Source organism: Varanus komodoensis, unplaced genomic scaffold, assembly GCF_004798865.1.
Source record: "Varanus komodoensis strain SLA01 unplaced genomic scaffold, ASM479886v1 scaffold18_1, whole genome shotgun sequence".
In the NCBI taxonomy this organism is placed as follows: Eukaryota; Metazoa; Chordata; class Lepidosauria; order Squamata; family Varanidae; genus Varanus; species Varanus komodoensis.
This window is the reverse complement of record NW_025335548.1, coordinates 6,683,845-6,744,792: the sequence shown is the minus strand read 5'-3', so window position 1 is coordinate 6,744,792 and position 60,948 is coordinate 6,683,845. Positions and strand designations below refer to the sequence as shown.

At 42.1% G+C, this 60,948-nt stretch overlaps 1 protein-coding gene across 3 annotated transcripts; it reads right to left on the bottom strand.

The window, feature by feature from the left end:
* Positions 1-8,502: 8,502 nt before the first annotated feature.
* TFPI (tissue factor pathway inhibitor) lies at positions 8,503-45,752 on the bottom strand. Of its 3 annotated transcripts, XM_044426996.1 has the most exons (10): positions 45,438-45,750; positions 33,510-33,589; positions 31,418-31,539; positions 29,689-29,889; positions 23,251-23,289; positions 19,913-20,095; positions 18,796-18,879; positions 16,799-16,882; positions 12,090-12,272; positions 8,503-11,245 (listed from the first exon to the last, which is right to left on the bottom strand). In XM_044426996.1, the coding sequence occupies exons 3-10, from the start codon at positions 31,524-31,526 to the stop codon at positions 11,139-11,141; spliced, it is 990 nt and encodes a 329-aa protein (XP_044282931.1). In that variant the 5' UTR covers positions 31,527-31,539; positions 33,510-33,589; positions 45,438-45,750; the 3' UTR covers positions 8,503-11,138. The 3 variants fall into 3 exon arrangements, with proteins under 3 accessions (XP_044282931.1, XP_044282929.1, XP_044282932.1); XM_044426994.1 differs by lacking the exon at positions 33,510-33,589 and having other exon boundaries at positions 45,438-45,749; XM_044426997.1 differs by lacking the exons at positions 8,503-11,245; positions 12,090-12,272; positions 33,510-33,589 and adding an exon at positions 12,289-16,116 and having other exon boundaries at positions 45,438-45,752.
* Positions 45,753-60,948: the final 15,196 nt, after the last annotated feature.

Below are 60,948 nucleotides of genomic sequence, written 5' to 3'. Positions count from 1 at the left end.
TCTTCCAGCACTGATTTGCCACAAACTTGACAGGGAAAAAAGTGTAATGCAAATAGCCATACCTTCTGGTGGTGCTACAGTGCTCGGTCAATTATTCAGTTCATACTTCTGCATAATTCTGAATCATACTGCAGCCCGAAACTCCTACCTGAAATCATGATACCTTGCCTTAACATCAATGCAATTTTGCTGTAAGAGCAAACCTCTCCATCTGTGAAAGATTTTTCTTGCTCTGTGCATAGGTTCATATTCTAGCCATCTTAGTTTGTAGCTCAAGGACGGGGGCGGGTGGCCACGAGGCAGGATGGGGGACCGGCGGCCGGGCTCGGGCGAGGCCGCCGGCCACGGCTCTGAGAGCGGGCAGATTCATATACGAGATGTGACACAAAAATAACCGGATTAGTAATAAAAAAATATTTATTGATGAATTACAGCATTCTGAACATTGTCACCTTCTATATACTCCCCCTCCCAATCTCTACACTATACGTATTTTCCATTGATTGAAACAGTGCTGGAAATCTTGCGTGAGGCTCTTCAACAGGTTTGCTGTTTTCGTCTTCACTTCATCCATTGACACAAAACGTGTTCCCTTCAGGTCACTTTTGATTTTCAGGAACAAATAAAAATCACAGGGAGCTAAGTCAGGTGAATAAGGAGGATGATCCTTATTCGAGGGCAGGAATTTTTTTCCTCTCAAAAACTGCTTTACAGAAAAAGCATTGTGCTCAGGAGTACGATGTTGATCTGCTGTTCGATTTTTTCCTCCAACATTATTGCGGCAACACGTGTAGCGAGTGTACTTTGAATACTGACTGGGCTACTCATAGGATATACCTAGCCGGTCGGTGGTTTGAGAGGGCGTGTAGGAGGAGATATAGTTCTGTGATGTACGTCTAGCTGACCTCCAGACAATTTTCCAGGAAAGTCCTAAGTGCAATCCGGTTACTTCTGTGTCTTAGCTCGCACTTTTAACCAGGAATTGTTGGTGGAAGACCTTTTCATCTAGGAAGAACGAGACATTCTTCAACCATTTCTTACACACCCACAAATGTTGGAGGATGTTCTGCAAAGTGTCCTTCTGTTTCTGGGGCGAGGGGTGGGGGAGCGTGGACTAAAGAAGCAAAAATCCCAGAAGTTTTCCATACTGCTTCCTGCTCCAGGAAAGCATTGGCAATTGCTGTACCAAAGTCTGTCTTCTGGTTTCCCAGAAGTTTTCTTTCTCCTGTGAAAAATGCTTCTGTTTTCTGCCTCATTCTCAGGGTACTTTAGAATTCATCCCGAAGTTATTTCTGTGGCTTTTTGAGCTACCACGTCAGTGTGAGGGGAGGCTACATGTTCATTTCCATATGTCTCCATCACTCTGAATCCTTCCCAGTTTTTAATGTGCCCTAATCTGAAAAAGGCTCACAGAGGAGAAGTTGCATCACAATATTCTCTCTTTGTCTTTAACTGATGTCCAGGAAGCCAAAGAGACAACAGACTGATGGAAAGATGACTGTATAATAAAAAACAGGACTCTCACATGCACTCCTCTCACCCATTATAAGAGAATCCCGTCCATGGGAATGGCAAAGACTTTTCTTCTATTTTTAATTTCCTTTTGAAGACAATTTTCTCTCTATCAAATGGAAATGGTAAAAAAAAAATGGAAGAACTTTTTGAGAGACCATGAACTGTAACTAATATATCTGTATCAACAAGAGTAATTTTTGGTGAGGCAGGCAGGGGAAGAGTTCATTAGCAGGAAGTCGAAAGGAGTGGAGAGGGACTGAAGCAGTCTAGTCCTCCAGAATGAGGGCAGCCTTTGGCCATTGACTTCTGTACACGAGGCATTTTTGTACTCCTCACTCCTGGTAGTGTATGGGTGCTTTATACAACTCCCTCTTCTCCAGGGCTTCTTTGCAAGTGTGTATTTACTCTAATAAGGAAGCCATGTAAATCCTGCAATTAGGCACTTGTTTATTTTTGCAGTTCCACTATAACATAGCGCCAGCTTGTGGTTGTCTAGTGGAACTGATAGGAAGATAGAGAAAGAAAAGGGGGCTGGTGAAAAACGTGTGTAAAGGAGCTGATCTTAATCCAAATGTCTGAAAGCAGATCCCTTGCTGAAGCTGCATGCATAGAAACCCATTGCTATACCATGGGAAATAGGATACAACTGTGTAGAAAACTCTTCCATTCAGGGAATAGCTTGAATGGAAAAAGGCAGACTGTGGTGAGTAGTCAGTTTCACGTCTGAAGTCTTCTTCAGATGTGGAAGGAAAACTTGCTGCAGCCTCTGAGTAAAATTCTTCAGTTTTCACAAGATGTGACACATCCAGCCATCCCTTTCTCTTTCTGAGCTGCGTGTCCAAGGTGGCTTTTCTTTTTATCCCTCCACCAATAGCCCTCAATTTAATCAAAATTAAACCAGATAGTATGAGGCAAAAAAGGCTTGTTAGCAGCAGCCGTATTGCAATATCCACTTCAAAAATCAAACATGGTAGACTGCTGCATTATGTATAATTTTGAAACCCACTTTGGCTCAAAAATGGCTTTTTATGCAATTGGACAGTAAGGGATACAATTCAAGAGAAGTCTAAAATCTCATGAAGGTAACACAATTAGTTCCATGATACTCTGAATCTTTTTAAATGCAATCTATGTCCTTTAAGTGTTATAAAGCTCTACCACAGTATATAAAAATATGAGTTATTTCTGGTTTATTATTTTCCTGGGATTTTAACAATTAATTGGTTTTATCCTTATTGTTATCATTATTTATTGGATACAGTGTGTTGTGTGTTGTTGTTATTGTTGTTGTTATGGATTCTTTGTTCTTTGGTTTTTTGTTCTTTTAGTAATGGGATGGCATAGGAAAACCTTAAATAATAAATAGTACTGCTAAATAATTTAAAGCAATACTTACAAGACTACAGCAGAGCTAAAAAGTTTTTTTTTACAGAATGCTGTTGTTATATTTGTAAATCAATGTATTTTTTGTATTTTGTAATTAATGGTAATTTATTATGTGCTATTGTATTTCATTGTATTTTATCGTGTTGTAAGCCGCCCCGAGGTTTCGGCAAGGGGCGGCATAGAAATGTTATAATAATAATAATAATAATAATAATAATAATAATAATAATAATAATAAAGCATTTGTCAGTTTTCATTTTCCAATGCAAAATGAACAGTTACCCTCCCCCTCCCACAGTCCTGCCTCCATTCCTGTGAACTTAGGCTCCCCCTCTTCTTCCTATTATCCTGTTGTGAACTCTCTAAAGAGTGTCAGCAATTGGTTGGTATAGAAAGGATGATTAATAATAATAATAATAATAATAATAATAATAGAATAAAGTGCTCATCTTTATAAATGAAATCGGTCCTTTGACAGAACGTTTCAACTCAGAAAAGGACGTCGGTGGGAGTGGACTGGCAGTGACATGAAACGCTTTGCAACTCTGCACTGCTCCCCTTCTCATGCGGGCTGGAGGAATCACAGCCCCAAAAGTCCCCACTTAAGGCAGGCAGCTGTTTTTTGAACTACGGCTCTGCAGAACGTTAGTGGATGCATGGGCCTCACAGTGGGTTGGTTCCAGGGTAGCACCAGAGGCAGCACGATCCCAAATGTGTGGGCAGGTACTATGGATTTTATTGGCACTAACCCAACAACTGGGCTCAAGAATCCATTTTATTCCAGAAGGCATTGCCTAGAATAGGGGTCTTTTTATCCCTCCACCAATAGCCCTCAATTTCCATCAAAACGAAATCCGGTAGTATGAGGCAAGAAAGACCTCAATGGGTGGTCCATGAGCTTGTCCCATGACCCACCACAACTATGGACCCTACCACCACCGCCAGATTTATGAAATACGTGAACAATGTCATATACTGAGAGGACAAATATTTATAATACATAAAACTATGACTGAACATCTTGTTTTTCAAGTTGCATTTAAGTTGATTTTACCTTACTTACTGGGAGTGCTGATCCCCTCCAACAATGCTGAGCATAGCTGCTTCCATTTCCCAGGGGGCACTGTGACTGCTCTAGGCTAACAGAAAGAACTGGGCTGCGAATACATTCTTTTCCTCCCATTTATCTTTTTTCTTTCTTTCTTGTAGTCTGGCAGGGACCCAGGGCCATAGCTGGGTTCCCTCAGGGCTATTTCAAATACAAGATATCCTTTAGTGCTACGCACTGGGCCAAGTGAAAATGTAGGAGCTGCCTCTTACCCAAAGGCAGCAAGAGAACAGTGGATCTGGATGGAGAACTTTGTCACTAGGCTAAAAGAAAAAAGAAAAAGAAAAGAGAGGGGGTGGTGCTGACTCAGGATTCCTCAAAAACACAACACAACAGGAAATGACTTTCCCTCCATAAAATTCCTGGATCCTTCAACCTAGAGTGCAGCCTCTTTCAGCCCAAGAGATGAATCCCACTCCAGAGAAACTCCCAAGGCCTGCACTCCAGTGAAGGTGGGACTGGCAGAGCCAACATGCCTGTCTGTCCATCTTTGTAAAACTATGCAATTCATATTTTTATAAAACCACCCATCTGTCTTTTAGCTTAAAGCTTTTACTGCCAGTAACTAAGGAGAGGCATTCCAGTCTCTCCTAATAGGAAAACACTGCAGAAAGCAAGGAAAGCACCAAAGGATTGGTGGGTATGCAGAGAGGGGGCAGGCCAGTAAGAGGGCAGGGTTTTCTGCAGAAAGTCAGAGGGCTCGGTTAGGACTCTTAGAGAGAGAGATTTGGCTGCTGGGTCTGAGGTTTGACATCTCCAATTGAAAGATTTTGATTTCTCAGAGCAGGCATCAATGAGCTGAGAGAGGGAGAAAATCTTTCCACCAGGAGAAGACATCTTTTCTGCCAACCACAGACAAGAACTTCTGCAAACTGTCCTGCTCTGGAACTATCAGAAAGCAAAACAAACTCACCTTTCATAGAAAACAAATTCATCTATCTGGGCCATTTGCTCTTCTGGGCTGGTGGGCATCATTTCAATAAATCCTGGAGTTGTCTTTGGGGGCTTCTGAAATGCCAGGGCCAAATTCAAGGATGGTGTTGGAAGTTAGCATGGTCAGGTAACTGATTCATATGGATCAGGCTATGCTAGAAGGACAAGTTATTTAAGCATAGCACTGGCAAACTTGCTAGTAACTTCTGTTATGGAAGGCTCCAAAGGAATGCCGTAGCATCAAGAGGAAGAAAGATGCCAAGGTCGGTGGAAGCTGAAGTATGCCCAGTCATAGCTGGAGATGCAACGAGCTTCATCTGCATGGGGTGGAGATGTGGAGTAGCAGCAGTGGCAGCTGGATGAAAATTGGCAGGCTCAAAAGGTGGCAGCTGTTGCCTTGGGAGCTGCCCACAAGTAGCTCTCTGAGCCATGTCATTCACCTCTGTGGCAGCCGGGTCTGCCTGAATTTCATGGACAAGTGCAGCTTTGTCCCTGCACACACGACCGTAATCCCAAACACATTCATTATGGAGCCAGCCGTACTTAACACAGTGGTGGTTATTTCAGAGTTAACGTAAGATTGTACAGTGAATGAAGGGCCCATTCCAGAAGTGAAGTGGAAGAGCAGTAGTGACAGCAGATTCACCTGGACACCCAGGTGATGGTTAATAAGTGCTTTTGGATGAGAGAGAGAGTATAGAACAGCCTTTCTCAAACTTTTTATCTTAGAGGAACTGTTGACATAGTTTTCCTGTATCAGGGAACCCTTGCATGAAAGTTTTTATAAATGTAGGGCCTGGATTTAATGTGACCACAGAGGGGGGAGAGTAGAGGGGCATGCAGGACACATCCTTGGGCATGACCCTCTATGGGATGATGGGGAACAATTGACACAGGCTCATCTGGGCCAAAAGACTGCATGTTGAATCGCACCCCCACTGTGACATTACACGTGTCGGCACCATGGCCTTCTCACAGCCCGCTTCCCAGATTTTTCTGAAACTGAAGCCTCAGCCCATGCATACCACTCAGGTGTCCACCAGAAATGACAAGCATGGAGTAAGTGCTTTCACCGTCGACACCTTTTACTTTCAGGCATATGCAATGATGGTGACCTATCCCATGGGGTGGGAGATGGCCCTGATCCTCTGTGGCACCTGCAACCCCATTCAGCTCACAGAATCATAGAATAGTGGAGTTGGAGGGGGCATGAAGGCCATCAGGTCCATCCCCCTGCTGGTGCAGGACACCAAGTTCCGCCATCCCACTCAGATGGCTGTCCAGTTTCTTTCTGCATGTCTCCAGTGTGGGAGAGCCCACCACCTCTCTGGGCAGCTGGCTCCACTGTCATATTGCTCTGACAGGGAGGAAGCTTTTCCTGATGTCCAGCCTGAATCACTGGGGTCTGCTGGCCTGGGAAGGTGGCTGAACGAGTACACTCCAAGTGCTGGGGGCCGCTAAAGGAGGCCTTAGGCAACTCTGCCTTGAGGGAGAAAACTGTAATCTGAAATGCATGTCATATTGTTGTTGCCTCCTGCAAGAGGCACTGTCCTGCTTTTTTTCAGTAAAAGCTACTCTATCTCCGCCGTTTTTCAAAGCATCAACTTGTCATGCCTCTTTCTTACCACTGAGGTGGTTGCTAGGATACACTAAAATAGGTTGGATTTGATTTAAAACACTAGTCAGCAAGATTAGATTTAAATCAGTATTTTTGACATAATTTGCATATTTCTCCTGGGTCTGCTGCCATTGCGATTTTTCTCCTCCAGGGAAAGAATATTATGATTAACCTCAGGCTATCCCCAAGATCCAAAGACTTGCGGAGTGTACTGCTCAAAAGCTTGCACTTTCCTTTTTCCTGCTGGCTCCTCCCTTCTCACACTTTGCTTTTTGTGCTGATCTATTCTGCTCTCAGCTATGTTCTAGTCTTTGAATTTTTGGAAACTTAGCACAAAGAGGCAAGGGGCTGATTCTGTGTTCACAGATTTGGAAAGGAACTATGGGATTAAGGGCTTTTTCTCAACTCTGTATGTTTATCTTCTAATTTTGCTATGAAGAAAAGGCATGTAATCCCTGCAGACACAAATTCACAGTGTGAGAACTGTAAAACCAAGCATCTGTGATATCTTCTAGACAGAAAAAATTCCTGATAATCTTATAGAAATCTTTCAAAGAGCATGACATTGTGAATAGATGAATCGAATTCATTTACCAAAAAATTTAAACATTGCATGAATGTACTTCCAAATGCTACAAAATTAAAAACTATTTCTTATTTCATGGTGAAAAACCTTTGGACTATAATTTATCTTGAACAGAAAAATATCTTTACATAGATGTTTCCTCAAAAAGCGTTTTATTTTTTAATAATCCTATGTAAACAAAAAAATCCAATTAAAACAACAATCACTGATTTTTATCCACTCTGCACTAAGATCACTTGCCTCCCTCCACACTGAACCTAAGGGAATTTTGTGTGGCAGGGGAGGATAGAGAGCCATAATGTATGTTTTATGCTAGTAAGTTCATTGAAACAATCAATAACTAGTATGTGACTATATTACAATCTCACCTATGAATGTGAAAACACAATTATGTGTTTATACTTCACCATCTCCTGGAACTTTTCATGGAACCCCAGGGATCCAGGGAACCCCGGTTGAGAAAGGCTGGTATAGACAAAGCATTCATTGTATGTACATTATTCCACAGTAATATGGGCAGAAGTATGGGACTGTGTTGCATTAGAGAAGCATAAAACTTTATTCTAAATGTAGAATCACACAGGTTTTTATTCTTAGTAAGTCTTCTGTATCCACATACAACTCCCCATCTTTTCCTTAGACTCTGCTGCTGCTTCCCTCCCGCACTAATTTCCCTATTCCGAATCAAAGTTCCCCACTACCTATCCTATTACCTTGCCCAGTCGCTCAACCATAATTCCAATGTTCCATAACAGAGGGATAACTCTGTTATCCCTCTCAGAAAGTTTCCTCCCCAGGGCCCATTTCCCACATCATTAAAACCTCTATTTCTTTCAGGACCCACCTTCCTGAAATTCTGTTCTCCTACGCCCTGATCACATACCCTAATATCCCCGCCTTTTTTTTTCCTTTTAGATTTTCAGTATTCTTGTAAGAGCACCCCCTCTCTTAAATGGCCATTTTTTGCAGTTAAAGATTCCTCCACATTTGGAACTTCTCAATTGAGAACTTTCACGGTGTATACTGTCTGCCATTCTGAGAGCATTGTACTAATCTATGGTACAGAAAAACTTAGATAAATCAATAATAAATAAATCTGTACTTCCAATTCAATCCCCATTACTACCTTCAGAACATATGCTTTCCCCACCCTGGTACCTTGGCAAAAAATAGCCTTCCCAACTTTTCCTTTTGGAATTCTTCCCAACTCCACATTATTCTCCCATCACTCCCTAAACCTTTCCACCATGTCTGTATTTTTTTCATTTTCTCCCTTCTGCATTCAATTTCGCTCCTTTCACCTTCCCCCCTTGTGAGCCTCCCCAGCTGTGGTATTTTCCCAAAATCAAAATTATGTTTAATTGAAATCAGTGATTTAATGCACAGTTCAAGCACAAATCTGAAGGCATTGACAGAGTGGAAATAAATGCATCCAAAGGGTGGTGTACATTTGTGGAAGGCAAGATTAACACAGTAATCTCAGAGTCTGAAGTACTCTGTTTAAAAGCTTGTATTAAAAAGATTAAAAATGAAAAAAACCCTTTTTATTATGCAACATACATAAACTGTAACACATTTCCAAACTAAGAGTCATCATTAGCAAACCTTTGGAAACAGTTTACATGTCCATTAAATGGGAAGGAGTGAACTCGCTGCATGTGGATTTTATTTTTTGACAGCTATGCTGTCAAACTGAAATAAAAAACTTAAGAAACTGAAAATAAAAAAGCAGATGCGCTTAACATGTTGTGTTAAAAGTTTTGCAATCTTAACATCTGTAAGTGAAAGAAAAGGTTTTTGTGAGTTGCAAAACTCCTCTTTGATCTGTTGTTTCCTCTGGAATATTTTGTTCTAGGAACAAAGCACTGCCTCTTTTTGAAGCTTAGTTTGGCACTAAACTGTGGAAGCAATTCTCCAGTCATGAGTAAGGCTAGCAGTGGCCTTCTGAAAGCTGAGACCTAATCATAACATTATTCTTAATTTGATTACATCTATACTAATTCTTTCACTAAGATGGGATTCTAAGCACGTTTAGACAGAAAGCATCCTACATTTTCCAGCATTCTCCAGCTAGCATGGCAGTTGTAGGTTTTTTCCTGTTTAAATATGCAAAGGATTGTACTCTAAAAGCCCTTGAAATACATCAGCAAAAGCTCAGATACCAAATGTGCAAAGGAAAGTGAAACTTTACAAAATCAATCTCATAATTTAATATACATGTATCACATATAAAGTTAATAAAACATAAGCTCATAATCCTCTACCATGTTCCCTTTATCTGATGTTTTTTAATTTAAAAAAAATTCCTCAAACTTTTAGCATTTACTCATAAGGAAGGTGCTCGCTTTTGTTTCAAATTTGAAATTGGTGTTTTAGTTTTAGTGATTCTTTTCCTTATGTTATTTTCCAGTACCTGTCTACTGATCAGAGTCTGTGGAAAAGTTGATTTAATTTTATATGTGTATGTACATGCAGAAGAGCAGGCTTGGTTTCGCTTCCTGTTGTTCAAATTGGATACGGGATAGGTAGGAAATTCTTCTGAAATTTCAATTCGTTGGTAATGAATGAAGTGATATTGCTACTTCAAATTGGAGGATGACAGCAAACAAAGGGTTAAAGGAAGAGGACTGGAAAGAGCTGAGGTCAAGCATGTTGTTTCTTCAATAATAATAAAATGTTATTAAACTATTATTTTATTAGTGTTTTTACTTTGCTTTTATATCCCATCTTGTTTCCTCTTATGGGGAGCCCAGAGCAAGTTACATAATTCTCCTCCACTCCATTTTTATCTTCACAGCAATGACTCCATGCTGTAGGTTAGGCCAAAAGTACATGATCAAAGATCAGACTTTTCTTGGACTAGTCCTAGATTTCTACTTCTTCCACTGAGTCCATTTTTTGTAGATGGTTGCTCTCACTAGCTCAACAGATTTCATATCAGGTGCAGGAAATAGTTGCAAAATTTCAACAGAGGTAATTCTAGACTAACTTCCAATTGTTCCATGTGGGGAATCTCAGTTCAGAGAGCTATAGTGGTGTAGAATAGTGGTTACAGGGTCAGACCGGGACTTGAAAGATCTGGATTCTAGTCCCCATTTGGCCATGAAGTTCCGTGTGTGAATTTGGACCAGTCACTTGACCCTCAGCCTAACTTATCTCGCAACTGTCTTGTGAAGATCAGTGGAAGGGTCATGTAAACTGCCCTGAGTTGCTTGCAAGAGGAAAGAATATGGGGTATAAATGTAATAATAGTAATAAAAAGTTGAATGGAGTAGGATTGTGTCACTGATTGATTGCTAGGCATGATTCAGAGAAATGCCATTTGTGGGAAATGAGGCTTGAGTTTGTGACACCAGCCTACATACTGGGCTCCTGGAAACTTTCCGTAGGCACACAGATACTGTCCTCTCCAAGTTTCTTTTTCTGTTTAGTGTTGGAATTGGTTTGGAGTGCCAGTACAAGTTCAGCATTCACGAATTCCCAATATGTGTTTACCCTGTAGGTTTCAATGAGGAACACACAACTATTGGAATGAGGCTATTAAGCTCACTATGTCACCTCAGAGTGGGGACAAAATGCAGTATGTCTGCTATCCTAAAGCCACTCCTCTAAAGTCCCATGTGATGGACCTTCATTGTGATTATTGGTGGGTTATTGATCACTACAGGACAGCATTTTGATTGAGACAGACAGAAAGAATATTAAGGATACCTAAATTCAGGAATCACAGCCTCATCTTTTGCAATCCTAACAGAACAGCATTTATACAGAAATAGCTTCATCTAACTTCTATGCACAATATTACTTTAACAATAAAATGTCCCATACATACTGTCTACAAAATGTACAAAGAGAAAGAGAAAAAACAAAACAAAAGTAAAAAGTATAAGACCTGGACAAATAATGTCTATGCAAACAATTAAATAAGGCAAGTGATACAAACAAGAATCAGTGAAAAAGAAGTTCAGATGATTTTCATGGAAGAGTGGAAACTAGATTGCTTCAATGACAATTCTCTGATTGGTTTCCTTCACTGGTTGTTTCTTTCTTTTCCGCCGAATTTTCATTATACCTTTCTGTCCTTGCTTTTTTATGAAACCTGGAGGAAACAAGAAAGGGATACAATGTTCTCATCCAGTTATCACATTCTTCTCTGTTTCCCCTGGCCCCATGTCCCTCCTTCCCCTGTAGACTTCCTTTATTGAGTTCTAGATTGTAAACTCATTGAAGCAGGAACCAGTCCTCCTATTATTTTGTACAACACAATGCTATATATACATTGACAAAAAATAAGGAAATAAATAGAGGTTATGATCAACCTGTGTATATGCAAAGGCTACAGAGAGATGAGCGTTATTGTTCGCAGAAATGATCATATGAAAGGGACTCTGATCATGTCCAAACCACAGAAGTAAATACTTCTGAGCTATTCTGCATTAGTCAGACTTCACTGGGAGCACTGTGTCCAGTAATAGGTACCACACTTTAAGATGGGCATTGAGAAGTTGGACCATATGCAGCAAAGAACAACCAGGATGGTGAGGAGTCAGGAAACCAGATCCTGAAAGAGATGAATGTCTTCACCATGGAGAAGATTAAGGGAGATATGAGAGTGATGTCTGGATATCTAAAGACAGAGCAGACTTGTTTTCTGATCGTGGACACTGATCTATGTCAATGACTCCCGTATCAGAGACACCAGCATGATTGAGATACCATTGAACATACAAGAAGATTATAGTCCCTCTGAACTGTTAGACAAATGGCTGGCTTGCTACAAGCAAAATTCCACCAGGGTTGTGTATAGAGCCCTGCGTACTTCCCAGCTCTACACTGGGTAGCCACAAAAATGCAGTGCCAAAGTGAGCACGCTTAGGGTCATTAACAGTAACTCCCCCCTCCAGCTGAATAGAAAATATCAACTATTGTGGCTTGGCCTGTACCTTTCTTACACATCTTCATGCACGCTTTCCTAGTGGTGAAGTTATTTTCGTTCCCACCACATCCGGTATAGCTGAACGGATAACACTTTCTAGTGTTGTAATTATAGAAGAATCTTTTCTCACTGGCTCGGCAAAGGCCTTTGTCCATGGGCATCACACAGAGGGAAGGAAGCAAGGGTGACTCTAGAGATACGAAGAAAATATCATTAGATACAACTCAGTCTTTAATGCTGCTGTTTCGGGTTTGTTCTGCAAAAAACATGCACTGCAGTGCTCTCCTCAGCTCTTTCGGAGCATCAAAATATGTATTTTCAGACATGTCAAAATGATTGGGAAGCAGAAAGGAAATCCTGTGTATCCCTGCATCATACTACAGGACATCTGCTAGTGTACTGCTGGGCAAAGATATACAAATACAAGGTGAAATATAAGATTCATGCAATAAACTATCAAAAGAATTGAACTAAGATGACAAGAACTGCAAATAAATATATCACACTGAATTTGGTTTAAATACATAAATTCACTACTGGAATGCTAATCATCACGCTTATATAGAGTCAAGACATGCATTGTTCCGGCATGATACTGAAGATTCCAGACTTGTCAATAGTGCTGAAAGTTACCCATTATATAATGTACGATCCAGGGCCAGCCCAAGGCATTTTGCTACCTGAGGCAGAATGGCAGTTACCCCACCAATGTTAACAGACACTGAAAATGCAAAAACTTGCCTGATTCAACCCCCCTTTGGTTCTTGCCATGCCAGAACCAAAAGAAACAGGTATCTGCCACATGCTGCTATGTCCTATTCTTTGTTATACTTCCTTTGCTGAATTTAACAATGATGAGTACTTTTTGATGCAGCGTGATTTTAGCCATGTCATAAATAAGACACTGATTTCCATTATGTTTGCTATTCAGTAAACTGCACTGGAATATACACTCCGACTATACCACAAGCCCAAAGCAAGGACAAAAAAAAAAAAGGGAAGCCTAAGAACTGAGTAATTCGGAAATGCATGGAGAGCAGGTGAAAAGCAGGTCGCTCTGGTTCATGAAGACAGTCAAGCCCTACATAAGGTGGGCAACTTGTGGATCTTCAGATGTTTTGTCTTGGAGTCCCCATTGCGCCTTGCCGTTGGGTACGCTGGCTGGGGCTGATGTAAGCTGAAATACCTGGTTGGCTACAACCTGCTGATCCCTCTCCTAGATGAGTTGAATCCATGCTAGCCAATGAGTTGAACCCAACTTGCCAATCACTCTCCTAGATGAGCTGAATCCTCAACTTTCAGGACCCGCAAGCTCTGTTTTTTTAATTTTTATTTTCCTTTCCTTTGAATTAAGAGTTATTGTGGGCTCTCTGAATTACTGTCATATGTGTTCTCATGAAGCATCTGCAAAAACTTTGGGATTAAAAGCCAACTGGCAAACTAAGGCGGAAAACATGTAGCCTCCAGATTTTGTTGTCCCATCAGCCCTCAACATTGCCTATGATGTCTAGGACTGAAGGGGATTTTGGTACAGTGCAGGATCTATAAAGTACAACAACAACACACTTTTCAGTTCAGCGTCACCACAGTTCTCAAGCTTTTCAGTATAGTGCTGTTCCGTACCACACTTCTTGCCAATTCCTCCGGATAATGCTCTGAAGCACGGCAAACAGATCCAGCTAGCTTTTTTCAACATGTGTAAAATGAGACACTCTCCCAAATTCATTTTTTATTCCTATAGCAAAAGAACATTTTTCCTTCCTGCCTTTCCTCATGCCATTTGCCAGTGCCATTCACCCGCTCCACCACCTTGGCCTCTCCATTTCGGTGGGACCCATTTGGCCTTTCCGTTGAGGTTCCCCAATTTCTACCTCAAAGGTTATTCAAACCCATATCTATATCAGGTTGCAAGTTGTGCTTATTTTTTGTCATGTGAGAATTTCTGGGTATTTTTGAGCACATTTTCCCAAATGCATATTTCTAGTGCGCACATTTTTGAAATGTGCCATTTTTCCCATTGAGTAAAGCATTTGCCAGAATTATGAATATTTCTCTTGCACTTTTTAAATGAAGCCATAGTTTGAATGCACTTATTTGTTCTGTAAATCACACTGCAAGATCAGAAATGTATATTTGACAGAAAATCTCTTTAGGTCCGAGTTTAGTTTCAGGAGGTGCCAACTTTGGGTAGGGTTAATTGTTCACACTGGCTGTGTTCAGACAACATAACAACACACACTCAAGGACTATGGTATTCACCTACTCAAGAGAATGACTTGGGCTGCAAGCTTCTTCCAGTGAGGCCGAATGATAGCAGCTGTGGCATCCAGAAACTCAAGTTTTCAACTGATCATCAGAATTCTGGAGGCCAACTACAGCTATGCAAACAGTTTCATCTAGCCCACAGTTCTTGAAAATATGGGAACTTCAGGGGATTTTCCCAAAGTCTTTTCCAGAACTCATTGTGGCAAAATGGGACAGCTATCTTTTCTCTTTGATCATCACCATCAATGCTACTACCCCTCCTCCTCCTCCCCAGAACTAGAGAAAAACTCTAGGTTGAATACTTTCGCTAGGATCTACAGATAGATCTGTATCAAAATTGTTGGGAAAGTTACTTTGACTAGACTGTAGTGCTCTAATTACTGTTCCCTATTGTCATTTGACCTATGCTCTCTCCTGCATTTTACAAACTTAGCCACTTGTGTGTGAAATTCTGTGCCATCATATACCCATTTCTCTTGTGATTAAAGCTATCAACATTTTTCATTTCAACTCTCTGCTAATATTTTCTTTCCAATCCATTTCCTTGTAGTTTGTGTAGTACAACACTGAAAAACTTTCTAGGGCCATTCAATATTAACTAGTGTTAATCTTTCATATCTAAACCACTAAAACGTCCTTCAAATTACATCTGGTTATTTTATATTTCATTTATAATTATCTCAATGGCACTGGTTGCCCGCACAGAGTAGAAATGGGACTGCTGTATGGAAGCGACAAAGGGCCAGTCAAAACATCCATTTCCTATCGTGTATTCTAACAAACAAACAAATAAATAAATGTAGGTTGACTGTTGAAGTTTCTGTGTACAGCTAAAGCATTCAGATATTATGTACATGCATCTGACAAGTACCAGAGTTGTCAGAGTTTTACAGTTCCATTATTATTATAATTACATTAAATTGCTACCATGACTTTTCTCCTTTTGTGAGGGACCCAAAAGAGCTTGCATAGCTGCATTTTATCCTCACAACAACCCTATGAGGTAAGCTGGGCTCTTCTCTTCTCACTGTGGACACGAATGAGCATGTGATCATGCAAATGAATGATTTCATTTCATTTCATGGGCTTCATATGCATGCGGTCAGAGTCGGTGGGGCTCCCCACATGGGATGGGAGTGGTGCGCATATGTACTGCACGTGACTCTTTTTTGACTGGCTGTTTTAACATGCAGTTTAGGTCACAAGAGTATCGCAGAGGAAAAACACACATTGAGGCATCAAAGCACACATGGGCAAATCATTATCCATTTGCAAACAGTCATGCTAGAAATGAGATCCTTTTAAAAACAAAACAAAATAGAACAGAAAAAGGGATTGATCTGTCATACTGCTGTTCAATTATTTTCAAGACAGAATTTTTATTCCATATGTATTTATTTATGTAAAACATTGATAATACCACCCATTAGCTTGTCTTGATTTGTTATTTACAAGAATGCATACGGGGTCCCCCCGCTCCACATTACTGGGTTCTGAGTGCGGCATGAGTGCTTTCTAGACTGTGATGAGCTGAGCCATGATGCAGAAAACCATAAATATTTTCCAAGTATATGCATTCCTAACTTCATTAAGGAATCTTGCTGGACTGTTCCCACACACATTCCATGCTTTCTAGCCAGTCTGCACAATCCACAGACCATCTGCCAGTCCCCAGGAGCCCAGGTGGGTGCATGTGCAGATTGCCAGCAGAAAAACTTGGTGAAAGAGATCAGTCTTTTTCCAGCTGTTGCCTTCTCCCTCCCATACAACTGTGGATCACAAAAATGACAAGCCTCAATCTTCATATATTGAACAAGAACCTTGGAGAACCATTTGCAACACATCTTTAGATCACAGATTTCAGATTATAATTGAGTGTATTACTTAAGATCTAACATGAAAATGAATGTAGCTCAGTACACCCTTAATTCTTATTAAAACATTCATGTGCATTAATTTCATTAGCAGCAGGGATCCACTTAATCATCACACCAAAAGATAATTGCCTGGTTCATACTTAGCATTAAGACATGATCTGGTTTGGTGAAATCTATCTTGTTGTGCTTGAACCTATTCCCACAAACACACCGTGGTAGTTAACTAACTAAAAACCAAAAACAGAATCAGAATGGAACTGTACTGAGTTTACAGGATTGCTACACAGAAGGCTATTCTTGATTCCTGATGCATTCCTCAGTTCAACAACCTAATTTTAGGTGAAAGAGAAATATTTTATTGTTGCTGTCATTAAAAATTGGGAATCAGTCTCCTTGCCAATCTACTGCATATCACCCAGAGGCTGCCCACCCATGATGTCGAGGGGAGAACAGTATGAAAGACTATAAAACAACAATGGTAAAATGTATTGATTGCCCTTCAGAAATCAGACAGGGAGAAATGGTGAGGAGAAGGATGTCAGAAGTGTTCGTGATTCTTAATGTTGCTGCCTACCTTGCTTAACAACGGGGCTGCTATTGTTCTTTATGCTGAGGAGTACGCTGTCCTCCTTTGTTTGCAATGAATTGGCCGAAGTGACTGAATGGAAAAGAACAAGGATAAAAGAGGTCTTAAAATAGGCAGACAAATCAGTGAATTATGTACGGTGACTTTTACAAAAAAAATTATTTCCACCTTACATTCAGCAATATGCTACTTTTGCTATCAGGTTAATGAAGCTTCTGCAGTTTTATTATTATTAACTACATTCAAACCCCACCTTTCTTCATCTTGCAAGGAAATCCAAGGCAACTTAAATCATTCTTCTCCTACTGCTCCCAATCTTATCCTAATAAAAACAGCCCTGTGAGGGAGGCTGGGCTGAGAGTATGTGATCTGCGCAAAGTCACCCAGCTGGCTCCATGGCCAGGTGGGTGACTCAAACCCGGATCTCCTAGGTCCCCAGTCCAACTCTCGAACCAACATGTTACATTGGCTCTCAGTAAGGATTGTACGACCAGGTTTTCTCTTGGCCTTTCTCACAGACTAAGAAACATGCAGTAGTGATCACCTGTGCGTGCTGAAAGAATGGGAAGGGTGGATGGCCAGGGCTCTAGGTCAGCCTTCCCCAGTCTGGTGGCCTTCAGAGGCATTTGGACCTCAGTTCCCAGAATTCCCATTCAGGCCGTTGACTGGGAATTTCCAGATTTAAGATGTGCCGTTGCTGTTGCACTTTAGGGAGAAGGACTGTAGCCCAGCCGTCTCCTGAACATGTCGGCTTTTGCATGCATTTAGAATTCTATGAATGTGGGGAGTAGACCTGCACTTGAAATGTGAACTGGCACAGTCCACAGTCTTATGAATCAAAACTGCAGGAAGAAATCCTGATATGGAGAATTTCAGACCTACTGAGCAACAACAAGCTTTTCAGGCGCAGTGAGAAGGAACACCAGGGAACAGGAAGGGAAGGGTGTATTGATTCTATCACTTGCGCAGTGATAAGAGGAGTGTAAACTGTATTTTATAGGGGCAATTACTTCAGGGAAACATGGTATGGAAGAGCATACACTTGCTCCATTGGGGCTAATTTCCTTGGGGAATACTCCCATATTTTAAAAATTGATATTACTACTGGACTTCAAGGAATGTCAACAGTGGAGTAAAACTGAATGGTATTATAAAGTAGAACATGTACTTAAGAGTCCATGCGCACTTGGAGAAACCAAGCAAACATGTGTTTAGATTTAGTATATCAAGGGTCAGAGGCAGTTCGTGTATGATGCCCCTGGCTGTATAGGTGCAGTCTCTCTGCTAGCTGTTTTATGAAGCGGTGGCGGGAAGAGCGATCCTCCTGTGAGATGATGTACGTACATCTAAGGTTCAAGTCAAGCAAGGGCTAACAAACCTTTAAATTTTCCCTGTAAGGTGGACTGCTCCTCTTGGACCCAAATGGACACAATTAGAGGCCCCAATGTGGGCTTCAGCTGCCACTTTCAACAGCTGATACTGCATTGCATGCAAATCTTCACCCCACTGTAATTCTCTTTTCATCAATCTCTTATTTTATTTTATTTTATTTTATTTTATTTTATTTTATTTTATTTTATTTTATTTTATTTTATTTTATTTTATGAAGAGCAGGATGCTATACCAGATGCTTTGTGGCTAAGCTGATGAATTTGGAAGACTGAGTGTGCTGAAGAAGGCATTATGTTTCTTACACAGATACGCAGCTACAGATGCTATGCTCATGTTCTTTATGATGATGTTCTATTTAAAGTGTGCAGTCCAGACTGAATAGGCATGCTGGATGCCATGAAAGGGAAAGTCTGGATACAGCCCAAGCTTGTTGAAATCTTTTGCACGCATAGAAACACAGCCGCAGCCATGGATTGTCTTTAAAGATCTGCTTGTTTACTTCTTGTAGTTCTTGTAGTTTGCATATGACTTTAATACAAAACATGCAAGCTGATGTCCCTAATTCTCCCCTAACAGTAAAATGTATTACATACCTCGCTTCGCAACTGGAGCGCTGTTGTTTGTCTCGCCAAAGGGCAAGCTGTCATTCTCTGTTTGCCATGAATTGCCTGAAGGGACTGAAGAGAAGGAAACAACAATAAAAGAGGTTCTAAAATCTATGTGGTTGGCAGAGAAAACAGTGACATGGATTTAATATATTAATGATACTCTCGCACTGTACTATTAAAACATAATATGCTACTTCAGGTTTATCTGCATTTCAAATACTTTTTCCCACCTTACATTCAGTATACTACTTTGTTTCCATATTTTTCACATGGCATCTTCAGTAAGAATTTATTTACTTGACTTCCTTTTTCTTTGGCTCAGACTAAGGCAATTTCCTTGAAGGAGATTAGGGGGTGGCTACCTGGAGAAGCGCCTTCTCTGTGGTGGCACCCCAATACGGAATACGCTTCCCAGAGAGGTTTGCCTGAAGCTGAAACTTGATTCCTTTTGGCACCAGGCCAAAAACTTTTTATTTTCCCATTATTTTAAGGTTTGAGTGTGCTTTTAATGTGGGGTTTTATTGTATAGAAAATCAACTTGGATGCTGTGCTCTAGTCTGTTTTATTGTAAGACCATCCCGAGCTAGTAGTGGACGGTATGGAAAAGTTTTAAATAAACAAACAAATAAATCGATTTATTTAATTCATTCATGTACTGCCAAAGAGCTGAGGTTTGGTGTACTTGACTGAATTTCAGGGAGCAGAGTTGCCTTCTAGTTTTTTCCTGTCATGCTGGTTTTCCCATCTACTTGGAATTCTGTGAATTGGTGAGGTGTACAAGGGCATAACCCTATCCCCAACCCTAACCCACATCCCACCAAAGAGTAATAGGAACCACCCAGTCTTTGGGATGGGAGGAGAAAATGAAGCCAACACAATCATTTCCAATATGAGCTCTTTTTTGTGACCACCACTGAATGAAGTCTCAGGGATGGGGGACTTTTGACTCCACATTCCATCATCTTCAGCCAACATAGCCAATAGCCCAGGCGGTAATGTAAGTTGTAGTCCAACAACTTTTGGAAGGCCACAAATTTCCCACCCATGCCATACACCATTGGTGCCAAGAGATATAGATGCACAGTATACAGAAGACACTTACAGCTCCCCTGGCAGGTATCCTGGCATTCTTTCAGTGACAGGAAGTTGTTTCGGTTTCCTAGGCAACCACTATAGAAGAAATTTTCACACATCTGGGTCTCTTTGTTGTAGAAATATCTGGAGAACAAAGCTCGGCAGATTCCAGGCTGACTTTCCAGAAGGCAGTAAGAAGGCCTTTCAATGCCTGAGGGAAAAAAATGTTCAGTTTTCTGCTACTGGTATCTATTCATTGCCTGATGAAATCACCCTTTTTGACAAAAGCAGGCATCATCCAACTGAAGTGATGTACCTCTCAGTCTCGTGGATTTCAGTGGAAAACATGAGCAACTGTTTAATGCTGTAATACGGAAGACGATCATGTAGCTAGAACACATGATGCAATTCAAATGAAGATGAGTTTAGTCACTGCTGGCACGGGCTTAGCTTTGCAATATGGAATATGTGGGAGAGGCAACTTCTTGGAAGGTAATAAGCTCTGATGAGTGAATAGTGCTTGTTTTGGTGTGTCACAGGGTCAGGCAGGGCTACGTTAGCACTTCCCTCTGATTCCTTTAGCCACAGTTATATAGTCACCCACAACTGATAGCAAATCTTTGATGTTGCCATAACAATTCATGTTTCATTTCACATTCAATTTACTTGTACACAAAGGCAAGTAAGTAGAAAAATATAGCATGCTGTACCTCTTAACCTAACTTTCCAAACATTCATTGTGTTATAGCCCCACTGACATGAGTATAAAGGTCAGTTTTAAACTACCACAATTTTCCTGACCCTCCAATTAGTTCCATCCAGTATGAAAGTATTCTGGCTAAATGCTGGTTAAGATGCCTTTTCCCCATGATATCTAGTTAAGCCTGTGATATAACTCTCAAGCTTATTATATGGCCTGTGGGTGCTCTAACCCAGCAGTGCTGGCTGGCGTCAGGTGTCTGAGGGCCAGTGGTTAGGATACGCTCCATGGGCTTGTTCCCTTGTCATCAGCAATGGCATCCTTTTGCTCCTCATCACGGGCTTTACAGGTAGAGGGTGAGAAGCAGTTAGTGGCATCTCCTGCTCCTCCTTCTGACCACCACCCTGGTCTGGGCCAAAGCAGGAGAAAGGTGAACCAGCAGGTTGCCACAAGAAGTGAAGGAGCAACTCTCGTGTGGTTTAGTGTTAGGGTGGTGGGCTGGGACTTAGGAGATAAAGGTAAATTAGGACTGTGACTTTAAGCAATGGTTATTGTCCATGTGAACTGCTATCAACTGCCCAGTTTTCAGGTCTCTCTTACTGTGAAACTAGCAAAATGCACAGGGTGGATGATGAAGTGCAGCAGCTGAGTTTACGAGAATAACTCGTGTTATCATCATGGAAACCAAGGAACAGAAAATCAAGCATCCACGGAAAACACACCTGTGGAAAATTAACCCACAGGTCATGGAATCAAGGGTAGCCTGTGAATGAGTTGAGCAGATTCTTACTCAAGACATAAATTGCCGCTGTAAACGTTCCTTTGCACTGTTTATTAGTAAGTTACTTTATTCAATTGTAAAAAGTAAAGGCTATTGGCAAGCTAATATATAAGTGCATCTTTTCTTTAGCTCTAGGCAAACAAAACCATTCTGTGTTATGGACAATTTTTTCAGTCCTTGTGAGAAGTTGAAGATTACTGTGCCTAACAAACTAGAGCAGGTAAAGCTATGGCTCACTTAGTGATTAATAAAGGTATTGTGATTAACACAAACTAATAGACTACAAGATGTAATTGGTAGACATGGCATTACACTGTTGAACTTAGAACCCAAAGTACAGCTGCGTAATTAGCTAATGCATATTAATGGTGCCTCCTACTATGACTCAGAGGGTCATTAGCACGAACATGGGACGTATGAGCAGGTGGGGGTAACATACCAAGGAGTAGTATGATGAAGGCGGACGGGAAGAGTGTGAATTCCGAGTATCCCAGCCAATGGGAGAAAGGAGGCAGGGACTTTGCGCATGAGTAGGGAATAAGAGGCTGTGTAAACTGCCCCTCCAGTGCACTACCTTTGGGGTGAGTGCCCAGTCTGGCCAGAACGTATTAAACTATTGCTGCTTGGTACTTTGCCTCCCGTATCGTCATTGCTTGGATTCCATTCCTTACAGTCCTGTTTATTTTCATGGTCCAGATTCAAATATTTCTACGTTAGCGTAAGAGTCTGGGCTCCTGACAATGGAAGAAACCCTCCTGCTGGACTATCTGGGAAATAGCTACTGAGACAACCTGTTTCCTCGACCTGTAGATAAGAGTCTGACCGGTGTTCCCTTCCAGGTCTCTCTAGTGGGACTGACTTGATTTGACGGTGCTTCATGGTCCCTCCCACAGCCAATGAGCCCAGACTGGGAAAGGTCAACATTAACTCAATGATTTTGGTGGCTTGGGGGATGTCTTTCAGTTACATAACTACTGGATAATATGTGGACATGGGTTAATGGTGACACACGGTTCCTCAGAACTTGCATTTGGGCCTATCACTTCTTCTACAGAACATCTCAAAAATGCTTTTGGCTGCACACTCAGGGAATGGAGGCGCAACTGTGAATGTCCCTCAGGTACCACTTGGCTCAATATGTCACTTTTTCCAACTCTGTTTCCTGCACCAAAGTGGCAAAAGACATCTGAACAAGCTTGCAAGTGTGATCATGATCAAACAGAACTAACCTTACAAGAAAACCGTTTATAGTCTTACCTTAACCTTTTCCTACGCAACAATCCGAGACACAAATTTTGAACAAAGAAAGATGCACATATTTGGTACCACAGAGCATGTGATTTTTTCACTGTCCAAGTGGGTGACAAATGGTGCAAAAATATTTTATATTCATGTGTGTGTATTCTCAACTAAAACATTCAACTTATGAGAGTCTACTAATACATTTTAAAGTCTGCATTTTCACTTATTGCATCATTTCTATCTCTAATTTTAGATTATCTCCTAAAGTGCTGTGAGCCGCCCCGAGGCTTTGGAGAATGGGGCGGCATAGAAATGTTTTAATAAATAAATAAAATAAATAAATATTTTTAGATACTCTTCCTTCCTCCTGAAGAAATGAAAGGGGAAAATCATGTCAGTATACTCGGTTACGTTCCATTGTTACGGATTATTATGGGTTATTACATGCATTTATTGGGTGTTCTGTTTGTAAGCTGTCCAGAGATGTGTCACACTTGGATGGGATAAAAATACCCAAATGAGTAAATTTTTTTAAAATTGTCCAGGAAACATTTGGATGAGCTTTTTACAGTAAGAGAGCTTGACCAGATGTTATAACACAGAAGTGACAAAGCACCATGAAATATAATAGCAGGCACATTACCTGTCTTAAATTTTGTTCTCTTTCTCGTCTCAGGAAAATCTGCAATGGAAACCAAAGTATTTGCAAATGTGAAATCATGACTCATAAAGAAATGACTACCTTTAGTTTCAAACCCACAGTGTCTGCATTTTAAAGGATTCCACGCTGAAGCAAAAACATGCAGAAATGCTCTTACCGAACATGCAGGCATCTCTTCCCAGTCTTGTGTTAACTGTGCTGCACAAAATCCTTGCGCAAGAACTGTCTGCTGCCACGCATGGAAGTAGGAGTCGGACTGCACCCATGAGCCGTGCCCCTCCAGCACGCCCACTGACCAAGCCTCCAGCTGCTGTACAAGGGGGCCCAGCATCCATCTGTAATGGGAGGCTTCTCCTGCCCATACCTTTCCCATTTTCTGGAAACTGGGTGTGCTTATCTCCATTTCATATTCTTGTCAGATGTGTGGCTGACAAGGGAGATGGCCAGCTGGGCCACTGCTGGAGCACAGCTGGTGGAGGCGACCCTTCCCTTCCTCCCAACAGTCCTGGGGCAACATCAGTGGGTTATCTGGCTTGGACTGAACCAGTGGTATGACTGGCTGCTCTCTCCTGGCCACGATACTTGTGTGCAGATTTAAGACTCTCTGTCACACTTCAGTGGACTGTCCCAAGCGTCCCAGATCTGAACTGAATCAGCATGAGAAATGCCCTGGATCTTGCACAGGTGAATGCGCCTGCTCGGCATCTGCATGCAGAACAGAGGTGGGCATCGCACAAAGCTTTGCACAGCTTAGCCTTCCTAGCTCTGTTTATGCATAGGCCCAGGGGATGGGGGGAAGGTTACCTTACAGCAGGGATGTATAGACATCAGTCCTATCTGTGTTTCATCAGGCATTGTTCATTCTGATCACACTTTTCCATTTAATAAATGGATTATTTTCCATTTCATTTTCAGATGCATCAGAAAACTCTATGCAGCTTCTCGGTTGATTGCAAGGCTGGTACCACACTCAGAGGGTCTACACACTTTACGTGGCATTCAGGCTAACTGTGGCATGCTTAGGGAGATTAAGGCTGAGGGAGGGGTGTTAAACTTCCCCTCTGTGCTGTAACAGCATTCACCCCATTGCACCCCTTGCCTGGCATCTAATTTGTAAAAACAGTGTGATACTTCACATTGCTAATGCCATGTGTAGTCAGATCCTTAAAGCGTGGATAAGAGACACATGTGCTTAAACAGCCATATGCATTCTGTTGGGAACCCTGTCTTGATTTAGCTTCCTAGCACCACCAGTACATGAAGACATGCCTGTCATTCATGCTTTATTAGTACTAAGACAGAGGCCTTTGAAAGTGTGGAGCGGCTGAGCTACTGAGTTTGCTTCCTTTATGGCAAAAGGGTTTACTGCAACCTACACTTCTGGACTATCTTTGCCAGGAGCAAATTTGATGGTGCTTTTGTCTGTTGGAAACTTTGCAATAACCTAATCCCTACAGAGTCAATATTGTCTTTGTAAAAAAATTAACTCCTCCCTCTGGGCTTGGTTTTGTAATCGACAAACCTGTGATAAGAGCTGCCTTTTTACTTGCTTCATGACTCTTCTTGCTTAGACAGGAGCACACCCCAAGTATAAATAATTTGAAAGCAAAGCCAAGGGACCTGAAATAGGTCATTGTGAAAACTACCAAATAAGTATTTGTAGATATTGTGGGGTGCCACATTTATGACTGACTTTCTCTTTGTTACCTGCACTTTTGACCTGCCTCATGCCTATCATATACATCTATCGTATCAGTTAGATACACATAATACAGTGGATGGGAAAAAATATAGTGCCACCCATGGTAAAACAGATACGGATCTGTGCTTGCATGCTGGAAAATACTTTTCTCATGTTTTATGTTCATCTTTGTCTTTTATGCCAGAATACCTTGCTGGATAAGCCCTCCCTAATACAGATGATCAGAATGAATGTCCAAAGACATACATTAGTATCTGGACTAGATAATGGATTGGTTGAGAGCCAATTAAGCTCAAGTTCAATCCTCATAAAATGGAAGTACTGTAGGTAAGCAACCCCCCACATTCCAACTGGAAGGTTGTAAACCTGTACTGGATGGGGCTGTACTCTCCCTAAAGGACAAGGTTCTTAGTTTGGGGGTGCTGAATTCTCCTGAACCCTCCTACAAGTTTCCTTTGACTCTTTTCTGCAAAGAGGAGGGCCTTTTCTGTGGTGGCACCCCAAATGTGAAATCTACCGCTGGAGATTCGTCAGATGCCTACCTTGCTGAGTTTCAGGCACATGGCAAAAACTTTCCTTTCCTAGCACAGCTTTGGCACTATCTAAATTAATTATATCACTGCACAGTGTTTTAATTATATTAATGCAAGTTTTATTTTTATTTAATTATTTTGTGATTTTATTTTTTTAACTATGATATTTTAATTGTATTATTTTATTGGTGTTATTTGTTGGTTTTGTATTGTACTAGCCGCCCAGAGAGCATGTTGCTAACCAGCAGCTTTTATGCAAATATAATAAATAATAATAAGTAATAATAGTAGTAGCAGATATCAAGCCTGCTCACAAAATCACACAATTACAACAGCAAGTGGCCAACCTTTTGTGGATCATCTCCATTTCCAGTAAGAATCGAAGGGTTTGTCAGTTGCATTCTCACCAGGACTGCCAAATTTTTAAAGATCAGATTTGTCTCATTTCTGCACGAATTTGTGTTTTAATAGGTACTGAAATCTGTACTTTCTGGTGCATTTGTTCTAATGAGCACCTTAAATGTATGCTTTTTATGTGCATTTTAAATGTACCTGTTTTTATAAGTATATTACTGAAATGCTGTTTTAGCACACTTTTATAAATTATATGCATTTTCTACTCATCTTTTCATATTATACACATGTCATATGCACAATTTCCTCAAGATGGGCTGAATCAAGAAGCTCGAAAAAAATGTGGATTCCAGAATGCAATGCTGTCTCTGCTCACTGAATGGCTTGGGAGATGTTAATTGTATACATTCATTAAAATTTTGGAGTGGATTTCTCATGCTTACCTAATTTTCATATTCCTAATTAGAGAGTTGAATCAGCTTTTCATGGTGCAATCTTATACATGTCTCAACAGATGTAAGATTCCTAGTTTTCTATGGAGCTTACCCCCACTTACAAAGTAAGTGTACTTTGGAAAGCGGCCTTAATCATCTAATTAATTAAGAGAGTGTAGTGGTCAAAAGTGGGGGACTGGGACTCAGGCGATCTGGGTTCTAGCCCCTGCTCAGTCATGGATAAACTGGGTGACTTTGGGCTGGTCAGACTCTCAGCCTAGCCTACCTCACAGGATTGTTGTTGTGAGGATGACTGAGAGCAGGATGAGGAGAATGAGGTAAGATACTTTAAAAAGGAAAAAAGGCAGGATATAAATCTAATAAATAAATCTAATTTCACATGGGGCTCAGTCAAATTTCTCCCAAGCATGAGTATTTTCATTTGGGTAATTATCATTATTCTTCTAGAGTTCATAGTTGGTCAGTTTTAAATCTTAAGCACACATATGAAATACCAACAACTGTGGTATAAGTGGGCATGCTAAGACTAGTGCAAGAAAAGGAGTGACTGAGATGTGATAAAGGAATGCAGTGTGTCAGCTGAAATCTGATTCCAGAGTGCAGCTGGATATATTGTTCCAAAACACGAACCTAACCTATACATTATGAATTCCTGGCTGATTGTCAAAGGCTTGTCTAAACATGACCTTGTCTTCTTACCAGGGTTTCCACTGTAATGTGTGCCTTTTTTGCACTGTTGTAACTCTGATTATCCCATTAATGCTCGCAAGTACCAATGCTGTTGTTGTTAGTCACGAAGTCGTGTCTGACCCATTGCCACCCCATGGACAACACTTCTCCAGGCCTTCCTGTCCTCCACCATCCCCGGGAGTCCACTTAAACTCACACCAACTGCTTCAGTGACTCCGTCTAGCCACCTCATCCTCTGCCGTCCCCTTCTTCTTTTGCCATCTATTGTTCCCAGCATTAGGCTCTTCTCCAGGGAGTCCTTCCTTCTCATTAGGTGGCCAAAGTATTTGAGTTTCATCTTCAGTCTCTGGCCTTCTAAAGAGCAGTCAGGGTTGATCTCCTCTAGCACTGACCGGTTTGATCGCCTTGCAGTCCAAGGGACTCGCAGGAGTCTCCTCCAGCACCACAATTCAAAGCCCTCAATTCTTCGGCACTCAGCCTTCCTTATGGTCCAACTTTCACAGCCATACATTGCAACTGGGAAAACCATAGCCTTGACTATACGCACTTTTGTCGGCAGGATGATGTCTCTGCTTTTTAGTATGCTGTCTAGATTTGCCATAGCTTTCCTCCCAAGGAGCAAGCGTCTTTTAATTTCTTGGCTGCAGTCACCGTCTGTAGTGATCTTGGAGCCCAGGAAAATAAAATCTGTCACTTCCTCCATTTCTTCCCCATCTATTTGCCAGGAAGTGAGAGGACCAGATGCCATGATCTTAGTTTTCTTCATGTTGAGTTTCAAGCCAACTTTTGTGCTCTCCTCCTTCACCCTCATCAAGAGGCTCTTTAGTTCCTCTTCACTTTCTGCCATGAGAGTGGTATCATCTGCATATCTGAGGTTGTTGATATTTCTCCCAGCAATCTTAATTCCAACTGGTGATTCATCTAGCCCCACCTTTCTCATGATGTGCTCTGCATATAAGTTAAATAGGCAGGGCGACAGTATAGTCTTGCCGAACTCCTTTCTCAGTTTTGAACCAATCAGTAGTTCTGTGTCCAGTTCTCACTGTTGCTTCTTGACCCGCATATATGTTTCTCAAGAGACAAATAAGATGGTCTGGTACTCCCATCTCTTTAAGAACTTGCCACAATGTGTTGTGATCCACACAATCAAAGGCTTTAGCATAGTCAATGAAGCAGAAGGAGATCTTTTTCTGGAACTCCCTAGCTTTCTCCATGATCCAGCGTATGTTGGCAATTTGATCTCTAGTTCCTCTCGCTCTTCAAAATCCTGCCTGTACTTCTGGTAATTCTCAGTCCACATACTGCTGGAGCCTAGCTTGTAGGATTTTGAGCATAACTTGGCTAGCATGTGAAATGAGTGCAATGGTGTGGTAGTTTGAACATTCTTTGGCATTGCCCTTCTTTGGGATCGAAATGTAAACTGACCTTTTCCAATTCTGTGGCCACTGCTGAGTTTTCCAAATTTGCTGGCATATTGAGTGTAGCACTTTTACTGCATCGTCTTTTAAGATTTTGAATAGAACTAGCTTTGTTGTTGCTCAGACTTCCCAAGGTCCATTTGACTTCACATTCCAGGATGTCAGGCTCGAGGTCAGTGACCACCCCATCATGGTTATCAGGGATGTTAAGCTCTTTCTTGTATAGTTCCTCTGTGTAATCTTGCCACCTCTTCTTAAGCTCTTCTGCCTGCTAGGTCCCTGCCATTTTGGTCCTTTATCATGCCCATCTTTGCATGTAATATTTCCTTCATATCTCCAATTTTCTTGAAGAGATCTCTGATCCTCCCTATTCTATTGTTTTCCTCTACGCACTGTTCATTTAAGAAGGCCTTCCTATCTCTTCTAGCTGTTCTCTGAAATTCTGCATTCAACTGGGTGTATCTTTCTCTTTCCCCCTTGCCTTTCGTTTCCCTTCTTTCCTCAGCTATTTAGTAGTAATAGTGAAGAGTTAATCCCAGATTAGGGAAAGGGCATGGATATAATCTGAATATAATCCAGAATCTTCTGGATTCTTCACTTCCAGAAGAATATATTCCAATGGAAGCAGTATACTTTACTGGAAAGTCACAGCACAAAGTCTTTGATGAAACCAAGGGAGCCAAGGTTCCATTTGGATGCCAGGAAGCACTTCCTGACAGTCAGGACCCCGAGGGTGTGGAATGGGCTTCCACGAGAGGTCGTTGAGGCCCCATCGGTGAGGGTGTTCAGAGACAGGCTGGACGTGCACATGGTGGGCATGTCGTGAGTGGAGCCGGCTGGAGCCGGGGGTCAGACTAGATGGCCCAGGAGACCCCTTCTGACTCGCTCTGTTTCTATGTTTCTAAACATTAAGTGGAAATCATCCATCTGCCAATCAGCTATAGACAAAATTGTATTTATTCCTAAAATACCTGAAAGCTCAGAGGGTGTTTTACAAAAAAAGGTGCCATCCAATGCTTTCTTACCATAAAGTAAATCTCATTGGGTCATACTTTTTCATGAATATCCATTCCTTATCATTCATTAAGCAGAAAGCGCAACTCAGACCTCTCCAGATTTACTCTAGATCCAAGATCATGAATGCAATGATGGATACCTTTTTAAAAATATGTATTGGATTTTGTTTGAGTGTCATTTTTTCTTGACAGAAAATTGGGATGAAAATCAAACCCTTAACAAGGAAGAAATTCTGAAAGAAACATACTCACCTGGTACTATACATTTTTCCTGGCATTCTTCCAGAGTTTGAAAATTGTTTGCGTTGCCTTCACATCCACCATAGTTAAACATTTCACACTGGCGAGTTTGAATGTTGAAGTGATACCGGTTGTTTATTGCTTTGCATGGGCCACTGTCAGCTTTGAAGGCACAGATTGGCAGACCAAGTTTCAATGGGGGAAGAACATGAACTGTAAATGAAAACATGGCATACATTATCCTTGCAAAGAATTCTGAAAGCACTTTGCTGCAAGCTATTAGTTCTGTCTGTCTGTCTGTCTGTCTGTCTGTCTTGATTTTAGAGGGAAAGAATACTGCTCGGTTGCTCACCAAGGAAATCATTTAGCAGTCCAGGAAAGGTAAAGATGCTCCATCAGTCCATCAGTGGATGGAGGAAACTCTCCACTTGTCTTACTGCATGCCAACCATCCACTCTACACACCAGATGATGGATACCTATTGCGACCTATGAAAAGACCATTCACACCCAACTAGTAGACCTGCTTGCTACAGTTGCTCCTAGAGAGCACCGAAATCCACTAATAGACTTATGCCAGTGTCCCATGGGTGGATCTGCTTATGCTGGTGACACATCACTAACGTAATCAGTCTTCAGCAATAGCGTGACCTGGCATGACAAGTTTTCCTAGGAAAACTTCTTTCTGAGTGCTCCCTGCAGTTTTATTCTGAAAATTAATGTACATCTTTGCAAAAATTCAGGACTCCTACATTTCTAGTGTCTAGATAGATACACAGACCCTACACACAGTGCCACAGTTATACTTCAAAGGCTGCTTGTTGACAAACATTATCAATGCAAACCAGCTTGTCACAATGAGAGAAATGGGTTTCTTCTTTTTCATTCCCCCATCTGCTTGCTTTGACAACCTGCCACCCACCCACTCGCCCACCCACGCACTACGCAATGCTTTTCCTGTTAGACAAGCCGATTCTTCAAACTGTGATGACAATACTTCATTTACAAGAAACTGGCATTTCAATTGCTTTGACTCATTCCCTTTGGGAAATGTGTCTTGAAAGATAAAGCCAGCTTGGATGTACCTAGTAAATGTCAGGATTCATGTTATAGTGATAAAATAGTCCGATTCATAGGATCTTTTATTCCAGTATAAGTATCAGCTCAGTTCAGTGGGAATTCTTTGTCCTTTGCCCTATTTTACTTGCATCCAGCACTACTGAAACCCTTGCTGGATGCAGCCCCAAGGCCCCCTGCAGGAACAAGGGCTTGAAGTGAGTGCCGAGACAGGGTTGTGTGTGCTTGCCCAGCCCCTTCTGGTTCTTCCTGCCTCAGTTAAGACTTTATCATGTTGAACTGGAAAGGTCTGCAAAGAAGTACCAAAATCCATTTATATATTTGCAGTTCAGGATTACATACAGCTAGAAATGTGTGCTTTGAGACAAAATGTGTTTAGAAATGCCTATTTTGTGAGAGAATACATTCAGAAGCACACATTTAAATACAGATTCAGGTTTTTTTCTGCATAGAAAAATAAAAGTTAAAACTGAATAGACTTATTAAGTAAAGCATTTGTAAAACTGTCACAGTTCAGAAGCAAACTAATCAGAAGAGCTATGTGAAGACCATTTGTGAACTGGCCCAAAGTGGCTCTCTCTTTGGCACAAAGTACACCTGTTAAACTGAAACATTTTATTTCAATGTAATATAGATTGTGATAATGAAGAAGTCAGATCTCTAACCTATAAAATCTTCATTTTCCTCCTCATCCTGTGGAGCTGCAGTAACTTGAAATGCCACAAGGCTGAACAAAATACAACCTATGGCAGACACAAACGCATCCATTCTCATTCTGTCTTCTTTCCTGAGCAATCAGAAGAAAAGAAAATACAATGCATACATGTAAGATGGATTTACAAACACCATTTAGGTTTGACAGACCCAATTCCATTTTTCCTGGCTTTGTTTAATGGCCTCTAGAAAGTCATTGACATTCAATTTAGCGTAATGATCACACAGGGCTGTAATGAAGATAAAGACACAAAGACATCCCTGCCCTGCAGAAGTGTTATATAATAACTTGATCAATAGTATTGCTGTTCTGGCAGAATCTTCTTTCTGTTTGAATAATCTAGCAACAATAACATTAACGATGCAGTATACTCAGCCCAAATGCTAATGTACTTAATTAGCACAATTAGCAGAAATATAATGCTAATGCATCATATGCAACCGAAATGCTAATGGAAATCTAGGTATATCAATGACCTAGAAACTCATGTTTCCTCAGATGCCAAGGAAAGAAATAAAAGGAGGAATTTTTGTTGCTTGCTTTCTACCACCAAAGCAGAGAAGTGTCCCCATTCTTGTGTGAGTAAGCAGGAAGTCAATATGGCAAGGTTTATTTCTGCTTTACCTTTTCCATTTCTTTCCTTTTCATTTTTGCCTGAAGAAGTATAGAAAGATTGTGTTTCCTTCTCTTTCCTAATACGTCCTGTCTAGCTCATGGATCTAGCTCATGGATTATTTATCTTAACAGTGTATAAATATGATCTCCATTAGTTAACTTATGAGTCTATTCATGCTGATCAAATGGCATATCTAAGGGACTATGCGAGCAGGCTAAGGTCTTACCACGTGCAGCCAAAGGAATTGGGTGGAACTGATGAGCCATGTGAATTTTTGCACATTTGACTGGGGGTGGGTGAAGCCTTTTCTGATTTGGGGAGCAGGCAGCAGAGTTCAGGTGGGGGCTCTCTGGGACACCAAGGAGTTATCAGGGGAACTGTGGAGAAATCAGCAAAAATGGGCAGGAGGGTTTTTCACTGGACTGAAAGCCATGCCGAGAACAGCAGAGCCTGTGGCAAGTGGCTTGAGACAGGACTAAAGATGCCAAATTTGCAGTCACATCAGCAAACCAAACTACTTTTAAGTTTCAAAAGGCAACTTGCAGATTTCTCTCCAAAAAGCACTGAAAAGGACGAAGAGGCACTCACTCAAAAGGCACTCAAAATGATTGAAAAGGCACTGAAAATCAACTGAAAAAGCCCTGAAGCATTTTTTTCACTGTGCCTGCAGTTTGAACTTAGAAGCATCGTTTGACCTTTGGAAAGATCTTACCTAGATTTTAGCATTCAAACTCTGGAACATTAGAACTTAGAGACGTTCGAAGTTCGAGGCACCAGTAAAACAATCACATTTCAGAAGTGATTTGAAACAAAATGTTAAACAATTTAAACAAGTAAGACAAGATCACACAATTAGGCCTGTTAAAATTCTCTCCCATGTGCTCCTGAAATTATTTGCATATGCAACCTTTCTTGGCTGCCCTGCCAATCTGGATATGTAGCAAATCTATTCACGTGTACCACGTTCAAACTGATGCCTAGCTGACATATGCATGGCGGATTGGCTGCATAGCCTCCAGGTGGTACTGCGTCGTAGCGGAATGTCACTATTGTATAAGTAAGAAAGTACATTTTCTTTCACTTTCAACAATGCTACTTTTCCCCCTCTCAAACCACCACCATCACCACCACCTTGTCAGAATGCTCTTTAGACAAAGAAATGAAATTAGAGGATTATGATGTATCTAAAGAACCCATAAACAGCCATAAGTAGGAAATGATGAGTGTACAATAAATGCCCCATGTAGAAAAGAAAAGAAAAGAAAAGAAAAGAAAAGAAAAGAAAAGAAAAGAAAGAAAAGAAAAGAAAAGAAAAGAAAAGAAAAGAAAAGAAAAAAAAAGAAAAGAGAGCTTCTCTTACATGTCAGAAAAAAAATGGAATTCAGTGAATGCATTTTAACACAGTACATTTTAGCTTTTGACTTACAACAGAAAGGAGTATTCCAGATGCTTTGTGGTTTGGCTCCTGGAAGCTTAAGGATGTATCCTAAGGATGCAAACGCTCTGCTGCAGAATGAGTGAAATAAAAGAATGGCGATAACCTGTGGAAATATCCAATGCCTTCTTTATGGGCATAGGCGGACTGAGTCTGCTGGATTTCTGGAAATGTTAATGACCCACCGCACAATTACCTTGGAATCACTCCCTAAATAGATCCATGGAATTGAATTAGTGGAAGCCATACAATGGTTACACCTAAGCCATGTGATTAGCCATGTGCAGCATCGTCCGGCACCCACTTACCCCACTGAACAGATTTCCCTAGCCCATTGTCTTGTTGCTAAAATTATTTTGAGAAGGACATCAAGGATTTTTCTTGTATCCGTCTGCACCGTTTCCTGCATGAGGCTTGCACCAATAAAGAGCAAGCCCTGAGCAGGAATAATGCCAATCTAAAAGTGCTGCAAGAGCAGTTCCCCACCACCACCACCACCACCACACTTCGCTTGTTTATTTGTTCATGGGAAGGGGCCAACGCAATACAAACACTGCTGCGTTCCATTCTTTCCAGGTATTGTTGTCCGGCGCACGGCTTCTCCGGCTGCACAGTAAGCACTGCTATCAGCCAGCACAACTGGCCTAGAGGAGTCACCAGCTGATGTCATTCTGTGTCACAGCTGCCATCCCATCACAGATGCAGAGTGGAAATTAAAATTAGATGCTTGTTCAGAACATTGCCTGGAAATTGCACTCTTTCAATGCAAGGACTGGATTATTTCTGAAGGCTGAAGAGAAAACAGCATCTACTACCAGGAAGTGAAAACATACTGGCCGCCGTGTCCAGGTGGCCTGGGGCATCCATGTCTTTGTGAGGCATTCAGAGTTATTCAGTAAAGAGTTTCGCTTATCTTCAGCAGAGGAAAGTGACCTGCCATGGTCTCTTTCCTCCTCAAGCCTACCTCCCCCCACAGCTCCCCCTCCTGGCCTGGAGGCCAGGAAGGAGACGGCTTGGCATGGGGCAGGGCAGGAACACTCTTGTTAATGTCAGTGTGTAATCGGTGGTACTAAGGAAGTTACAGAAGGTGTAGGGAAGGTGAAGCTGGTTCCCAGGGGTCATGCTGCAGATCAGATCCTCCCTATGAAGCCACCAGGAGTCAGTGGCTCTTCCTGCTCCACATCCTTTCCCTAAAGGGAGAAAGCATGGAGCAGGGGAAGCCGGTTCAAGAACCTAATGACTTCAGGGGACATGGCCTTCCCCTTGGCTGAGGGCTCATTGCTGGTGGTGATAGGAGAGGTCACTTGTCCTCTGCCTCACTAGATCATGGTCACCAATCCTTGCACCTTACACTTTTAATTGGACCAGAAATGAATGGCACTCCTTGAATGGAGCCCAGTGCATGAAACATCTTAGACAGGAGTCTGCATTCTTCCACTCAGAAACAGCTCTGTGAATTTGACCAAACATCTTTGAAGATGGCTGGAATTGGAACAAATTGGCAGCATGGCCTGATGAATGTTGTATTCAATTAAAGCTAAAAACAAAAAGAGATGGGTATGATGTTTGCTTCCATTTATTTCTGATCATTTATACATATTTAGGGTAGAAATAACTTGTGATTTTGTTTTTGCATTTTCTAAAGGATGTGTGAGGAACTAAAACCTACATATCTGTCTGTATAGGCTCAAGGCTTTGAGTGCTGTACATAGAAATGAGTCATAGATATGCATCTTAAAAATGTATGTTTCAGCACTTTTGGTACCTCAAAAAGTCTGTATTAAAAGTACTGAAAAATAGCCAGTTTTTTATAATTGCATGGATATACAATGAATTACACTGACAGTGTTTGAAGCAGACTTCAATATAGGATTCAGTGTTCAATGTTTTAAAGAGCTTAACTTTACATTGCAACTGTAAGAATTTGCTTCTGGTCAAATAATACAGTTTCATTTGTTTACTACAAAATATAGGATTTCAGTTTCCAAGACCACACTACACCCCGAAATCTCAGATAGCAAAACCTGAAATACATGTATTTAGATAGCACAATGACAAGCGTTTGCAGCTCACTTACTCCCTATACCTCTGTTATGAGGCATGCTCACAATTTTGCTTGTACCAAACTAAAACCGTAGTCCTAAACACACTTACAGGGGAGTACATCCCACTAGCTTATATGTTTCTGCCAGCTTAGGCCCTAACTTATGGATATGGCATGAAGCATTAGCTGGAAGTTAGGCCAGATCTAAAGTTGCACTCCTCTTTGTCACATAATCAGTTGTGGTCTTGGACTGCACCAGGCTGTGAGGCCTTGCAGTTCCTATTGCAATACTAAAGTCTAAAGCATCCCTCTTCACTTTGGAAGCAGACTTCACAATTTTAAGGCCAACTAGGCTGGGCCAGTAGCCCAAGACCCCATCTTTGTAGCAGATCTGGAAGTGGGGACTACAGGGGAAAAAGACATTCAATTTGCCAGTGGTATCTAAAGGACCCGAGTAGAAATGATGCATCCATAGTTGGTGCAATTTTGAGATTTTGTACAACAGGCATAGAAGAGGTCCAACCTCAATTAAAAGTAGTCAGATGGCATGAAGGAACTGCAGCACTCACTCCTGTGAAAATTGCTCAGTATATTAGTTCCTTTAAAATGCATTAAGATGTTGAGAGAGAAGGGTGGAGTGGATGAGGAATGAGAAGAAATTTCTGGAAATGGGTTCCCATAATTACACATTTCCCACCCGCTGTACAAGTTGATACCAAAGCCTTATTTGTCTTTTTCCTCGCTTTCTCCATCTCAGATTCCTGAAGTATTGCATCACTTGGGAGGAAGATCAGAGAGGTAACGAAGCCAGAGATAAATCACTGGGCTTTCTTCTAATCCTATGTAAGATCCTGTCGATACTCAAACTGGCATTCACATAATTGCACAAGGCATGAGCTTGCAAATAATGGACTTCAACATACCCTAAGCCAGTCAAGACGTTTTGAAAAACGATGCAGAATGTCCAAAAAGTGCCCCTGTTTTCCTGACAATAAAAATACATAAAATTTAATTGTAGTCCATTAAAGAACTATCATTTGCTGACCTTTCACGGCTCTCATTTTAGTTTGCCTGACTTTGCTACCTCGCTCTGCTGAATTGCAGGCAGCCCTGAGCGGCACTGAACCATGACTCTGGTGAGGGTACTGATGACCTCTTCAGTGGAGAGGTCAGCTCTACTAATTTCCCGAGAACATACACGTAGCCCTCATTGCTAGCAATGCCTCATGAACTTTGTGCATGCAGCTCCATCAAGCTAGGAATGGAAACCTAGTTATGCACACACATCTCCAGCTTAGTATGTTCTGCAGGCCTTTATAATCACTCCAGCCCAAGAAGATACAGGAGAACATTTATTTTTACTTGGCTTAATCCTCCATCATCTATAGGACTGGTGTAGAGCATGGCTTGACATTGTGTGAGGAGGCCTTGGATTAGTGTGCTCCTTCCACACCGTTCTGTCTCTATATGCTCAGAATTACTTGAATCCATATCACTGCTTTTATTGAAGCTCACAATTCTCATTCAAGGGTAAACCATGTTTGGGGCAAACCATGTCCTGTAAGGATTGGATATACAGAGGGGATGGGCATGCGAGCAATATCTAAGCTTGCCAAAGCTTCCCAAACATCAGCTCACTGTTTGTCGCTTGATTTGCACTCTCAGTTGTGATTGGTGTTTGTTTGCCCAAGAGGGGAAATTGCACAAAAGCAACTGAACATGAAAGTTGAACAAACAATTCACAGACTAAAGCATGGGTGGTTTCAAATGTGCGCACTTTGAGAATGTTGTGCAATTTTAGAAAGTTGCACATTTTGAGAATTCTAAGCATTTTTCAAATGTATATTTTGTGAACAAATTTTGGGAATTTGCGAGCTTTTCCAAAGGAAAAGTCCTCAGGTTTGCATTCACATTCAGGATTGCAAACAAGTTATTGTTGAGTGATTTGTAAACTGAAACAAAATTGGCATACATCACGAGTCTTGCTCACATAATATATCCAAACAGATTCATTGGGTTGTCCTTTTTCTTGTCCGACCAAAGCCAAGTTCTAGACTGCCTAACGGTTTAGGAGAAGTTGAAGCTCAGGGGCAGAGTGCCTGCTACGCATGCACAAGGTCTCTAGTTTAATCCCCAGTATCTCCGGGGAAGAACTGCTGCCAGTCAGTGTTTACAACACTAGACTAGAAGATCCAATGGTTGCACTTGACAAAAAGCTCTGAGTTCCTATGAATAACGTCAGATGTTAGAATCCGGATAAACAATTATGCAGAGAAGGTGAAGAATTTGAATGATATGTCTGGAAACATTATTAAGCAACCCTGTCTATGAAACAGCTGTTTGCAGGCTCTCTTTGGGAGTATGTCACTGTAGCCATATGCCTTAATACTCAACATCTTTTCCTATTGAATGCAGGGAAGTAGACTTCCAAATAGATGAATTTTTATGTTCCCTTTAAAAACTACAGTTGATGGGAACTACAGCTGCATGTATTAGCATCACAACATCGTGAGAGCCAGAATAGAGCTATTCAGACAGTTCATGTTCATAAGAGCGCACTTCTGCAAGTGTGAAAGTGCACACTTGTGCACAGGTGCAAATGCACATCATGCCCCAAAATCATATTTTCACACTTCAGCTTGTTGGCAGGAAAATATGCACTTAGATGGGGAAAAGGTGGCATTTTTATCTTTTTAATCCAGCATACACACACACTTTAAAAAATATGATTTTCTTCCTATTTTAAATGCATATCCCCCCACCACAAAAAATGCACAGATAAAAAACACGCTTAAAGGTAGGAATATAAATGAGGAGGAATTTGAAAAACAGAATGTACTCAGAGCAGCACACATCCTGTTGCAGGCAAGATATCGCCCTACTGTGTGACTTCCGTATCTTCATTTGCAGAAAATGTGTACAGAAATTTTCTGGAGAGAAAGGATGAACATCTGGGTGCATTACTTATCAATGTGTATTAAGAACGTTCCTTTGGTGTCCCGTGGTGCCTAGCCTTTAAGAATGGCTTGCTTTGTGCAGCTTTGTTTAGGCCCTATTTCCATGGTAAATAGACACTGAAAGCCATTTTTCATGCAGGTGTGTTTGTTTCTTGTTTGATAGAATGGAAAGCAAAAGAAAAGATCCCGCACTGAGCCAACAACAGATATTCTTAGCAAATGTTACTAGATGATACTGACATGTGTTTTTCTTTTTCTTTTCCATTTCCTGTATTGTCACTTTGAATGAGTCACTTTTGTGGTCAAGACACAGAGTAATGGATATGGTAAAAGGAAGAACTGTGGGAAAAGATAGGAGACAGAAACACATGACTGGTCAGCACTCACCATGAAGACAACTTAAAGATTGAAAAGGGCTCTACAGCCAACTGTGGTGATTTCAGTTTTATAACAACAACAACAACAACAACAACAACAACAACCAGCAGCTGCTGCTGCTGCTTAGGAGGAATTCTTTATCATTAAAAGCACAATGCCACTGTGCTGTTCCCTAAATCTCATGCATTTAAATGAAGCTGGCACAATAGATCAGGGCCGTAATTTCAACAGGCTAAAAACCCTTTTGAGACAATACATGTATGCAAACTGAGGGTACTTGCAGATGTACTCCTGGTGCTACCAGTCAAAAGACACTGCACTTTAATCCTTCTCCTGCTTTTCTGCAGTAGGAAAAGGACTGAAAAAAGTGTGCAGAGAACATGGGAAGGAAATTATGTTTTATGGGAAGAAAACATCCTTTGAAGGAAAAGGATGTGTGGACCTTCTGAAAGATTCTGTGAGTGAGGCGCAGCAATGGGGGGAAAGCCTTGCATGGAAGCACCTGGTCTGTGACTGGGCTGCTTCACACGGTACGAGGGCGGTTAAATAAGTCACAGGGGCTTATTGCCATCCTGCACGTGCCAGTCTGATTTACATAATTACCCTCAGTGGTGTGGCTTCTCATGGGGTCTCAACCTCCAGAAGACGGCTTCTGGCCAGTTGGTTAGCCTTTCCAACAAGCCACCCTTGTTGGGTTTGGTGGGCATGAAAATAACAGGGCAGGGGGCTGAATCAGTGAGTGGCACCTGCTGGGGATTCAGCTGACCTTGGTAGCCGATGGTGGTTGTGCAAGCCAGGTCACTAGGTGGTGGTCAGCCACTGACGGGCAACTTCCAAGCTCCTGCTTGCTCTCCCATCTTATGGCTCCTTATCTCTGAATGGGAGCCTTGCAAAGAGAGAAAGTCTTCTAATACAGGACTGTCCGCTGGTAGCCCTTCAAACGGAGGACCGTCCTCCATAAAACATGCGTGTAATTGCACTGAACATGTCACAAAGGAGCACTGAGGGTACAGCGCTAGGTCATAAGGTCTACTAACTCTCTTTGCCAAATTCACAGATGGAAAAACAGTTCACTTATGCTCTTTATGTCTCTTGCTTTCCCTGCACTTGAGTATTGTGTACATCAAAGATGGTGTGTGTGAAGTAAAGTTACTGAAAAAGATAATTTCAAAGGTGATGAGAAGAACACATGGGCTGTTTTTGTAATGTGTGGGATTTACCTTGGTAGTCTATTCACACAGACAAATCATTACTTCAACCTGGAATGGGAAAGAGTCATCAGAAAATAAATAAGGAGAAAGCGAGGCCTTTGTTTTAAAGTAGACTGGGTTTTGGTTAGTTATTAATCATCGGACAGCACTGGTTAACTATTAGACTGAACTTAGAAAAAACTTGAATAACAACCTCTGGGGAGTTTCCTTTCTTCTTGGAACAAATACTTGAATTCTGAAAAAAAGTATTCACATGTGTATCCCCTTTCTCTGTTGAGATTGATTTTTAAACAAATAAGGTCAGAGTAAAGTCAGGAAAATTACACACAAACAGTGCAATAACCAAACATGTTTATCAAGATGCTACCATGGGGACATTACAAGAATATGCCTTGCTCCCAGTCCTAGGCCTGGATCTCAAAAATGGGAGCTGTTCTAAATGGACCGCAATGGAGTTCATATTATAGTCTCATTATGATTACTGCATTCATTTCAGCTTTGGGGGTGAACTAAATTAAGCACGGTGTATTGCAGAACGAGCAGCATGGAAACGAATTAGCAATGAAGCTGGAAGCATCTTTAGATGTGAATTCCTGGTGCTGAACATCCATATACCTTCCATTACGCAGACAGATCACTATCACAGATCACTGTCCATGCTAAGTGGCAGTGATCCCTCCGAGTTTCAGACAAGGGTCTTTGGTAGTCCTACTTGGGGATGCCAGGGACTGAAATCAGGACCTCTGCATTCAACACGTGTGCTCTACCAGTGAGCAAAACAGGTCTTCTGTCCAAAGGACCCATTTCTCCCCATTTCTGGAAAAACATTTCAAGGTAATGTACTCAATGTGTCAATGTGTAACAGTGTCCTAGATTTATAGATTCAGAAATTTAAACCACCACAATTGCACGGCCCCTAAAAAGCAAAATTGCAAGAGTGGGGCTTTCAATCTTGATCTAAACACTGCTGTAGGAATTTGAAAGAGAGCTTTAACCCTTTCTCCTCCCAAACAAGATGGGGAGGCACAGGCTTGTTATTTGCACTAGAAAAAAGCTCTCACTGGACTAAAGGGGAGCCTTTCCCCACACTGGCCGTGTAGTATCTGTGTAGCCTTCGGTATGGTATGAGCCCTCTAAACTCACATTAGATTAACGTCACGTTAGACCAAGGTCCCCATAAGCTCAGTGTACTTTTTAAAAAGCCATTCACACAATTGTTCACAGTGCAAGCAGCATCTACTTTGCCTCTCAGTTTAGAGGCTTCTGCATCTGCCAGTGAATATATTAGGATGGAAAACTTAGTAAAATGAGAAGCCTGGTAGGAATTTTCTGGGCTGATTTAGATGATCCCTTTCCAGTGCTTGTCCTGTTTCCCTGAGGCCACATAGAACTGACACCAAGGGAATAAAATCCAAGGATAATACAATAATTGTGCTGCATGAGGGCGCTATCATGTAACTGCTGTCCTTTCTTGGAAAACGGAAGCACTGGCCAGCAGGTGCTCCTGCATGATCCCCCACCTTAAGCATCACACTCAGCGCAAGGTCCAGCTGGTGCCAATGTGGTTGCCAGCACACAACGGATGAATCGGGCCTGATTTCATTGCAATCTTCAATAAAGTCAAAGCATGAGAAAAAAACCATGATGCCCTCATTTTGATTCAAACAGGTATGGGCCACATGCAGGCCCCAAACTGTCTGCAGCCCTGATTGCTTTTGCAGCCCTGATCTCTGCTAAATTTAATGCCAAGCTGGGAGCAAATGCAGTGGTCCTTTTGAAAGGAAACAAGGGGTACATTCCCGATGGATATTCTTTGGGAGCACTTTCTCACCTTCAGAGGCTCTGCTGGAGCACAATTCTGCTTGCAAAGGAAGTGCATGGGAGGTCTTTTTTTAAAGTTGTGTTTCTTAATGTCTCTGCCGCTGCATCAGCAACTGCATTAGCAAATATTTCAGCAGTGACAGCCAGCATGTGGCCCCTGCTGGATCACGGGAGTAGAGAATGCAGCTCCCTGAGCCCCAGAACAGGTCTCTCACAGGTATCAAGGCATAGCACACAAAGGCACCTCCCAGCTGAAGATCTCTTCCTCTGCAAACAACTCTGCAAACAATTATCACTAAAAGATATAATTAGGGATGTACATAGAGAACCATTGTGGTGTAATCATCTGGGGCTTGGGATAACTGGCTTCTAGACACCATTCAGTCACCAAGCACACTGACTTCACAGAGCTATATAAGCTACTTTGGTTTCCTCACAAGAGGAAGACAGTCAAAATATAAAACAATATTGTAATTAAAAAGGCAAGCAAAACTTTGTCAAAATTCTCCTTATTCCAGCTCAAGTCTCATTCCCTTTCATGCACATATTGGTTTGCGAGCTTTGCTTTTTATTTTTTGCATAAACATTCATGCATATATTTGTGTTTATTTTCTAAACATACACATCACTCAATGCATGTTGTACATATTCTTCTCCCATGAATTAAAGCAAGCCTGTCTATATTTTTCAAAAGTACATTCTTGAATGCGTGTGGGAGGCTCAAAATCATCCTGAAAGCTCAGACATATAAGGAAAGCTCAAAGCTGGCGTTCAAATTCTATGAGGCGTGAACTGCCTAAGTCATGATCAAAAACTGGGATTAATTTCTCATGCAACCTTGATAATTATTTGTGGAAGAACAACTGCTAGAAAACGAAGCATTCTGTCCAGAAAGAGATTAATCTTGGAACTCAACTGGCCAGATGGTCACACCATGACTGCCAGGTCCAGCAATATAACCATGGCATTCTGGGAAGTGTTCTGCTGGGTCGTCCTGCTAGTAGCAGTAGAAACTAGGCTCTGAACTGTGTGTGAAAAGAAGAGTGAGATCACTAGCTCCAATTACGTTTTGCACAAGCATGGTTGTTAAACCGGCTGTGCATTATGCAAAAGCAGAATGAGCAAGGGCTTGTGCAACACAAAGGTTTGGTGGAATTCGGAGTCTGTAAGGAAGGCTGAGCGCCGAAGAATTGAGGCCTTTGAATTGTGGTGCTGCAGGAGACTCCTGTGAGTCTCTTGGACTGCAAGGCAATCAAACCAGTCAGTGCTAGAGGAGATCGACCCTGACTGCTCTTTAGAAGGCCAGATACTGAAGATGAAACTCAAATACTTTGGCCACCTAATGAGAAGCAAGGACTCCCTGGAGAAGAGCCTAATGCTGGGAACAATAGATGGCAAAAGAAGCAAGGGACAGCAGAGAATGGAGTCGCTGAAGGAGATGGTGTGAGCTTAAGTAGACTCCCGTGGATGGTGGAGGACAGGAAGGCCTGGAGGAGTGTTGTCCATGGGTCGGACACGACTTCGCAACTAACAACAATAAGTGCTACTTGGATCCCACTGGGGAGGTGAAGGCCTCAGCCAGACATCACTGCACCTGCTCTTTCCTTTCCTAGTATGCAATCCCACAGCTTTCGTTTTGGCTGAGGTTTTACCAATTTGTACTAATGCCTTTCCTTGAGATTTAAGCAAAAATACCTTTCTCTGGATTGGGGCTGGTGAACAGAAAAAAGAGAAGAAATATATAAGGGTCCAGGAGCTCCTGCCCATTATTTATGCACATTCAAATGGATGTCCCAATTACCCAGTTTAGCTCTGGGCCATGACATCATCCTTTTAGATATTACTTACCAGCAGGAGTGGTTTCTTTCTACTATTCAACATTCCCCATCCATAAAACGCATGAAGAGTTACTTTATCTTATGTAAGTTTATGACTAATTTCTAAAGAATTGAATCATACCGCTCAATGTCACTCTCACATCCTATTTCCTTTTTTATTATTTCTGTCCCCCTGCGTTCTATGATCTTATTTCATAGTCATTTACACAGTTAACTTTACTCCGGTTATGAATCGTTTTTGGCCAAGGCCAATGAATCATTTCTACTTTGATACACAGATGTTTGGCCTGGTGAGTGGCTGATGGTTTATGGCGGTGTGACATGGCAGGGCTGGGAATAAGGACATGACGATCACATCCCACGTACAGGTAGCCAAGTATCAGTAGGCTGAGAATTATTGCCCTATCATTTAATACAATTAAACATGTTTTTGTGACAGTCTCAATTGAATGCAAAGTGGTTTTCAGATCACTGCATGAAATGGTACAGAATGCTGTTTCTATGCTTTGCCATAGTTCCACAAGTAAGACTGATAGTGTGCAACTCCATGCGCACTTGGAGGGCATCCATCTGCCTCTCCCACTCTACTTTCCACATCCATCACTCAGCCCTGTCCAATTGTAATTTCTCTTTGGTGCCAATCAAGTGACAACAGAGAACTTTTAACCACTGCAAAATTAATTTCTTAAACATAACTCCCTAATTCCTGAATCTATCCAACTTTTCCACCCCACCACAGGGCATACATGGCAATTATACAAATTGAGGGGGGCATAAAACAAGAAAAACCATGGAGTAGGGGAAGGGGGAAAGAGTTACTCCCTCCCTCCAAAACTCTAAAGATCCCCTTCCCCAAAACACACTACAAGTTTTGCAGGTTTCTTAACTAAGGCCACCTCTGCGGCATTTTCATAACAACTGCTCATAAATAACATATTTTTATTTGGTAATCCTCAATTTGCACACACGCTCTGTTTTCGTGGCAGAGCGGAGGATCCTTCTGTCTATAGTGACCTGAATGTTAGTAGAAAAGACCCTGTCAGAAAGGGAAATTATGCCATCAGATTTCACCCAGTTCTCCCAAGAAATAAAAGGGTTAAAAAGATCGACATTGCATTCAGTCCCATTGAATTCAATGCTCTTTGCCCCCTAGGTAAAACTTGCAGCTTGAAATCACTAGCCTAACTAAATCAAGCCATTCTCATGCATAAATTGCAGCCACAGTTGTCCATAAGTATATATATAATTGACCTCTTCCTCCCCAGAAATTCAGTTTAGCCCTTTCTATTTGGTATTTCTCCAAAATATGCCAGTTGTTGCAAGAATAACTTTCCCCAGTAAACAGAAATTAAATTTTGGAGGTTTTTGCCCCTACTTATATTTTACACCCTATGTCTGTTTATTTACTTTATCTATTAGTTTTAATTATTAGGTTTCTATGCCACTTACTAAAGTCTCCTAATCCTGTTTACTTGTATAGCCCCTGTGACCTAATGGGACTTACTTCTAGGTAGGTGAGCATAGGATTGCATTCTTATTGCCCCCAGTACGCAGCCAGAAGACTGAAATATCTACACCCACACCAAATATCTGAAATCCACATAGCAGAAAATTTGCACATCCAGCAAAACAGAGCGTGTAAAGTGGGCAGAATACCACCAGCTACTCACCAAGCGGCTTGCAACGCCAAGAACTTTCCAAAAGGGACGAGAGAATTCCCGGAGCAGTACCGGAAGAAGATCTTGGGGGTGCAGGAGAACTGAGAGTAAGGAGGCGAGGTGAGAGAGAGGGAAGACAATGGGAGAAATGTGATCCGATCGTCCCGCTGGAGCTCCTTTAGTACAGCTTCAACAGCGTGATGTGGCTGAGCGCCCTCAAGTTGCCCTTCCTAGCTCTAGAGACGCGCGTGGATTCCGCGGAATCAGCTGTACCGAAGAAACGTTGCAACTTCCTGTTGCGAGTACAGCGATCCAGCCTCTGGGATAAGCACCGCCGGGGGGCAGGAGGAAAAGGGGATGCACTCCCTCCCCCGCGCCCGCCCTCCCCCCCCCCCCCCCTCTGTCAGTATAACATGCTTTTCAAAGTATGGGATAAACAAAGACCATCTGACGAAGTTCAGGCTGCACCCGCAGATTCCTCCCTCTTTGCTTCCCAGGGAATCCATGTAAACAGGTCTCTAGCCCCAGGCTGCAGACTGCACTTAGAGCACGCTCAGGCTTGCGCTGCACGATATTGGATTCCGTGAATTCCAACTCTCTCGGCTTATCAGCCTGTCTTTCCGAGTAGCCGGCCATGGCAAAATGCTGTCCCCGTTTTGCCTTTTGAAAGAATGGTGGGTCGCCCGCAAAGAGATGGATGCGGAGCGCGTGCACGCATGCCCTTGCAACTTGTCTAGCTTCGGCTCTCTGCTCCTGTGCACCCTTAACAGGGGTGTGGATTAGGCTTCAGTTTTTGTTTTATTGGGTTGCAATAAAAAGGAGCCCGGATTCATAAAATTATCTATGTTTACTGCAAAGTGTTTTAGAAAAATTCGAATGTGGGAGAAACCAAAATGGACAGACTTGTTTGTGGAAGCTTGGAGTGATTCACCTGTTGAAGTCTGGAGCAGGTGGGGAAAATGCATTCAGTCCATCTTTGAGAAGAATTTACCAAATTGTTAACATTTTGGGAGGGAAAGATTTAAACAACTGCATGCAGGGGGAAAAGCAAAACTGAGAGTTCACCCATCTCTAGTATGGATTAGTATTGTCTTCTCTCTCTCTCTCTCTCTCTCTCTCTCTCTCTCTCTCTCTCTCTCTCTTCATTATGTCACAGTGACCATGAGGCTAAATTCCCATTCCCATTCAGTTTGATACAAGAAGGCTCATTTTCAAAAAGACATTCAGCAGTGAAGGAATTTTAGAGACATGTTCACAGGTGGGGTTTGGGTTTCTTGGGTTTCCACATTACAGGATGAATATAGCCAGGCTAGAGTCAGTGCAGTGTAGGGCCACAAGGATGGTGGTTGGTTTGCAGGGTAAGCTAAATGAGGCCAGACTGAGGGACCTGGGTCTTTTCAGCCTGGAGGAGACTCCAAGGGGGTCTGTTGGTGACATACAGGTATGTGAGGGGGTGTCACACAGAGGTGGGTAGAGACCTGTTATCCCCTGCAGAGGAAGGCAGGACACACTCCAACGGAGCCAAGCTCAAGGACCCAAGGTTCCTTGAGGGTATGGAATGGGTATGGAATGGGCTTCCACAGGAGGTGGTTGAAGCCCCATCAGTGAGGGTGTTCAAGGATAGGTTGGAAATGCACATCGTAGGCATGTCATGAGTGGAGCCAGCTGCAGCCGGGGGTCAGACTAGATGGCCCGGGAGGCCCCTTCTGACTTGCTCTGTTTCTATGTGTCTTGGGGCTCCTTCACTCATGGGCAGGAGTGAACACGAGTCCTGTTTTTCATTGCACAATCATCTGGCAGCCTGTAGCCTCCCTGGCTTCTTAACCATCAGTTAAAGCCATCATGACCTAATTCCTCCCAAAGGGCTTTTTTTCATATCAGGAAGTGCAGGCAGCCCCAGAAACCTGATGCGATTAGAAGACCCCAAAAAGTAAATTTGAATATGGCCTGACAATGAGGTGGAACAATGGAAGTGCCTTGCATGGGGGAAAAGAAAAAAAAAAGGCAGGAAAATGGAGTAGAGATTTGGGTAGCACCCTAACTCTCCCTCATCCCTGGAGCTCGGCAACTGCACCTCACCCTCCCGCTTGCTGTGAGGGGGATGCAACACATGGAGACAGTGGAGCAGTTGCAGTACGAAGACCCTTACAGCAAAGCAAAGCTGCGTTACAGGCCCGGGCAATGGCAATGGGGAGCCCCATCTGTGAGAAAAGTTACTGAGCATTTCTCCTTCCCTTGGAAAAATTCCATCAATGCCTCCCAAGTTTCTCCACCCGCTGATAAAGTGAAAAATTTCAAGCGGTCTTTTGCACTCTGCTCTAGTATAGATGTGTCTATGCATTCAGCCAGTGCCAAACAACATGTTATGCATGTAAGTGACCTTGGTTTTATCACAGCCATGGGGATGGCAGAATCTGACCTACAATGTGCTGGGAAAAGGATATAACCTTCCTCCCCTCAGCAGCCCTGGTGAAAATCACACCCTCCCTGAAATGGCTATTTATCAGAAGGGAAAATTATGAATTTCTTTAGGGAATGTACTATGGTTGAAAAGAATATTTCTGCCCCCCCATGCAAAATAGTCCCAATCATGCTGGTAGTGGTGTTCTCCAGTGCTGCTTCTTTAGATAAAACACATTGAATGCATTATGTATCAATGTAAGTGAAATTCCATCTACTGCAAAACAAAAGCTGCAGGGATCATGCCTTCCTTTCCCTTCTCCCACAGATATTTATGCAAAAGGTCACTGTTGTTGAAAGTGCTTAGTTAGGGCAGCTCTAAAAGGAAGATGTGTTGTGTCATAGTGAGCATAAGACTAAACATTCTTAAGTTTAGGAAGAGAAATGGAAACAGTGAAGATGGGTATAAATGAAACATCCTGCTTCAGAAGCCTGGACACCTGTGTCCCTATTTTCAGTGGTGAAAAGTTGGATGTTAGGTGCAATTTCACTCTGGATGATGCTTCTGCTTTGTGCAGCTCACAGAACTCGTTAAGCATCACCATTTTCATTAGGAGGACAAGTACCCCACTGAGAGTATGATTTGGCATGGTTCTTCCCTGGCCTTTGCTGGATAAATGTGTCCCACATCCCCACAACCTGTGGAAACCAGGGAGTTGCCCAGTCATACTCATGTGTCAGCCATGCCCTATAAAGTTATAAGTGCCATCTCAGCTTGTGTGCATGAGGGCACATATAGCATTTTAATCTAACCTTTGTGGACCAATCGGAACTACTGAAAGCAACGCAACCTCATGCTAGTCTGTCTACATTTAAAGGGCTGCCAGGTGCTTTTTTCCATCATCAATGCATTGACAGAAACAGATTTTGCACGAATATGTTTTATACACATTTGTGCAAATTCATAGTCACACAAATTCTGAAAATGTGCAGATCCCAACAACAAACAAAAGCAAATATTCCAAACGGCATATTTTCATGACTTAGCTTAGCCAAGAGATGCATACTTTCAGTTGGTGTTTTAATTTCTCACATTTTTCCATTGCTAAATTTCTGTAAAATCATGGAAGGATAAAGAGCAGCTCATACCAAAAAAAAAAAAAAAAAGAATCCCGGCAACTGAGGAGAAGCCAGACTGTTGCAGAATCAGAATCACTGGGTTGGAGTCTTAGAATTTTTAATTTGAGTTCATGGTAGGTTTTTCTGATAGTCCTAGTGATGGTTCTGAAAGGAGCTCTATGGAAGTTCCAAAGTATCCATATGAGAGAATGAGTTCTCTCAGGTAGCCTGGTTCCAAGCCATATGGGGTTTTATGGGCTGTAAGCAGCACTGTCAAGTCTGCCCTGAAACAGGCTGGTAGCCCGTGAAGATATAACAAGGGAGCCAGTGCTTCTTCAGATCAACATTCTGGCTGCAGCATTTTGGAGAACCAGCAGAACAGTTTGAAAGAAGCCCCATCACAGAAGTCCAAATGAGATGCAGCTCAGGCATCTGTGATGGCGGCTGGACCAGATGACTCTAGGAATGGTTGCAGTTGGCTCAGTAGCTTCAGTGCACGAATGAATCAGTCCTGGCCACAACTGAGCACACACAAACTGTGAAATGGAGTCTTCAGGGGGAGTGTAACCCCACCCAGCATAAGCTGTATTCCTGTTCTCTGAGCTGTCTTTTAACTAGCCAGAAGCGCTTCTGCCATGTCTGGATTAAGCATTGGTTGTTTGCTCTCATCTGGTCCATGACTGACAGCAGGCACTGATTTAGAACTGGAACAGCTTCCTTGGGTGTATACAGAAAGGAAAGGTGGAATTGGGTGTCATCAAAATACTGGCAGTACTGAAGTCCCAGCAGTTTCAACTATACCCAACAAATATTAATGTGTTATTGAAAAGTATGAGTGCAGCAAGTTTTAAAATGTATCAGTTGATTTCCACAAATCAAAAATAAGTATTTGATACATTCAACCTTACATTGAAATAATCTTGACTTTTTTTTCAGTTCAGAAAATCTTGAACCACAAAAGTAAAACCTAATATTGAACCACAAAAGTAAAACCTAAATTGACAGGCCCTGAATAACAAACAAGGGAAACATTTACAAAGCTAGTTCACACAGTTGCATCTCTCCTGTAGAGGCAGCAGGAAAAGGAGGAAAGTATTGAGGATGGGCAATGAGGGTGAGTCCCCTTTTCAGCTCTTCTGGTACTTCCCGTTGGCTTCAGCCCTTATGGCAAAGAGATGGCAGTCTTGTGACATCATTCACCAGGTACCATTTTGAATCTCAGCCCATGGAACACTGCTGTTAGGGTGACCCTAATTCCAGAGGTTTCTATGGTGCATACGCAGACCCCAGAGTCTTCACCAAATGTTTGCTGTGAAGCGATCTTGATAAGGCTGAAGCTTCTGGCTGAAATCCAAAGAATGAAATTCAGTAAGGACAGATGGCAAGTTCTACACCTCAGAAAAGGATGTGCAGTTGTGACGTGGGAGTTACTTGACTCAACAATGCTACACGTGCGAAGGACCTTGGAATTGTTGTAGATCACGAGTGAATGTGAATGCCAACAATGTGAGGTGGCTGCAAAAAAGCAAGTGCTATATTGAGCTGCGTCACAGCTTCCAGTTCACATGAGGTATTGGCTCCCCTCTATTTGGCACTAGCTAGGCCCCATCTGGAGTCCTCGTGTCCCATTTTGGGCACCATACTTCAAGAAAGATACAGACAAACCAGAAAAAGTGCAGATGAGAGCAACAAAGATGATCGGAGCTCCGAAAACAAATCCATATCAGGAGAGTTTGAAAGAGCTGGGTATGTTTAACCTGGACAAAAGAAGGCTGAGAGGAAATATGATAGCACTTTTCAAATACTTGAAAGGCTGTCACACAGAGGAGGACCCGGATCTCTTCTCAAGCATCCCAGAGTGCAAGACATGGAATAATGGACTCAAGCTGCAGGAAGACAGATTCCAGCTGGATATCAGGAAAACTGTAGAGTTAAGCTTCCCGTACTCCACAGACATGCAATCCCTCCCCAAGTGGGGATTTTAAAAAAGGAAAGAAAAATATCCATTGATACCAATCAATGCTTTTTTTCCTTTGTAACTTCCCCTGTCCCAGGGGAGGGCTCAAGAAAAATTGTATGTGTGGTGAGGGGAGAAGATTTAACCTACATTGTCCTGTAGGAGTTGTCCTGATCCAAATCAGGGTAGTAGTTATGCTACAGGTTTTTTTTTTAAAGATAAGCTGTAGTTACATGCTGTGCTATTAAAGAAACATCTATTTTGGCTCTCAGTGTTTAGTTCTCTCTTAGCACATTTGTTATCTTTTGTGGCCCTCTGCTGACAGCTTTTAACATCACACTTCTTTCATCATGTTAAAGGTTCAAGATCTCCTCCCTTGGTCACTTTCTACCCACACAGCACAACATGCAAACTTAATCCTAGCGGTAGGGAGCAATTTCAGGCTATAACACACACAGAGTCAGCATTCTGTATAACTCTGAGTTCTCTCCCCCCACCACCCCATGCACGTGTGTGTAGTAATGGTGCATGCTTTTAAATTATGGCTTCTGAAAATTATGTATTTCAAGCATTTCCTCCTCCCACAATTCTTTATTTCCAGAATGGCAGCTGTGGCCTGTGGTGCTTGAAAGAGGAATAAATGTATTATAGCAGAAGCTTTTGTGGTCACTGCCCACTTCATTCACTGTGTGGATGTAACAATTGTGTGCAGTAACAGAGACAGCATAGGGGAGCTGATTAACACCTGTAGTGCATTAAAGAGCCCTTTCCTCTATCCAAGCCACAGGAGACAGGGTTGAAACTGCTGGATGAATTATGTTCAGCTGATTCACACTGGAATTTCCCACTGAATGGCCAACTTGATACCGTGGACAGAATGTCCCAGACGGCTGAAGGGATCCCCCTGCCCCCACTGCATTGGTTTATGTATGTTGGTGTTTTGATGTGAGATATGTGACCAGTTATTCTTCTGCTGTCCTATGTACACTCTAGAAAGTTCTGTGAAAAGCCAGTGTTAAACATGGGAATTCTCACTGTTGGTGCTTCTGCATTTCAATTCCCTCAGAGCAAATAATTTACTATTTCCTCCACTTTTCAACCAGACATGCATACAGGAGAATACTTCATGCATCTAATAAAAAGGAGTGTAATTCACAAAAGCTTATGCCATAACACCACCAAAAAAAAAGCCAGAATGAATTGCATTGTCTTTAAAGTGCTCTAAGAGTCTTTGTCATTTTTTCCAGCTGAAAAAGCTCTCAAATCAAGTTGCAGAAGCTATGGAAGAAGCAAGGCCTGCCCTTAAGTTTATACTCTAAAACACAGGACACAAGAGGGAAAAAATGAACCCAAGCACCCATTCTTAATGTTATGAAGTTCTTTAGGGAGAGAAGGAACTAAGGGAAGATGAACAGGCAACAGGGTTGTTAGGGTTAGCCTTACTTTCCATCTCTCCCATTGCGATAGTAGCACCCATCCATCAGCCTATCCAACAGTTGAAAAGGCAGCTGGTTACAGGAGACTGCACACACACTGAATTAGTACACTTTCCAAAGGTTATAAACCATCAGACTGGCTGTTAAAACAGAGTGACAGGAGGAGGCAGTACGCCACCACACCTGTAATGATGTGGCTTGTACATTTTAACATGATGCTGCCACAGTGGTGTGGGGGCTTCTGTGCAGTTAATTGTGAAGTATGAGGGTGAAAGGAACGAGCAGATTCAAAGTAGGATATCATGAAATCGAAATAGCATCCAAGAAAAATAAAATAGGCAGGTAAGGAATATAGACAGACAGACATTGAATCACGGTGCCATTAGGAAAGTGCATATGAATTTCCATACTTTGAAACCAGGATTGAAAATACTCAGGGGAAGATGCTCTATATGACACTGCATCATTCCCAGGGCCTTCCGTGGAAAATAGGATGGCACTTTTAAGAGGGAGGGAGGGAGAAAGAAAAAGCTCACAAATCATTTCATAATGCTGTTTGTAAGGACTAGTTCACACTCCCTATCTGAAAGCCTGGAGAACTTGTCATCCCCTTCCCCAGCAAGAATGCTCCCCCTGTCTTCATGGGGAAGAAATATTTAAGGAGGATGAGGGTGGTATTTTGGCCATCCTTAGCTCATTTCAGGGTAATTGCATCATCAGCAGGAGCTCAGGAAGAACAGGAGAGATCAAGCACACAGTTACAGCTCATACAGAAACTATTTAAAACAGGAGGCTGGAGGTCAGTCTGAGTGGTGGGGTGGACAGGCCAGCCAAGAGGAGGTCTAGGAGTCAGCAGAGTAAAGCAGTCCTTGATCCCTTAGCAGTCAGCCACTCACACCACAGAAAGAGAAAACTGGAGCATAAACATGCAAAGGAAAGTGGGGAAAATCACAGCCATACAAAAAGTGCTCATCTATCCACATCCTCTTGTTCCTGTATTAACTCCCTTTCCTCAGAGTATTACGTGGCATTAAGATGATGAGTGGCAGTGGAGAATCCACACAGCCATAATGATATTGATAATAATTAAAATGAGATGTGCTATTCTCAGAGCTACACAGAAAAGCAGCATTTGGAACACGGGAATGAATTCTGAAAGCATCCAAAAATTGATGCATACCTATCACATCAGAGCAGGCTTTCTCATAAGCAGAAAAATAAAAAAATCCAGGTTATACATATCTTGTAAGAAGTAAGGATCAGATTGCTGAAGAAGAAGTGTGGGCATCCAGGCATCCCTTCCATGCACAATAATAGTGGAAAGTATATCGGTTGGGAAGTCAGCAGGAGCCCTTTGCAAAAACACTGTCACACACACAGGCAGCCCTTCTCATTCCATTCATGCACACATTCACTGCCAACCATAAAAACAATGAGAATGAAAATGAAAATTAAAGTAAGACAGGGTATTCTCAGAGGCACACAGAAAAGCAGCTTTTGGAATGTACGCAGAATCTAGTCCTAGAGTTTGCATACACAAATCTCAGATTATACATGCATCTTGCATACCATACAGACAAATCCCAGGCTAGACCATACACACAACCCCCAGAATAAAACATACATATACACACCCACACACATGTGCAAACTCTTTCAAAGATTAGGTAATAACACACATACAATGGTGCTGGAGCAGCTGCTCTGACGGCTCCTTAAGGAAAGGCAGGCTGGGCCTGCGCTGGCTCCACCTCACCCAGAAGACAGCCTCCACTGAAGATGAAGGAGGTCGCCTCTGATTCGCCTGATCTGAGCCAGGTGTTTCCTCTACCTGCACCTTGAGGACAAAGGTTAGTACTGCCAGGTAGACTCCAGCCCCTAGTACAGCAGGAATGCTCTGGGCATGTGCAGGATCGTGGAACTGCCCGGATTTCCAGGAGCAGCATGTGCATTCATCATAGACAATTGATCTGGTGATTCAACATTTTTTTCCTTTTTAAAAGGTAAGAAAGGTTGGTGCCCAGAGTTCCCTAAATCCAACTGCCTCTGATTCAAAAGGTGAAGGGCATATTTCATTCACTTATAGGTAATGTGCCGATTCATTGTGGTGTGCCTAGCTCAGGATTATCCAGAAGTGTAGGGAACTAAGCTAAGTGCCATCACTGAGGCTGCTTAACCTTGGAGTGACAAAGCACGACCCCTGAGAATCCTTTCACTCTGTACCTTGGATGCCTTAAAGCCAAGCTAATGTGCTGTGGAAGCAACGGGCAGTTCAGAAAGCCACTCCCCCCACCCCCCACCCCATTCTGTAACCAAATTGACTTGTGGACCTTGAGTCTTCTAGTTTTGTCTTACATAGGATACTTGAATTTCCGTGTTTTACTTTATCACCGTTGTGTTTCATCACTGTGCTGGCATGATTGTGTTTTGCAATTATATTGTAATAATGTAATGGGCTTGGAGGGTAACTTTTTGGTATTTTTTCTGGGTGTGCTTGCAGTGTTGGCCGTGGAACTCCAGGAACTGCCTGGACTTGGCAGCCATAGGAATGAGGCATTTTAGTAGGTCCTGTGTTTCCATGTAGGAGCATCACTGCAACATTAAAAATGAGTCCAGTGAATACAATTATTTATGTAATTTGGCTGTCCCTGGTGCTTTATCTAAATTGCCTCATTCCAAGGAATAGCTTTTTAAAATGACCCATTTTCTTAATGGCTGCTTAAAATCACTCTATTTACTTCCAAGAGTGTTCCTCGGGCTGGCACAAAATGGAAGCAATTAAGCAGATGAACCCTCTTGAAAAGACCAGATATTCATGGTGTTTTACCATTATATGAAATGTCTCTGTATGAGTAAACATAGTAAACACCCTGTGTATGGATTTATTCTATCTGGAAATACATTTGCTGCTATTGCAAACATGTTCATGGAGATAAGGTCAGCCTCAGGAGAGAGAGAAAAGCTGCATATGTTTGAGAAAAATGTATTTCAATCATAACTACGTTGACTTTATAGTAGGCCCTGTTGATTCCTGTGGGACTAACTTCTCAAGGAGTGTGTTCATCGCTTCATGACTATAACATTAAGTTTAATCTTGGATGTATCGTCTAGGTCTAAGGTCACAGATCTAGGGTGGAAGGAATTGTGCAGAGGGGTGTGTGTGTGTGTTTGTTTTGTTTTGTTTTGTTTTGTTTGGTGGAGAGATTGCTTGCACCTCTTAGAGAAGCCATCCCAACCTGGTGCCTGCAGATATACTGGACTACCATCCCCATAAACTCCAGCTAGCAAGCCCTTAACTTACCAGAAGTTTTTGTTTTTGTGCTACTCTGTTTTGTCAAGTGGTGGTGGGAAATGCCCTTGAGTGCTTATCTTCATATTCAAACATTTACTTTTAGAATTAGTCCTCGGCTAATGTTTTTGACCATGCTATTACTGGCTACTGATGGAAGGGATGAAAGAAACCATCCATGAAAATTGAGGAGGGGTGAGAGAATTTTTGGGGAGACTGAATGCATATGGTAATAGCTGCACTTGGACGGCTTGGCTGCACAATGTGAACTGCTGGGAATATGGTTTCCTTACTCTGGCCTTAGTAGGAAATACGCCTTCCTGCGGGACTGAAATTGGGCTTAAGCTGTGGATCAGGTCTTTAAATCAGTAGTGTGCAACTGAACCATCCTTCTGGGGTGTGTGGGAACAACGTTCAGTTTGCCTCTGGTCTGCACAGGCAACACAAGGCTTTTCAGTGGAGTCAGTATCTGACCTGACAGACCCAACACACTTTGCTGGCCGAGGCCATTTGTGACATTCCAGTAAGACAGACATTTAACAATGCTGGCAAATATCCCTCAGGTAGATTCCCCCAGCCCCAAGAAGTAGAGACATTGTGTTTGCACTAGAAGCAAGATGTCTCCACAATCACCCATCAGAAATTGAAGACATGGGAAAAGTGCTCAGCATTGAAGAATGACAACTAATGCCGAGCCAAAATCTCTCAGAAATTTTCTCAAAAAAGTGTTGGATTTGTTCTTGGCTTATCCCCTGACAAATGAAAGGCAGATTTCCAAATTTACTCCAACATATTCTTGATTATTATCTTACCACCTCACAACAATTGTTTTCATCACTGTTTGAAGTAGCAACACAGACAGAAACCTGGGGTGGGGGAGGGGCAGATGTGCTACAACCCTTACCAAAGATAAGGCCCACTTGTGTAAAACTGTTGGAGAATTTCTCCTCTTCTGGGAGAAATTTGGCGGAAAAGGGAGGTAAATTTCAGAAGGCTATTTTTGTACAACTTTAGGAAAAAGCAAAGTACATGAGTGAACCACATTTAAGACCACTGACTTATGGACACAAATATGAATATTCACTTATCTAATAAAAAGTACTTGCTTCTCTGTTGCTGACTCTTATTTACTGGTGCAATTATATTGTACCACATGGATGGAGTGGCATTTCCTAAAAGCTTAGGCTGCATCACACACCTAAGCATTTCTTTTGCCAGTCACTGGATGTCACTGTTCATGCACAGCAAATGTGAGTTTTAGCATGCATCATTACTGGGAACATTTCTAGCAAAATATGTGTATATCAGGAGACATTCTATACAAAAACACATTTATTAAGAGAAAGGTACGAAAACATGTACACATTTGCACTGTCACCTTGGCACTGGCTAAGAGTGCCCACTGCATGAAATACAATATACAAGACACACAAAAGTTTCATTTGTTCCTTGAAGCCACCGTATCAGCAGAGGATTCGAGGAGTGGTTGTGATCCACTGAAGATCTGTGTTTTGGAAGACCCTGGGCAAGGCACCCTCAGTAGCTCCCTTATCATCCCCCTCGTCACCTGCTTTACCATCTCACCATCACTCTGTCATGTGCTTGATGGGAACTGAGTATTTATTTTATTATTTATTTATTTATTTATTTATTAAAACATTTTTATGCCGCCCCATTCGCCGAAGCCTCGGGGCGGCTTACAACAATAAGTTAAAAATAATTATAATATTAAATTAAAAATATAAACATTAAGTTAAAAATCCCATGGCATCTACTGCTTTGCCTTCCCATGACCGGCACCACTGACTGTGTGGTAAGTGCAATGGTGGGCTCTGGCGAGCATTCCCATGGGACACAAGCTGTGCCGATTTTGCTGGTTCACATTCAGAAAAAGAAATGGTTTATTTCAATGGGAATGAACCACAGGGATTTGTTCAAAGTCCTGAAGCCCAACAGGAGGAAGCCCAAAGGGAGATTAGCTCAAGGACAAGCAGGGAGACCAGACAACGTAGCCCAGGGAACGCAGGCAGTACAGCCCGCGGGAGGGGATGTTGACACAGGGAGTCCCTCCAAAGGAGAACCCCTGCCCCTTGAGAAGGTGCACCTGCTGCTCACCGCCATCACCAGAGGGAAGCCCAGTTAAAGGCACAACAGAAGAAGTGAAGGCGTGCGCATTTTCACAGCACAGCTCCTCCCAGGAGGTGGGCTCCTAAGAGGAGCTTTGGATAATACTTGCCAGATTGGGGTCAACCAGCTGCTTTGTGCATGCTCAGGGACTTGGCTAGATGATTCGTATATAGAACCAATAAAGAGCTTTCTGCAAAGGAAGCAGTATTAGGGTTGTGTTTGTTGGAGGGAGGAAATGCGGCTCACAACAGTGAGGCAGGTGAACCAACATGTCTAAATGGGGAATGGAAGGAGCAACCTCTGAGGTCTCTCAACAGTGGGCCCCTACTGTGTTGGGGGCCCCTGGCAGTTGTCCAATCACACCCTTGATGGTGGCCCTGTTGCCACAGGGTCCTGGATACATGGCATCCCTCTCTGGATACCTTCACTGAGCAATTTTTGCTTTGATCTCAAGGGAACTCAGTTGTGGAGAGAATTTTCCTTAGAGTGGGTACCAGTTGGTGCCACTGATTGCAATACATCTGCTACAGACATTAAACAGTTTCTTGGCTTGAGGCCTAGGAAGAAATAATGGATGGGTAGATAAAACTAATCCCAAGATAAATGGAAGGCAGTCATGGTCCCTCCCAAACAAGCATTATGTCTGCAGGTAATTGAGTGGTCAGATAGTGGAGGAAGCTGTTTTATCAGCAAGATTAAGCTAGCTGGAGTTAGTTTGGCTATTAAGGAATGCTCTGGAACTGCCAAAAGCAGTAACAACATCATTTGCGGGGAGATGGAGTTCCTAGCAGAACAGTCCTGTGTTCCCTGGAAAGTATCTCGGGTACCAATAGACTCTGATCCCATCTGCTACACCTTTGCAGATTCTTGAGGGCAGAATGCTAGGAGAGGAAAAAGATAAAATCAAAAGTGAACATCTTCTCCTTTGCTCCTCCAGCAGCCCAGCTGAGCACAGAATAGTTGGGAGCCTGCAAGAGTGGCTTCTAACAGGAGGCATCTTGACTTCTATGCCTGTGCTCTAAGACTGTTTTCCAGAGAGAAAAAACATCCAGGATATGGTGTGCAAACACTGATCTTGTTGGTTTGGACAGGACAAGGAGTCACACAGAGGCAAGTACTGGTAGGACGGTGTTTATGTTTACAGCCGGGGCACAAGAAATTATATTTCTGGTTTTCAAGTGATAGTATTCACATGATGTGGGGGAGGTTGGATGGAGGACCATCTCAAGGCTGGTCCTTTCCTATGGTGGAAGGAACAATGTGGTTTTGGGAAGACACCAGCATTACGGACAGTTTTAGAAGGGGCCCTGGAGTAGCCAACCCAGTTGAGGGGAAGCAGTGGCTGGAAGCTCACAAGGCTGGATGCTCAAAAGGTTGGGCTTGTGCCAATCAAGCTGAAGATATGGTAGAGCCGATGCTGACTGCAGATAAGGAGGTGGGATACATGCATTCAGTTCTCATAATGAGAAGCCACCTAAGTTTGCACCTTGAACCAATATGGGAATCAAAATTCAGCCCTTAAAATCTTTAACTCTCCCAACTTTTGCAATGGAGTTCACCAATCTAATATCCATAGACTGGGAAAAGTACCATGACAGAGCAAGTAAGAAAGAGTCTCCTGGGCCATCTAGTCTGACCCCCGGCTTTGCTCATGACAAGCCTATAGAAACATAGAAACAGAGGGAAACATGCATATATTAGTTAAGCATTATGTTTCTTTGGTGAACTGTTTGCAAAACATGTGCATACCTGGCAAAGTTGTTTACAACTATGCATACCTTGGGGCACCATGCACACTTTAAAATTTAAAAATATGTTTTCAACATTCAGGGTGAAATGCTCTGAGTTTGGGATGGAAAAATGCTCAAAGTTTGGGATGAATTGGAATGGAAGAAATGATGAACGGAGAGAAACCAAACGTATATATCTGACCGCCCCTTAATGCTGGTGGCTTCAACAGGGAATCACGCATCTTTCTTCCTGTCAAAGGAACGGGTGCAGCTGCCGCATGAGTCGCATTGTGCCGGGGGGCATCTTGGATGGTTCTTCAGTTTATAACTACCCCCTCTTAATAACTAACAGGTTCTGCCACGACCTTTTAATACACTTATAAACTATTTCATCTTCACTACCTGTGTCTGTCTCATTTTGTTTGCTTAAAAAAGCAATCAGGGTAAGGGCAAAAAGCATGTACAGTCTGATGAGTATGCAGTCTGATGCATAAAGAAAGAATGCCATAAGGCAGGTGCGTTAAGAAGAAATGGAATAATACACTGAAGATTTAAGGAACCAATCTCAGAGAGCAAGCAAAAGAATGCAGAGTTCTTTTGTTTGTTATATATAAAATGTGAGAAGGCTATCAAAGAGAATTGAAAGGCTGCAGGCCCATCCATATGAAAATGATGCTGCAGATAACGAAAATCTCTCTAGAAAATGGCAGCCAATATAAGCTTATTAATATTAAAGGCAAGGGGCTAAGCCCGTAAGATACAAACAACTGCTTGAAATACAAGGTTATTAAACTCAAGATAAGGTATCTGGGTGAAAGTATGGAATGTATGTAGCATAGTTATTGAGTGATTCTGGAGATATTTTAGCCAGGCAGGAAATTATATGAACCTTATAACAATTGCCTTGCCAAACCAAAAGCAGCCACTGCATTGGTCAGGGAGAGCTAAAGTGTTGAAAGAATTAAGTGGAAGCACAATTTAGATAAATTTAATGGGTTTTGCAAATTTCTCCTCTTAATTTATGCTAGCTTTAATTGCATTTTAATAAGTGATTATAAATGCACATCCATAAGGGTTTTAGCATCGGGGTCCTTATTTCACAGTGCACTGCATGGGGAGACCTTCAAAAGAGCTCTCTCTGTGCCTTAGTGTCTAGTCCTCAGGCAGTGCACACTCATAAACTAAAGGGCTGGATGCACTGGATGTCTCTCATATTTAAATAGCCTCTGCATAACTGTAGGTGTTTTACTGGAACTGTGATGACTGAATACTAAAAATAAAGGCATCCATGAGCTTATTGCAACATTCCATTCTTTGCCAGTCCCGCTCCCCCAGCCTCTGTCATCCTCTGCAGCAGGGTTGGATGGATCTCCCCAGCCCCTTTCTGCTGAATTCTTCTTTCCCCACCTCCAACTCCATTTTGTGCCAATTCTGTGTATGCATTTATTTAATGAGGGGAAGAAAC

Excerpts from the sequence above, each read along its gene's own strand:
- TFPI (XM_044426996.1), bottom strand. The coding sequence starts at position 31,526 with ATGAGAATGGATGCGTTTGTGTCTGCCATAGGTTGTATTTTGTTCAGC. Across the intron at positions 18,880-19,912 it reads GGATACCTGCCAGGGGAGCT|TCCCTTCAGGCAATTCATGG; the intron begins GTAAGTGTCTTC and ends CCTTCTCTTCAG. Across the intron at positions 16,883-18,795 it reads CGCTCCAGTTGCGAAGCGAG|TCACTTCGGCCAATTCATTG; the intron begins GTATGTAATACA and ends TTTTCCATTCAG.